Genomic DNA, 60948 nt, shown 5'->3' on the forward strand with positions numbered 1-60948 from the left:
TCACATAGAGCAGGTCTAGACCATACTCTTTAATTAACAGAGACACAACATTCCCCCATGAGCAAGCGCATGGTGACAGTGGCAAGAAAAAACTCCCCTTCAATGGGAAGAAATCTCAAGCAGAACTGGGCTCTAGGTGGGTGAAGATGGGGGGTGGTGGGGGGGGGAGCTTTGTGCATTATTGGCAGTCATTTGTACATCCCCTGGCAGTCTAGGCCTTTGGCAGCATAATTAGGGGCTGGTCCAAGGCAAGCATGGCTGGCTGGCCCTAACTATAAACTTTATCTAAAAGAAAAGTTTTAAGCCTACTCTTAAACGTAGACAGGGTGTCTGCCCCCTGGACTGAATCTGGAAGTTGGTTCCACAGGAGAGGAGTCTGATAGCTGAAGGCTCTGCCTCCCATTCTACTCTTGGAGACTCTAGAAACCACCAGTAAACCTGCATTCTGGGAGCACAGTGTTCTAGTGGGGTAATAAGGTACTATGAGTTTTTTAATGGTGATGGTGCCTGACCATTAAGGGCTTTGTAGTAGATGAGAAGGATTTTGAATTCTACTCTGGATTTTACAGCTACAATGCAGCGAAGCTCTTCCTAGTTATTGTCAGTACATGTGCAGCAGCATTCTGGACCATTTGGAGAGGCTTTAGAGACTTTTTTAGGGCAGCCTGATAATAAGGAATTGCAATAATCCAGCCTAGAAGTAACAAATGCATGGACTAGTTTTTCTACATCTTTTGAGACAGGATGTAAGGGAGAACAGGGTAAATAGAGCCAGCGAGTAAAATGAGCCACCCTCTTTATCTAGGTAACCATAAGCAAAAATAATCATGTGACCACGAATTAAGAAAGAATAGTTCACACTATTCAATCCATCTTGGACTCAAGCACATGGAGAGAGTGGTCAGCAAAACAACAACAACAAAAAAAGATTTTTGTCATGCCAAGTGAATTCATCATGTTACTAAAGTTATCAGTCTTGTATCTTAATTAAAATAGGTAAGTTTTGGACATTATTGCATGTTAATTTAAGTCAGTGTAAGCTACAAAACAAGGTCATAAAAAAAAACACTGTAAAATACCTGCTTGTCTGTCACAAAGGTGATGTCAAAAGTGTCCCTCCTTTGAAATAATTCTAGGTGAAATACAGTGCTGTTGAAAGTTTGTGAACCCTTTAGAATTTGCTCTATTTCTGCATAAATATGACCTAAAACATGAACAGATTTCCCTGCAAGCCCCTAAAACTAGATAAAGAGACATCAATTCAACAAATGAGACAAAACCTTAAACATGATCGTTTTTTTATTGAGGAAAATGATCCAATGTTACATATTTGTGTATGGCAAAAGTATATGAACCTCTAGGATTATCAATTCATTTGATTCAATCAGTGGGAAGACAAAGTGTGAGTCTTGGAGGCTCTGCCTTATTTAAAGAAGAGAAATTTGGGTCTTCGATATCACAGGTTTGTGGAAGTGTGTCATGACTTGAAGAAAGGAGATTTCTGAGTACCTCACAAGAAGAGTTGCTGATACTCACCAGGCTGGAAATAGTTACAAAACTATTTCTTAAGAGTTTGGACTCCACCAGCCGGCTGTCAGGCAGATTGTGCACAAATGGAAAACATCCAACACTATTGTTACCCTCCCCAGGAGTGGTTGAACAACAAAGATCACAACAAGAGCAGGTGTGTAATAGTCCAGGAGGCCACAAGGGACCCCAGGGTAACATTTAGGAAACTAAAGGCCTCTCTTGCAGTTGTTACAGTCAATGTTCATGAATACACCTTCAAGAGAACATTGAACATCAATGGTGTGCATGGCAGAGTTGCAACAAAAAAAGCCACTTCTCTCCAAAAAGAACATTGCTGCTGTCTATGGTTCCCTCAAGACCACGTGGATAAGCCAGAAGACCATTGAAAAATGTTTTGTGGATGGATGAGACCAAAATCAAACTTTTCAGCTAGAATGAGGAGCATTATGTTTGGGGATGAGCAAACACTGCATTCCAGCATAAGAACCTTCACCCACCTGTGAAACATGGTGGTGGCATTATCATAGTTTAGGCCTGCTTTTCTGCCCCTGGACCAGGACAGCTTGCAATCATTGATTGAGCTATGAGTTCTGAGTTGTACCAGCAAATTCTACAGGAAATTGTCAAGGTATCCGTCTGTGAACTGAAGCTCAACAGAAAGTGGGTCATGCAGTAAGACTATGAACCTAAACACACACGTCGCTCTACCAAAGAATGGTTAGAGCAGAAGAAAGTTCATGTATTGGAGTGCCCAAGTCAAAGTACTGACCTTAATCCTATAGAAATGCTGTGGAAGGACCTGAAGTGGGCAGTTCATGCTAAGAAGTCCACCAACATCCCTGAGTTCAGACTGTTCTGTAAATTCCTCCAAGCCAATGTGAAGTGCTGATAAACAGTTACTGGAAACATTTGATTGAAGTTATTGCTGCAAAAGGGGGTCACTGAAAGCAAGGGTTCACATACCTTTGCCTCACACAGATACATAAGATTGGATAATTTTCCTCAATAAATAAATGAATAAGTTTTATGTTTTTGTCTCATTTGTTTAATTGAGTTCTTTTATCTAGTTTCAAAAATCTGATCACGTTTTATGTCATTTATGCTGAGAGAGAGAAAATCCTACTGATAAAAACTAAGACGTCTGGCAAACAGCAGGAATTTCAGTACGATCTTTTTGAAAGACCAGAGCAAACATCTGAAGCAGACACCTGTGTAGGTCCTGTCCTTGATCCTGTCAGGTGTCGTACCAAAAAGTTATTCATTGTCCACCAGAAACTGATTGTCGTCCATGGGAGTGCGCACAGCCCAAAAGCTGTATTGCCCAGTTTTTATACACCTGCAGTTGCTTTTATCTGGATCAAACCATCAATTGATTGAATTGAAAAATTGAAATTGAAATTGAAATTGATCCCCTTTGCAATCATTCTAATGAGTAAGCATTTTTTCTGCTTTCTGTTCCAGATAATAAACCACCCAGTTTTGTTTTTTTTACCGGTTTAAAAACCTCTAAAGGGCCAATACAACCAGTGACATGCAGTTTTTTACTTGCCAAAAAGTGATTGCAGCTCATACCTTGTTACTCAAAGGTTTTTTCTCCCTCAAATTAACTCTATTTCACTCATCTGAGTTACATTTTAAAGGCTGCAAACCACCCAGCCACTTTTTTCTACCCATTTTAAAACCTGTAAAGGGCCAATACAACCAGTATCGGGCAGTTTTGTTCTTGACAATAATGCCTACAGCCCATACCTTGTTACTGGAAGGTTTAATACTGCCTCCACACCAGGAGAAGTATTTAAACCATGTTGCATTATGTTGTGTGAACAGTGCATGCTGCTGAAATTAAATCTTATTTTCCTACCAGAAATTTAAATTTTAATGTGTGAAATCAAATATACTTTCATATCCAAAACCTTAACCTATTTGATCATGACAGATTTGTATTTACAAACACAAATAGGTGGCACTGCAGTTTTAACTTGAGAACAGCAACAGTGCTTTCAATGAACCATAACTGCAGCAGGACACTGTTTGATGTATGCCTCTAGTCTTGAAATTACACACAGGACATTGTTTGTGAGTCATTTTTATTCAAATAAATATTTTAAATAAGCCATAACTCTGTTAGCTCTCACTTACAATTGAGAAATAATGACATCTGCCATAAATAAAATGGTGCTGGTTAACAACCTCAAAAAAACTGGCCCATGGTTGAACCAAACTGCTGACCTGATATACAAGATAGCAGGGTACCTATATTTACATACAGTGGTGGTGGGGCTTTACTGGCAAGCTTTTCAGATGAACTCTGAGATGCCACTGTGGGCAAATCACTCACCAGGTCATCATGTCTTACAACTGCATAAAATAAGTGTGGTTTAGTGTGTACATGTATTATGAAATTTAAATATAATGTTTTATTGCTTTTTGAATGTAAAACATAAGCAGTTACCCAGTTAGTGTCACCATCCTGCTCACAAATGACACATGTTAGTCAAGTCATCAACAAACACAAGGGAATCATTTGAGGCTAATATTGTAATGTATCCAACAAGATGTCCAGCAGTATAAATACTGAAATGAAATTTTTGCATAATCATAGATTCTGTTTTTTTCAAAGAGGGATAAAGAGTAGATGTCATTTTAAGAATTTTTAACAAGGTAATTCATGGAAGGTTTCAGCAGACAGATTTCCTGCACTAAGCAGGAAGAGTAAAAAAAAACATATAACTGTGTTACCATGTTTATATCGCAATAACATTTCCGGGCAATTTGAAGTGAAGAATACATACAGGTGATGCAAAACATGTGAATATATTGGAATATATTGCTTTATAATGAGATATGGTCATTAATTTACTTTGTTCAATATGTCAATATGTTTTTTTTGTGCAGTTAATCATGCACAAAGAAATATGACCTAAACACACAGAAAGATGTTGGATGACGCAGACTAACACAGATCAAGATTAAGGCCACATTTTGATGAGAGAGATGAGGGAGCACTATTTTGTCTGAAATGTTTCAATAAAATGTATTTGTACATGCCATGATTGTCAAACTGAACACTTTTTTGGTGATCATCAACAGTCCTTTTGAGCGCCTATGACATGATTAGAATGTTCCAAGGTTCCTTGATGACATCACGTCTCTTTATGTCAATGGAACGCCTTCAGATATCAAACAGAATCCAGATCCTGTCAGACAAACACTGAACTTGTTGAGAGCACCTACTCACAGTTTTGTTACCACTTGTTGACGATTTAGTCCGTTATCTTTCTGATACTCATGGCTAACCGAGAGACATCAAAACACCTCCTGCAACGGCAGAAGAACTTCATTGATCATGATGTAAGTAACCAACTGTGTCAATCTCATTCTGTTCATAGATACAGTTTTTATTTTGGTGTCAAGTCAACACAAGCATTTTTAAATCACACTACAAACACCAATTCAGATAAATTACATAATTGATTTTTCAGACATTCATGTCCACTACAAGGTTATATATCAGAATAAAATAACAGAATAATAAATTAGAAAGCTTTACACAGTATGATATGTTATTCAACTTTTGCTCATTATGTGCCAAAGATAGATTTCAGTATAAGTATAGTTTCCTTAGACTACTATGCCAAATGATATAGTGTAGTGTGGTATAATGCAATGTAGTATGCAATGAGATAGTAATAAAGTATATTAAATTTATTGGAGTAGAGTGCTCTTTAATATAATATAGTATAATTCAACTGTGTAATTATTCCCAATGACTCAATCTATATTCTTTTCACAGACACCTGAGAGCTACAGGAGAGAACATGGCCTCAGCGACAGGAATGTGCTGAATGAACGCGCAGAGAGACTGTGCGCTTCACAGAAAGCCCTCTGTGATGCTGTTCTGAAGAGACTGGGACTCTCCAACCAGCAGGACACCCTCACCTCATCTCAGTCCCCAGTTTCACCCAGGAGGTGCCCTGAATTCTCTCTACAAGGAGGGAACACCAGTCGGCCAACCAGCACTAACCAGACGCTGAATGAACGTGCAGAGAGACTCTGCGCTTCACAGAAAGCGTTCTACGATGCAGTGCTGGAGAGACTGGGGATCTCCAAGCAGCACGAGACCCTCCCCTCACTTCAGCCACCAGCTTCACCCAAAAAAAGCCCTAAATCTTCTCTGCGAAGAAGGAACATCAGGCACGGTCTGAAGTTACCCCCCATTGTGGACAAGAACAGCAGTCAGAGACCGTGCACTTCACAAGAAGGCCTCTACCATTCAGTTCTGGAGGGACTGGAACTGAATGACGAGCATGAAGAGGACCCCTTCTTTGAGGAGAAGTTGCGTGTGGGTAGCAAGAGGGCAATGCTTGCCTGTAAGCTGGCTAAGACTGAAGCCAGAAGGCCAAGTTCAGTCACCTCCATCTGCTCTGCAGACAGCCTCAGCTCTGTGGACAAACACACTCCCAATGAGCTGAGGGCTATACCGCAGATACGAAGCCCTGTTTCCTCACCCTTCACCCCTACTCTTCCTCCCACAGCAGCTCCATTAACCAGGAGAGCATCTCGTCTCCCAGTGATGTCTGCAAACCTTGGTGGAACACGTAAGTTCATACTGTTAATTGATAATGACTTTATTTATGCTAACTTGAATGGTAATAGGTGAAGATATGATTACAGCAAACAGGTGTAAATTTCAGTCATAATAAATATTTTCTTTTTCATCTAAACAGTCAAAGAGGTAGCTGATGGATGCAAGTTGTGGTCACATAAAGGTAAGGTTGAGGAATTAGTGCAACGATTCCAGCTCGTCAACCTCCCTTCACCTCAACCACCAGTGGCTGCTAGAAAGACGGCAGCAAGGACCCCTGTTGTTCCAGCACCTCCAACAACAGCTGCCCCACCCAAGAGAGGAGGACCTCGTCGTGGGACAAATCTCCGTCCCCAAAAGACTGACAAAAGAGCATGTCAGGATGAGCTCCAGCCCCTGGCCATGCCTTCAGAGAGCCTGTCCCTCTGCTTCAAGCAGCTCAAATCAGATGACTGGTAAGACACTGACACTATAGATTTAAACAGTTTATCCAGCAGTATGTTGTTTCTGAAGCAATGATTAACACTTTTCAAAAATGTTTGTCATTTAAATATAGGGAGGAGAAAATTAATGGATTAAAATCCATTCAAGCTCTGGCAAGACACCATCCACAACTTCTGCAGACTAAACTGCATGAAGTCTGCCTGGCTCTCATAAAAGAGGTATTGTAGACATTTTCCTTTTTGTCTCTGTGTTTGTCTTTGTGTTGCATGCAGCTCTCATTTTCCTACAAGTGCATCTACCTATACTGTGCACACTGAAGTACTGACTGATGTTCTTTCTTATTATCTAGGTGAACAATCTGCGCTCTAGTGTGGCCTGTGCTGCTATGGAGTCTATAGCTCAGCTCCATATTTACCTGGGGAAGGCCATGGACCCAGAGGCAGAGGTGACAGGTCGCACCCTGCTGCTGAAGTTGGCACAGACAACTAATGACTTCATTCACCAGCACGCCAATCATGCCTTGGATGCTCTGGTGGAGGGCTGCAGTCCTGGTAGAGTCGTGACCGCTCTACTCAACACAGGGCTGAGGTAAGAGGGGATAAACTGATCAGAATTTAGGAGGAAGTGTAGTAGAAGCAACATTTAAAGTGAATGAAGTGAATGAGTCTCACATTCCCGTCTGTCTTTGTTCTTCTTTAGTCATCTGTGTGCTGCAGTGAGGGGGAGCACAGCCAAGCACCTCCACCTGCTGGCAGAGATTGTAGGGGAGGATCACATCTTGACAGGAGGGAAGATGTTCACAGAGCGTTTCCTATCTGCTGTCTGTAAGATGTCTGTAGATGCTGCACTGGACGTCAGGTGGGTTACTAAGTTTTGCATGATCTAATGTATGAAAAATGCTACTAATACTAGTCTTATATCTTTCTGTTTATGGTGCTAAATGAGAAATGTATTTCTGTACAGGCACTACGGACACAAGATGCTCCAGGGACTTGTTCTCCAGAGGGAGTTTACCGGCCTGTGGAATAAGGTCATCCCAGTGAAAGACAGGCACCCACTGGAGAAGATCATTAAGAAAATGGTGCAGTAGGGGTCATTAGGCTGGCATGGAGGTGCAGTGGTTAGCACTCATCTCACAGGAAGCAGGCTGTAGTAAGAACTTTAAGACTAGCTGGAGCCTTTCTGTGTGGAGTTTGCATGTCCTCCCCGTGCCAGGTGGGTTTTCTCTGGGTACTCCAGTTTCCTCCCACAGTCCCAAAGACATGCAGGTTAGGTTAATTGGCCACACTAAATTGCCCCGTATTTGTGAATGTGTATGTGAATGGTTGTCTTTAATGTGATAGACTGGTGACCTGTTCAGAGTGTATCATGAACAAGTCACCAGTCTATCACAGGGCTTAAAGCTTAAAGCTGGGATAGTCTGCAGACTCTACCCCACAGACCACTGAACAATTGGCCTAAAACAATAAAAAATGTAACAAAATGTTCTGTTTATATATTCGTCATCATTCAATCATTTACTAATGTAATATTATCTCTTTCTGTGCTTTTTAATTGTCTTGACTGGTGTTCAACATGTTGCAAATTTAATTTTAACAGTGATCCATTTTTGGGAAAGTAACAAGGTGGTTCCTTTCTATGCTGATTTTCTGTGTTGCTTTACTATTAAACACAATCCTAATATCACAATTCTTACAGTATTTTTCACTTATAATCATTTCAGGTCAATTCAAGGAATGACACTTTTTGGTGATCATTACCTTTTAGAGAGCCTTTCTTGTTTGTAGCAGCAACAGAAACTAGCAAGCAACCAAAATTGTGGCTCATCCCTCACTCATACAAAACCAAACACAGTGTAAAGCAGCATAATTTGTCCATTCATTGTACAGTTTATTATCTTTGAACATGGAGTATTATTGCTGTTTACCTCAGTGATAAATTATATCCACAGTCATCACATGATTATAACAAGGCAGCATACTGAAAGGCTGAAGTCACTCTTTTATAATGAGAACATCTGATCACAAGGTAGTTTAAACAATCCTACTTGTCACGATGTTGACAAATGGACAAATACTTGAGCAACTTTTGACCTTTTGAAAAAGTTCACTTCCATCCCTGATCCTTTTCTCTCCAGTAATACATACTGACATCATCCAAAAGAGCAGTTTTTAAAGTCTCCAAATAAAAGTGTTTTTGCATAACTGCTACAGCAGTTGATCAAGTGCAGCACTGCAATAAGAGGCACTTTGGTAAATGCTGAGATGCAACAGAACATAATCATATAAACATTTAGTTTACACTGACACCGACATGTAAATAACAACTGTGGTAATGACAAGAGAAAAATGTACCCTAAAAGATAAACATAATAAACGGAAACAAAACAGACAGAAGTCCTACAGGCTCTGCTTGGTCCTAAAAGGGGAAGCAGGAAGTCCATATTGATTTGGTTACCATGACATTGAGTGATTCATTTTGACCGGGTCAGGACACCTCAAGGCTGGTCTCAGGTCAGTTTTATAATTCCCTCTCTATGATAAGTTGTAGTGGAGAGGTTTGGTTAAATCCAGAGGTCACCACAACACAGGGAAGTCCATTTTACTGAAGCCTGGGTCTCTGCGCTGCTCCCAGTACGTGTTGCTGCTCACCCATGTGTCATCCTTTGACTTCCTGCCGACACAACACAAACAAAACTGTTTTTATGACCAATGTTTGGTGATACATCACTCAGTGACATATTATAATTTAGTGTTTTTCCTGTAAAAGGTATAGCATATTCATTTACAACTTCAACATGTGGAAGAATGTGAGCTAATTTAGATTAATTTTTAAAAAGTTAGATTATCAAATTAAGTTTTTGTGTGTTTATATGGTTCATAATATTCTGTTGATGAGCTTATATCAGAGAAGTGTCTTTATTTTGAGTAAAATGACTTATGATATTGTGTTTTTATTTAGATAAAAAGGTCTCACTCATAACATCTATGAATGTAAGAGGGCTGTATTTTGAATTTCCTAGGTGGGACTAATTGACTAATGATGAGTGGAGCATGAATACTGTATGAGTTGCTACTGTATGTTTTGCTTTATATGTTTTTGATGTTGAAATGTTGTTTAATGCTTGTATGTTGTTTGAAACACTATATTGCTGCTATGTTGGCCAGGGCTCCCTTGATAAAGAGATTTTGTAATCTCAATGGAACTCATCTGGTTAAATAAAGATTTAATTAAAAAAAAAGAAAGATGTAATTACTTCTTAGATAATGATGAAGTAATGGACAATGACATAATGGATAAGAATTACTTTTCTTTTGTCATGATGAGCCCAAGACTTATTTTAACAACCCAGTTTGTTAATCACAAGGATGCAGACAGTCACAGACATTAATACCTCTTGAGACACAGCGGATGCTAAGGAGCGGATCTTTGATCATACTGGACAGACCAACTATGTAGAAAAACACATGCACACTCTGTGTCTGATCACACACATCACGAGTAAACAGCAGCGTACTTGAAAAAGCGTGGCTGGTGAGTCATGTTGTTGTCCTGCAGCACTTTCCTCCTCTCCCTCTGGAGCTGCTCTAGCCTCTGTTTCTGTTCCTCAGCTCCTTCTATGTTCCCCTCCTCCAACAGCCTGGACAAAGAAGACAGAGAGAGAGAGAGTCAGGATGGAGAAACAGTAGAGATTTGCTCCTACTAGAACACTGCCACCATTCATCCCACCGTTTCCACCTCACAAACAGGAAAACTTTGGCTTATGGGTAGTAGCAGCAATGGTAGTGGAATTTATGTATTCTTGATATTTAGGCTTTAGCCAGTGTGTGAAACAATATGTAGAACATACTATTGTAAATGCAATTAAAGTATAGCTATAACAAAATTTTGGTAAAGAATATGCAGATTGCATTTACATGAAAGGTTGACAAATTTTCTTTAACACTTATTCCACTAATATATTTTATTTATGTACTTCTGTGGACTAATTGAAGAATGTTGCCATTAAATAACCTTTTATATGAGTGTTATTCATCCAACTTGAATTGTTTAATCTTACTAATTCTGTCTCTGAGTGAACATTAATATTCTTGTGACTTAATTCACATAGATCGTAACGCCATGGTCTGTTGCCATGGTTACATTCATATTTCAGACTTTTACTGCTTCACACCACATAGGCATGATCAGACTTTTTCCATAAAAATCATATTTTTCACAAGTAACTAGTGAGTCCAATTAGTCAGCCTTTACCTCATTTAAACGACTGGCAACTAAAGATGCCATCAATTAGGCCAGAGGATGATAAAACATTAATAAAAATAATAAAAATACAGTTTCTAAAATGGGTAGGGATGAATCAACATAATAACAGGCAGATAAACAGTTTGCCAACCTCTGGTCCGGCCTGAAGCGTGTGTCTGTGGGGGGAAGCAGAGGTCTTAAGGTGGGATCCAGCTCATTCAACTCCACCGCAAACTGGGTGAAGCCATAGTACTGCTCTTGGTCCACCGGCATGGGGTCTACACACACACACACACACACACACACACACACACACACACACGTCAAGCTCAGTTGTGTTGTTTGAAGTGCACTGGTGTAAAAACTTGTGACATTTCCAGGGATCAATGACTCACTTGCTCTCCAGATGCACGTGGCGGATGGCGGGTCCCCTTGAAAAATGGACTCGTGCCATTTTCCAAAAATTGAGTGTACAACTTTTCCATTTGAATCTGTAACCACACCCTCTATCTCGTTCACTGTAGAGCTCCAAGACTTTGCCTGAAAACAAAGAGGGTGATCATGAGGGAATATTATTATACAAAATGGGAGTAAACATTGAACGTATCACATTTTACAATATTGAGTAATAAATACTGTGTGAGTTATGTAACTGTTTGGGAGGATTTGATTCATGTTGCCTGGTTTTCTATGTTTATGATTTAATTATTTGAAGTTCAGTACTTCTTTTTGTCCAGCAGATGTTGCTGTTTGCCTTGACAGTGTTGAGGGCAAAGCTTATCATATCTGTGTTGCAGCATACAGAGAGTGAGCATGTCTGTCTGAACAGGCAGCACTGCACTAAAGAAAACTGCAACAATCTTTTTACATAGGAACAAACACATAACAAGGGTCTACTTGGAAGATGACTTAACTAAAATCAGACGCTAAAAGCCAACCAACCGTAATGATTACAAGAGACTGACAGAGGTTCATGTGAATGTGACAGACCAATACACACTAATAGGGAAGAAACAACAGCACAGAGTTTTGTAAAATTAGCTACGGTGTTTCTACAATGGCTCTACACAAGAAATCCACTCAGGAAGCAAGTCACATGCCGCAGTGCCTAAAGAATTTTTTCCACATTGTTAAACTATGAAAAACAAATTTCCCTCTCACAATCATTTGTGAGATTCCCTCATTTACACACAACAAAGACAGTCATTCGATGTTTGTGTTCTCTAACCTTAACAAATGTGACTTTACACTGGCAGGTGTTGCTGTTGATATTTTTGATGGCCATCTCTCCGTAGTGTTCGATCCAGCGCTGACCGCTCAGGATGTTATGAATGCAGGACGTCACTTTGTTCCATTCATAGTGGTCCCCAAACCTGGAGAATACACACACACACACACACACATACACCATACATACTATTTAAAAATGTATGATGTTTCATTCCTTTTACCTACAGCATATACTGGGCATGATGATGTAACACTCATGTTAAACATACAAGAGTGGACACACAAACACAAACACTCATGCACATGCAAACACACACCAACACACGAGAAGCAAATGAGTAAAGGACCTACGCAGGTAGTGTGACATGAGTGGTTCCCATGGGAACTATTTCCATGGATTTGCCCCAGAATTTATTTTTCCACCGAACATCTAAAAGAGAATGGATCACAAAATAACAGATGAGTGCTTGTGAACATGAAAATTACCGTATCATCTTAATTAAGATCTTCATGGTTCTTTCTCTTCAGCAAACAGTAGCGTCTTTTTATAAATCAGCTTCTTTACTCATGTGCACAGGGGGAAATGCAAACAAGGCCCCAGTCTGCAGTTTCTTTGAATACCAATGGCTGATCAGTGTCAGAGTTAACAAATGAGGTCAGATTAGTAGAATCTTCACATTAATCAGTATCTTTCTTAGTATCTACAGTATGAACATAACAAGCACTAAGTTGTCACACTATGGAAAGTTACAGAGTGCTCACCAATGCCATATTAGGTTACTTAATCTTCCACAACACCTACTTTAACCTTAAATATGACCTACAGCATGTAACAAATAATCAGAAACAAAGGTGTGGTGGTAGTGGTGCAATCTACTAGTAAGCCCAGCCAGACAGAGGAGAAATACTGTGTTTATTCCAAACATGCTCTCTCCTGCTCACCTTGCCAAAAGGTGAAGTTCTTTGAATCAGAGTGACATGCTGACACAGGTGGGTGATGACTCACCTTGGAAATGCAGAGATAAAAGATGAGATAAAGGCAGTTTATTAAAAGCTTTGCCATAATATGTACTGTTGGTGTGTCATGAACAATTCAAAAACAAAAAGGTAAACAATTACTACATTTATTTTGAGAGGTAATTTGAGAGACCATAACAGAGAAGAGTGGTACAGTAGGTCAGTGCACATCTTCACTGCTCTGTGTTGTTTGCTACTGTTTGAGAAGTCTAGTGAATTGCTTTAAAGAACAGAACAGGAAGAGGGCGCTGTTCATCCAGTGCACACAGTCTGACATGAGACAATATTACCAAGGTGTCACAATAAATTTGAGAATTACATATCAGTGTTTAGAAATACTAAATGTAGCACCTTTAACTTAATTATATAGAGATACATAGAGATGTATATGCAACACCTTTAATCAAAAATCACTTCACATATTTCATTCAAAATGTTCATTTTTGTGTTAAAAGGTTCTAGTGCAGTAAACTGAGCAGCAGCCTCTCCTGTGAAAGTGAATTCCAATGATTACGGATTATGATGTGTTGTAAACTGTGTGACCTCTACCTGTTCAGCTATAAACCTGAAGCCTTTATCAGGTCTGTCACACTCATACGTCTCCCCCAAGACCGGGTTAAAGGGTTTGCTTCCTGCTCGATGATAGGTGGATGCATATGCAGATATTGCAAATGTAGCGACATACACCTGCGTAGAAAATCAGAGAGGATGAATGAACATATGCCCTGTGACAAGACAAGAGTTGTGGGATTTTCTGAATTGAAACATATGCGTAAAAGTATTGGCATGTGTGTCTTTGTGTGTAAATTACATTTTGTGTTCATGTGAGTATGGGACTGTAAACAAAAGTGTACTGAAGATTGTGCAGGTAATATTGTGCGTTTGAATGTGTGAGGCCACAATGGATGTCAGATTCTAACTGTGTTTACATGAACCAAGGTCAAAACTGTGCAAACAAGTAAGAATGAATGAAAATATGAGTCAGGGTTCAAGTCAGACTAGTTCATGTAGGTATATAAACAACTATGTGTACATGAGACTATGTAAAGTGCTTTGGTAGAACTTGTACATATGCACAAGGCCCTATATTTAGTTTAGGTATGTACTGGATATTACAATATTAATAAATGTAAGTTATTTCCTCTCACCATGCGCTGGTAAGGGTCCTGGGTCTCGTTGGCGGTATCCAGCAGCTCGCTGTACTCGAGTTCCTCACACAGCCTCTGCAGGGTGTTGAGTGGCTCATTGAGCTGTACTGGCATGGCCACCTTGGACAGGTCCTTACCGATGTTGTTCCTCAGGATGTTCCACAGGCTCACGCTGCCCGTGGGACTGGGAGAGGGCAGTGTGGAGCGTCGACGAGCCAGGGGAACCACACCATCAACTGGGGAGGAGAAATATGGGAAGTGGTGAGACAGGATATTTTATAAGAATCCTGTCAAGTGGGACAAAGTGTGAAAGTTCAAATGGGAAAAAAAATGGTTTCTTGAATGTACTGGGTGCCTAAAATCAGATGTCTACAGTAAAAAATATGTTCAATGCTGACATGATGGTAATGAGGATATGATGTATGATTCAACTGGTGTCAAGGTGGCATTTAAAATCCCAAATTAAACTTGTTTCACACAACTTGAAAGAGCTATGAAACAATTTATTTTCATACATTTTAGTGACACATTGTAGTCTCCCATCATGATCTAAATATTGTTTCAGAGCAGTTTTTCTCATGACAAATATGGAAATTCAGGCAGAAACACAGAAAACTTTTTTTTTTTTTTTTAAATTATAATTATTTCTTCTGGTGTGAAAATAGTCAAATTCAAAGGAACAGCACAAAATACTGACACACCAGCTATTTATTAGCATAGTACAAAAATACTGGTCATATATGTACAATATAAGACTTCACATCCGAAATAAAATTGTAAAATAAATAATACTGAAGAGCTCGAACAACAAGCATCTTAAAAATGAGTTGCATTAGTCTTTTACCCCTTGGGTTGGACAAGCTGTACTCATACTATCTAATCAAGAAAAAAAACAAACATTTCTATGTGAAACTAAACCATCTCATTAATATCCCAATTTTCCAGTCTTTGTTTACATAAAGGGAAAAATGTTTATATAAAACAACCACCATCTGCAGCAGTGAATTAATGATGCCTGTTCACAGATGCTTTGTCACATACTGTATGATGAAACATCGTACTGAATTTGTAAACACATCCTCTCTGCACTGTCTCCGTCTGTCTCTGCTCAACGAGTTCATATGTCTTCATGCGCACATACAGAGATGCAAAAAGTGTTACTGTATCATGTACCTGAGTTGTGTCTCTCGCTGCCTCCCTCATTGCTGTAGGTATCCATGGAGACGCTGTCACTGACATCACTGATGTACGAGTCATCGTCGGACACCTGGAGAGAGACAATCACCGGTGAAAGGTCAGTGAGCGTCCAGAGGACAGAGTCACAGGACACACAAACCCAAAAGTCTCTGCGTCTTCAGGATAGAAGGAAATGTACAGTATATTTGTTGTGTAGCAGGTATTTGTTTTGTTAAAAGTGGAAGTGTGGGACTACACCCAATTTTAGGACTAATAAGTAATAATAAAAAGATTACTTTCCCTGCAACAATTACCGTTGAGTAAAGTTGACAACGATATGTATGTCTGTAGTGCTGAAACAGATTAATTGATTAACTGATTAAGTCAATCAACAGAAACATAATCGCCAACAATTTTGATAATTCATTAATCATTAACATTATTTATCAAGCAAAAATGCCAAACATTTGCTGGTTTCAGCTTCTTAAATGTGTAGATTTGCTGTTTTTCTCTGTTTTAAAACTGAATATCTTTGAGATTTGGACTGTTCATCGCACAAAATAAGTCATTTAAGGACATCACCTCATGCTCTGGGAAAATATGATGGGCATATCGTCATTTTCATCACATTTTATATCCTAAATGATTCATTGATTGATCACTGCAACTGGTTTTAAACATGGAGAAGAAGAAAAAGATGATGCAGATAATATCTGACCTCATTCTCAGAGGAGGAGGAGGAGAGGAGGTACTCCTGAGCATCAAAGAATTCTGATATCGACTCTGGGATAGATGCTTTGCTCTCATTGGACACCTGGTGGACCAAGGAGTGGGAGCCACCTGTACATTCCTGATAAGATGATAAGAAGCCACATGAGAAATTAGACATGTAGTATACAGTGGTGAACATTTGTGGTGCAACCCTGCAGAACCATGCATTCTGACTCACTGAGGCATAGGCAGTCTTCAAGCCAATGACCTGCGCTGGCTGAGGGGGCTGCATTTCGATGGTGTGCCTCAGTCTGTCTCTTTCTGCTGACAGAGAACTAAAGGCTGATTTCAGTGTGGTGTGGACTGGAGACAGAAAAAAAAAGAGGGAGACATCAGGTACAGAGTTGTCATGGAAACTATCTTACCATATAGAAGCAAACGCATACAAAAAAAGCATCTTTTTCTATCTACAGCAAAAGGATCTCCTCAGCAAACTTGTGCAGACTCAGGCATGGACTCACTGTTGTTGGCCAGCCTGCAGAAGTCCTCCTGTAGACGAGACACGTCTGTAGGTGAGTCTGGGGATTCAGGACAGACCTCCTGGGTGTTGGACTCAGTAATGGAGAGATTGGGGTGGGAGGCGTGGAGGCGAGGGGACTTGGAGGAGATACAGCTTGGGACCTGGAGCACAAACAGAGATTAAGGTGAATAACTGTATGCATTGATTTTAGCTTTCTTAAATAAGAAGCTGTACATTTACCTGTAGTGTGGCTTTGGTTTCTTTGCCATTGTTCTTGGATCGCCATCTCCTTGGCCTCTTCTCCTTTTTAGGAATGTCATACGTAGACGCCTGTGTTACCAAAGGGAACAGAGATATTAAGGAAATAGTAAAGAAAATGACTTCTAGTATTGACCAGATTACCCAAAAAAGTATTCTTCATTCTCATCTTAATTTCACAGATAATGTTATCACTTCATTCATCCTTTTTGATTACATCCACAATTTTGGAAAACGTATTCTTATTGAACTCAGAATACCTCCACATTTTGCACCATGGTTAACTTAGTCTACGTGTGTGTGCTTACTTGTAGTGCACTGATGGCTGGGGCTGAGTATGTGCGGTGGAGGACTTCCATGCTCTTCAGCAGCAGGTTGAGTTCGAGTAAATACGATTCGCACTCCTCCAAGTCTGAGTGAAAGAGAGATTATTATTAGATAAAAGCCTGAGTGCGTGCAGGCACGGTGATAAAAGATAAGATGTACGATACACTGCATACAGACAAATAAAACTGTTGACAAAGCAGGGTGGCGGGTAAGCAAGGAGATAATTAGTGAGGAAAGTAAGCAGAGATAATCGGAGTAACGGATCGACAGACAAACAGAAACCAACCTTTGCAGCACCTGTTCATGTCCTCTGAGGAGTGGAGCCAGGAACTGACCTTATTCTGGTGGACTGATGTCTGCTTGGTGACAGTAGTCCTCTGTTTGAGACAGATGAGAGAGGATGAGGCATACAACCTCACATAATCTCAACCCTATAGCATCAAATTTAAAGTAGCAACCAAGACTTTGATGCTTTCCTACAAACGAGGACTGGGACACCTTACTTTTCTAAGTGAGTCACTGAGGGACGGGGAGGACGCGGCGTGGGGGTGGAAGAGGTGCCTTTCATGGGGATACATGGCAATCTCGTTCTGCCGAAACACTCTGTGATGACGCAGCTTTGACACCCACTCCTCAAACAGATCTGGGTTCTTCACCTGGGTGACATGAAGTCAAATTAGCAACAGTAACTCAGAGAAAGCTGCTGTGAGAGTCTTTGCACGAACAGTGAATGAGAGAGAAAGTGTGTAGGTGTTGAGACATTTGTATACTGTACACCTTTGAGAGAGAGAGAGATGACACTGAATCACATTGAATTCAAACCGATGTGAGCCTCAAGAGCTACCTTTAGGTGAAAAATGTTGTCTTCTGTGTCCAGGTCGATGCACATGGCTTTCTTCTTGATTGACATGACGGAGAGGCCGACATCGATGCAGCCATGAAGTTTTCCCTTCTTCAGCTGTGAACAAAACACTTTGTTAGTGTGTGTCTGAGGACAAGAATGACAGATGGCTCTCTTGATGTGATACCTACATCTGCTTCACGCTTTGCATACTTCAGGATGCCTTTCTCCAACACAAAGTATCTCTAAGGAAGAAAACAGACTCGATCAATACTTGTTTACAGGAATGATTCTGACTTGACTTGTTCATGCATCTCCTGCTTGATATGTTTATTACAGTCTTTAGTTATACAAATTGTTCATAACACCAGTAGAAAATGATTTGTGGACATAATAAAATCACTTTCCTTTGATCTCACCATCAAAATTTAACAACAGCAGCAGTGAAATGAGTGATTAGCAGTATATATAATGACTGTGTATAGACATAGCCGTAGTTTACAGTTTTACAATACAAAAGAGTACACTGACAAGGCACTTTGACACTACTTAAGACCTCCTTGGCCAGTTAAAATACTGCCTATTAAAAGAGGCAATTCAGTCATGTTGAAAGGCAGAAGTTTCCAGGTACGCATGAGCACACTCAGAGACAGAGGAGGGGGGGGGAGGACGATGAGTCAGGGTTACAGTAAAGTCAGCTGGGAATGAAAAGAAGGAAGTTAAGAAGACTATGGTGAAGAGGAGGAAACATGGAAATAGCTTTGAGGTATTATAAGACAGCAGGTCAGGACTCTAGTTACACATTCAGGAAAAACTAAGTATTGCTGGCTTAATCTTAGTAACAACGGGAATGAAACTATTAAAACCCCTGTAAAGTATTCTGGCTCTATACTATTCTCAAGTAATGACATATGATATGTGTAGAGGTTGCTTTTGGACATACTGATAGGACTACTGACTGTAATTACAGCATTGCTTTACCAAAATAGAAATAACATTTTAAGTAATGACTACCACATGCATTGAGTTCAGATGATTAAAAAAGTTATTTAAAAAAAATTCTACTTTGCTCCAGGGTTCAAAAACACAACAAATGTAAACAAAGCCTTTCTAACCTAAAAATATAAGCAAACACTGTAGCTATCCGACACCCCTTGTATCAAAACAATGAAGGGAAAATAGGTCTTGGTTCAATAAAGGCAGCAGCAGTGTTCTATAATAAGAACTGTTTCCTGTCTGAGTCTTTAAGAGAGCTAGAGAGGTGCTCACCTTATGCCATCCCTTCATGGGCCACTTCCTCCTTTTGAGCACGACACCCTCCTGTCCGTCAGGCTCCTGCATGCTGGCAGGAACCCCCCTGAGCCCCTCCACAATCTCCCAGCTGTCCTGGAGGGGGACACAGTAGCAATACTGTATGAGTTAGAGAGACAAGTGCATTTCTTTCCCTCAAGATAAGGAGGAGTGGCACAATGTAAACAGCACATAAAGCATTAACATTGCAGATACTGTTATTGAAATACTGGTTATTGTAAAAACAATTTTTTTTGCACTGAAAGTATTTTTCAGTTTTTAAGTGGTGTGGTTTATATTTCTAGGAAGATTTGAATGGTTGATTGGTTGCAGAGATCAACCCGTAATAAATGAACAACAAGTACACAGATACTCATGCAAAACACACAGTAAAAATATTAGACCTGCTTCACTGCCTCGGGGATATCATGATACATGCTGCATTTAAATTCAGCAAATCTGAGGTCAGCTGGTATTAAATGAAAACAATGCTAACAGTGGCTGCAAGCAATTTTTGTTCACACAGCAAAAGCAGACACACAAACCTGGTTATTGTCATGCTTCAAGGAGCCACTGCTGTCACTGTGAGTGGGTGACGGTGATGTCATCTTTTTGCGACTTGACTGCTGCTTTCTGCCGACCGTTGTTTCGTTTCTGTGGAAACTGCAGCAACAGAGATCACAGTGGAGTCGCCAGGAGCATCACTCTGACCTTTGAAGGCCACGCCACAACAGTCAGCGCTGCAGAGAAAGGTTAATACAAACTGATGTCAGAGCAGCACAGAGGTGTCACTCGTTTTTAAAGAGAACAGCATCAGCACATGGGGCTAGGCAGATAAAAACAGAGAGGAATCACTTACTCACTGTGTGTCTGACTAACTGTAAACGTCCTCATTAAGGATATAAAAATTCCCACAGTCCAAATAGCTTTGTTTTAAGGAAGCTAAGACATGAATATCCCGGACAAAAACACAGCTCCCTTATCAGGAGCTCTCACACACACGCCGTTCAGGGTTCATCTTGTACTGTGTGTATTCATGTGTCTGGCCTTGTGTGGACTGCTGTGATAAATTGCAGCCACGTACGCAAAGAAACTCAAATAAATGTTTAATCAATGTTCATGACCATGGCTGTACCATACAAGATATATGATCAAAGAACCTTCTGTAAACAAGCATGTGAGCATGAAAATTGAAAAAAAAAAGTCTCTGGAAGGGGATGAACAACAAGACAAGACTATAATAAGACTAATTTCGTAGCATAAGTTATGACTCCAGAGGCTACTTCTGTTTCAGTGGGTTACATGCAATTTGCACTGAATATACAGTTCATCTCATAAAAGAATAAAGGATGTTCTTCATATTAGAGGCAGGCAATCTGGCAAAAAAATAAAATCACAATCTATTTAATCACAATCACGATCTAAATTGAGATCTTTTTTCTCAATTTTGAAATGCCCTGTTTACTATTAGCCAGACTTGAAATAGCCTCTGAAGTTCTCCATCTGCACCATTAAAACACAATACTGCATTAAAGACACTACACAGGTTTCCGAATGGTGATTAAAACCTGAGATTAATTTGAAGTAAACAGAAGCCAAAAGATAACATAATCATAAAATAACACTTTTCAAGCACAACTCAAATAGAAAACTGACGTCGAGTTCTTTTTAGGCACAATCTTCTTGTCCACCATGCCAGAAGTTATAACTCACGTTGCACTGTTTACAACACGTCACCACGTGAAGTAATTCGTCCAATCAGTATAGCCATCTAGTTGGCTGCATTACTCTACTGTTTTGTTCATGACACGTAGTGCGGACCTGCTAGTCATCTGAGATTATGTGAAGTTTGGAAACAGAAGTAAGAAGACATTAAATATCGCAATCTCTACAATTCGCCTGAAAAGTAGATTGTGGACACCTTCAAGATCAATCATGATCTAAAATCGTCAGATCGCACTCCCCTACTTCATATGCAAAATGAATATTAGTCCATGTGCAAAACATGTCAGCCCGCCTTACAGACCATGTCATTCTAGAGACTTAAATAAGCCAAGCCAGGCCAATACAGGTATGTAAACATTTAGCACCCACTTCATCTGCATACTCCAAAAAAATGAGAAATGAATCATTACTGCTGCACCACTGGTTCCTGCACCTCCTCAGCCTCCTCCTGTATCAGCATCACACTGCTCCGCCGCACCATCACACCGCCACATTAAAATTGTGTATTATTCAGGTTAAAACCTTGATGCAAGTGTTCTGAATAAAGTCAACATTATGATTTACTGACTTTCAGTGCAATTCCACCTTGATAATATGATTGTATTATAACATTTTACAAAATCCTGCTGCCCTAATTATTGGATTCAAGCAAACCTTAATAAATACTAACTGAATTACTTTATTTTGCTTTACACGTGTATTTATGGTTGTATAAGGAGAGCAGGGAACATCACATTCTCACTGTGATGTAACATTCATTCCTCTCTTTGCCACATGCCAATGACAGGCCCTAACCTGGCTGTGTGAATGTACATTAAACCACAACCTTTTAGTCACTCCCTTTGTGTGTTGTATATACTTCCAAAGACTTTATGTGTGAGATGTAGGTTAACTTTGTTATCTCACATCTCACCAGACAAGGACGTGCTTGACTCACACGTCCCTGTCTGGTGGGATAACAAAGTAAGGAAATGCTTGTGGGCTTTGTGTGCTTGCATGCATGCATGCAAATTTGTGTAAACTTTTGGATTTTAAGTATGCTGCTAACTACACCCTCTGCAAACGTTCTGGTGGTTTCAGTGAGTGTGTATTCTGTAGTTCCCCAAGGCCCCGCTTACAGTCAGTACCATGCCCAGGACATGAGTCATCAACAGGAAAGAATTTGCTCCGTGCTTCGATAGCCCCGACACACCATAACACACAGCTAGCTACAGTCAACACTCAGCTAAAAGCAGACTGAAACACATGGGCAGCCCACTTACTTCACAGCTCTGGAGCACAGACTAAAAAAGACAGACAACATATTTGAGTAGGCTTCAAATGATAAACTTGGGGAGCTGGAATTAGCTTATCAAGCGGTTGTGTTCGCACTTTTCAGGTTGTGACATGCCTGGCATCTTCAGCAGCATGTGAAGCTTTATGAATGTAAATCAGTTCAGTAGTTCATCACATAAAACGCCTGCATAATTACATCTGTGTAAATACATCTGTATACAGACTAGACCGTAAACAACAATGGTGCATCATCCAACTGTTAAACATACTGTATTAGCATGTAGGAGCTCAGGGACTAACTGGTAAATTTCCAGCTTCAGTCATTGGTCATATACACGATGAGTGGTGAGTAAGGGCAGCGGTACCTAGCACCAGTTTACATAACACACTCAGCCCTGCCTTTCAGTCCTCTTTTACAAAACTCAGCAGCAAAGTTTGCAAGAAAACACTTCCTTACAGCAAAACCTCAAAATCTGCTATTGCACGCATGCACAGATTTTGTTTGAAGTGTCACTACCTCATAACACTTCCTCATTTTAATAGCGTAAAAGCGTGTATGAAAGCTGTGTATTAGTCTGACAGCTATAAAAGACTATCTGCCATAGATACACTAAAACATTTGTAAATGAAGCTGGAAGATGTGAGTCCCCAAACATCTCACTGCCAGTGCCCTACTTACCCCCACTGAGTGATTTCTATAGTATTGTACACTGTACACCACTGAGGCACTGTAAGACTAGAAGTGCTGGATTTTGCCTTCAGTCTTACGTAATGGGAGTCAATCATTAATGGCACAACACCTTGTAAATGATCTGTTAAGACGGAAAGGGGTCATTCTCACAGTGAGGGCCAATGCCACATAGTCACAAGGCCCAAATGAGGTAATAAAAGGTTTAAAGGTGATGAAAAAGTGACTACTTTGTGTGTTTGTGTTTTTTCATGTGTCAGCATTCATGAAATCAGCTGATGAGTTAAAAGATGGAGAAGATGCAAATGCGACATGATTTTGTTTTTCCTGGCATGTATAACAGTGTCACAACAGTGTGCCCCGATGTCTGACACCAAATGGCAACATTTTACATTACATAAGGCTTCATCAGTTTTATCCAACCAATCATTATTTATAGAAACTTAAGAATGAAACGGGGCATTTCTTTCGGTCTTTCCCGCATACAAAACAACTGTGGAGTAAATTGCAACAGTTTATTGCTGATCACATCTGAGCTGATAGCTGAGCTTCGCATGGTCTTCAATTAATTTTATTTTATTTCCTCGTTCCCCTGGTGTATCTGCAGTACCAGTCAAAAGTTTGGACACACCTTCCCATTCCCTTGAATGAGAAAGTGTTCCCAAACTTTTGACTGGTACTGTACATATGTACTAAAGTTGTATTGCCATTGTAAATGAGGGTAAATCGTGAGGCTCTTTGTTTCCTGTGTTTTAAGTATGTTTTCTCTTTGACTGTGCTGAAGGAAAAAGTACCTATAAGTCCCTTAAAACGAAAACAGACACCTCCTCTAAAATCTACTCAAGGTTGCAACTTCAAATGATTTTCTAGGGGGAGCTCAGGCCTGAAATGCACACAAGACTGGGAAACAGACCTTTCTTCTACTTGTCCAATTCCCAGAGACCAACAAAGCGCTATGCCTCCTGACATGGCCACCACACTACCAGCTTTCAAACAGCACAAAATCTTTGTGCTTAGACAATAGTGAACTTTGAATTGCTCAGGAATGCTGCTTTTGAAGGCGTAATACAAGAACAACTCAAACAATGCTAATTCAACAAGTCATTACATCGTCTTTGTGTTCAGCATGGCTACAGGCAATAATATGTACTGCATATTTACAGAAAGCTCTGCGTCTTTCTTAAAGCAAAGCCTCATCTGTTGCTCACCAGTTTCCATGACAGGATCTCAAGACAACGAGGCAGAAATCTGAGGAATTGTCAGGCTGGAGTTTCCAGTCCTGGCATGCCAAACACACAGACGTTGACTTTGCAGCCAATCCATCTGCTTTCTGCTTATACGCATTCTTGCAACAGCACGACTGCCATCAACCTGACAGTCAACAAAGTTGTATATCCCCCCTCCCCCATTACTGGCTGACTGGGACTGCAAAAAGGTCCTCACAGATGGCCCATGTGAGACTTTACCTCCAATAATGCACCAGAATCTTCTGGTAAAGCTCCTTCGCAGAATTATCTATGCATGATGCACTGATAATCACACTGAGAGCCAGCATAAGTCGCCTTAAATAGACTCACATCTGACAACATTATCTGGCTATTTCCTCCATCAACACCCACATTTTATAATAAAATAAAGCATCTGATGTGTGGTGGAAACATATGGTTTTAAGTTGGTTGGTGGCAGTAGCACTTAGCTCATCTTATCTGACCTCTGACATCATGTCTGAGTGTAGCAGCTGATAGCAGGATGTTTTTAACATTTTTCATCTGAAAGTAAATACAGTGCCTGTGTTCCTTCTACGCACACAGAGAAAAAACTTATGTGGGCATCAGTGAGTGATCAAAGGGGTAAAAAGCAGCCCCAATATGCTATTCAACAATCTTGATTTGAACTCAGAGAGAGACCGAAAGAGAAAAAGCTTGAGATTGATGTATTTTTTATTTTAAAAAAGCCTCATCATAAAAGACGTCTTTCTGTCCCCTTCCTGTTGAGACAAGGGACACTTTGTGTTACTGCTCAATCACGGGTTGCTATGGATACAAAAGAAGGCAAAGGCAAGAATATATTCAGTTTGTTTGTTCTTTATGGAAAATCTGAGGGCATAAAACATGGGGCTATTTATAGAACCTGTGCGGTTACCAGCTGAAACATCATTTCACATGAGTCTCACTACCGACCAGTTGGCTTGGCTGGAAGTAGGACACAACATCATATAACCTTAAAAAACCATAGGAGATCACAGGCGGGTTATTCTCAGAGTGGTCACTTGGTGTATTAGTCAAGGCAGGAGTGCTTGAATGTTTACCAGCTTTTAAGTGGGTGTTGTGTCAAAGGAGAGAGTGACAAAGAGATAACTCAGTGAGTCACGTCGGCCACGCTGGATGTTTACGCCCTGAAATGTTGCAGTAGGAATAAACAACTTTGGCTGAACTGTGATCAGCTAATTGAGAAACTAGATTGATTCCCTGTGGTGCAATCCTCCTTCGGGTTGAGATCATCACAGTGCGACCCTAAACAGCGCCACCTGGAGCCGGCAGTCAGTCTCAGTGTCTTGCTCAAGGGCACTTCAGCAAGACATTTGCAACACTTGGTGTTTAAGTCCACGTTGTTGGCTGGTCTCTTACCACTTGGCTACATTGTTTAGACCTGCAACCAATGACTAATTTCATTATCACTCAATATGCTGATTATTTTATTGATTCATTGATTACTTCTGCCTGGGCTTATGAGCGATTACCAAAGTTAATTATCTGTCACTCAACTAATTGACAGAATACTGCCTGCCAGATAAGAAAAAGAGCAACCACAATCAATAGTTGGCATAAAGGCCTTTTTGGTTTGTTTAGAACTTATACTTGAAAAAATGTTTTTCTCTATCATTATTTCCTGCAATGTAAAAATCTACACACATTCCACAAAGTCATTACAGCTTTATGACTCCAGCTTCACCTTCCGTTTAGATGCTTTAACAAAAAACTTATGGGATACGGTTTTGTTTACACTCGCTGCAGTACTGGTGTGCCAAATGTGTGCCCACAGGCTATCTGTGAATGGCACAGTGACAGTGATGCCATCACCACTCATGCATAAAATGATCCTGTCTGTACTAAGAGGTGCTAAGGCCAAGTATTGGTTTACAGTATAATAAACACAAAGTCACTCAAGCACCGAGAGAAAGTGCTAAAAGGTTTGTGATCATTTCATTTCATGAATGGCGTGTAGCAGCAACCAGCTATTATTTATTACTGTTTAATCTGCCAATTATTTTCTTGATTAATTGATAAATTGTTTGACCTGTAGAATTTTATGTCATAAAATAGTGAAAAAAGTCCATCACAACTTCTAAAGTGAGGTCTTCAACACACATTAATGCTACATTACAAAAGCTTAAAGAAAACAGCAAATATTCACATTTGACAGGCTGCAACCAATGACTTTTTGGTATTTTTCTGAAGAAATGTCATGAACAATTAAATGATGCATCAATATTCTCTGACATTAATTAATTGACCAATTATTTCAGCACTAATGATGTGTGTAGCTTGCTGGGAAACATACTGTCATCTGTACTGTAGATGTAAGACATTAATATAGGCTATCTAAAATACATACATACATAGCTACATACAGTTTTGGATGAATGAGTGTCTGTGCAGCCCCCAACAACTCAGTTACCCAGAATTCATCACGATATCACCACAATCTCAATATTGAATTCCTATAAACATCATTTTTTATGCCGGGAGTGATGTCAGCACAGAAACCCATGCGGATTGGTTGAATTAAACAGTGATTAATGGGGACAAACTCTATAGGTTGAAACCACAGGTGTCCGCTCGGCTCCTGTTGCCAGCAGCCAACACAGCAATTCAAACTTGTCAGCACAGACAAAATGTCCAATATATGTGCTCGTAAACCCGACGCTCACACAGCCACGATACAAAAAACACAATATCACATTTAGCTTGTACGTGGAGGCTTTAACACGCCAATTGAGCACCAAATGTCATGAGGAAGTCCATCAATAATTCTATCGAAAGCGATATTTCACTTCAGCGCAGAAACAGTGAGCTAAAAGCCACGACAGGAGACAACTCTGCCGCTGAATTCAAACCGCGGTTTGGCTATAACAGCAACAACACAGGCATCATTTTAACACCACATATCAATTGTAATGAAATTAAATGCTTACGGTCAAGTGTCGAAAGCTACAGCATCATATCCTGACAGTAGACAGATACAGTACCTGGCTTTCGGCTCCTGCTCCTCGCTTCACTCCCCGGGCGTCGTGGACGGGGAGGTGTTTGATTTGTGGGCGGGAGTGACTGACGCTCGTTTCAGCCAATCGCAATCCAAGATAGAAGAAGGGGGGGCGTACACGTTTTTTGAACGCGCCAGTAGGTGACGTAGACAAAAATGCCACAGACAGAAAAAAAGCAACATCAAGGTGAGAGTTTAGCCTTCAAACAATGGAGTACCAGGTAAACTCCAGTGACGTGAATCCAAGTCATGTGAATCCAAGTCATGTGAGTACATGATTTAGTGTGACTCTATGGGGGAATATATCATTGTAGTTTTCTGGATTTTTTTTTCATCCTCACACTCATTTATGGGTTCAAGACATTAATTGTTAAATCAATTACTGTCTCTTAAGTTTATTCTGCCTTTAGTCACACGCTAAATGTTCTGCTTGATTTAAATTGAAATTACAGCCACCAAAGTCAGCAAGGCCACATTGTTTTTAAATGTCTGACCCCAAACATGTCATTGTACAGTCTGTGTACTAAGACACAGCCTATTATCAACTTTTAAAGAACACTGTAGGCAGCTTCAGAGGTCAGATAAAGTCATTCTCCATCATGTGACAAACCCCCAGCTCCAGAAATAGGTCTACAAGGAATCAGGGATGCAATTAATTTGATTCTTTTCCTGATTAATCAATTAATCGCCTGATCTAGCCTATTCAATGTCAGAAATTAGAAAAAAATGTCCAATACGATTCTCTAAAGCCCAAGTGATGTCACCAAATTGCTTGTTTTGTCTAGTTTTGTCAGTTTATTATCACTAAAGAATTCAATTCAATATCAAACTAGGGAATGTTTGGTATTTTTGTTTTTAAAATGACTTAAACAAGTGATTGACTATCATTAGTTGCAGATATCTGTAAATGGAATACATTAATAAAAGTCTACAACAAACTCCTTTCACATTACTACTTGTTGTGGATGTTAGGAGGCACTTTGTTCATATCTAAAATCCAGTGGGAGAGATATAGTATGATCTGTTTGGTTGTATTGCTTCATAATACTATACTCAGTCCAATGACAGATTCTTAAGTTATTTTCCTCAGACATTCTGGTTGTAAAAGATGTTGATGAAACGATGAGTAAGTGAGAGAAGTTGTGTGATTGCACCCGGACAGAATGAGTGAGTGGGTGAACGAACGAGCATGTGTTGTTTTTTCTTAATGCATGTCTTTACCTGATGCAGTTATGCTCCACATATATTTTTCTAAGAAAAGCACTGTCCCCACCCAGTCCACCTCTATTGTCCTTGTGGCTCTTGGTACCACCTTCATGCCTTGGATTTGTTTATCCAACAAAACAAATTTCCTCCTTTGCATGGGCATGCGTCTGTCTCCTCCTGCCTGGGCTTATTTCTATGGCAACAGAGGGAAAGAATAACATAAAAAGGGGGGGGGGGGGGATGTCTTTGAAAAGGGAGAGTCAGAGTTGGGTGTGTCCTTAAACTTAGAGCCGACAAAACTAATGGCAGTGTTTGGAGTTAAAAAGGAATGTAGACCTGTATTAATAGGACTGAGTGTGAGAGAGAATATGCTGTATGTTTATTGTTGCATGTAATGGTGTGAAGTTCAAGTTGAACAAACAGAAGAGATTAAAGGCTATTATCAGTGTTTGAATCACAGCTCTTGTCAAAGCCAAGTGGATTCCCTTGTACTTACCTGAGAAATGCACTGTTGTATAGCCACAAAGGAACACACCCTGCCTTACCTGATGGCACACTGAACCACACCTGTCTACACACATACAGATACAATGAGGCAGCACAATATGAATCTTATGTAAGAAAGATGAGACAGAATCAGAAGGAGACATTCATTAATAAAATAATATAACGAAAGGTGATGCCTGCATAGCTATTTATATCCCCTATCACCTTTCTGTCACTCAAACATACTTTAGACACACACACACACACACACACACACACGTGCACACACACACTCACACACACACACACAAACACACACACATGCAGATTGCGTATGACAGTGGCACCTATAGGTTTGATATGGTTACTGCACGCTGAGCAGCTTGTGTTCGTGCAGGGAATGTAAACTGTCCTCACTGCACTGTGTGCTGCCGAGTCATAAATCAGCTGATTATGACTGTATTGCTTTGGCTGATTGTGGACTTCTGTTTTTCACGAAAAGGCAAAGAGAACTAATTGTAGGGAGCGGTTTGATGCTGTTTTTCACTACACAGGAAGGTCTTTAATCTACTGAGCTACTTGCACTGTGCAATTTCACTGATGAGGGGCAACACCCTTGAACTAGAGGACTTCTGTTTTAGAAGTTGAGTGACAGGGACTCTGTTCTGTAGCTGAACTTGACCTCTGACCCTAGGCCGGATTAACCCATTAGGGGGACCCCCCGGCCAAAAATGATCCATGGGCCCCTTCTGACCCCCTGTTTCTGCCACTCTGCAAGTAGTGTATTGTGTTAGTGAGTGATGAGTAATTTGTTAGTGGTAACTTGATTAAACACTATTTTAATTAGTAAAATACAGCCGTGTACACAAAATATACTAAAACAAAAAAGAGAACTTGAATCACATTTTGGGGAAACATACTTATTCACTATACTGCTCATGTGTACTGAATATGAAGCTAGAGATTGCATCTGGTTAGCTCTGGTTACCTTAGTATAAATACTGGAAACAGCTACCCTGCCTCTGTCCACAAGTAACAAAATCCACCTATAAGACACACATAAAGCTCACTAAAAACACATTTTATCTTGTTTGTTCAATTCATAAAAAAAACGAAGTGTAGAAACAACTCATTGTGGTTTAATGGGGAGAAACAGTCAAAGCAAATATGCAACTTCCCAAAAGTTGAACTATTACTTTAAAGAGTTCAGGTAATAATGCAGATGTTCTCTTATGGTTTCAGTTAATATTAATGTAGTGGTGGATACAGTATTGAAAAACAAATTAATAATTCAATATCCCCAAGCTAATTGTCACACAGAGAACCCGGAGTCCTACTGTGTTACATTAGTGTACTGTGGCTTCCTCATGCCATAATGTTGTGTGTCTGCAGAGGGCGATGTTGCACAGAAGCAATGCAGTGTGGGACTCTGAGTCGACAGCTGCAGATCAGATGTCTCAGCTCTTTACTGACTGACGACTTTGTTTTAATGAGTCATAAAGCCTACATTTTTTTTGTACCCCGTCTTTGTTTGTGACTTGTTTTGCATCGTGTTGGACTGAGTGATGCTAATCCAGATTTCAATTGCATACGTGCGTGTTTTGTTGGGTTTTTTTTGTTTTTCACATCCTTTCATGTTTGTGTGTGCTCGTGCTACTCTGAACAGCCTATCACCGTTTTCAGGGTGCTTGAGTTCCTGAGTGTTATCTTCTCTGCAACTCACTGATCTTAAGATCTTAAGGCATTACATTCTCTCTGTGTCATTATGTGATTGAGGCTGATTATGTACATGCAGACAGTTTCTATCAAACTCTGTAGATCAAAGAGTCGCCCTGCAAACACACACACACACACACACACACATACACACTCAATATCCTTTACACTACCCTCCTTATTCTTCTATCTCCCCCTCCACTCTCTCCAGCCTTTCAACAAGGCAATAGCATGCTCTCTAATTTTTTCCAGATGTCGAGTACCTCCCTTCCTCCCTCCGCCCGCTCTATTCCCTCCATTCTTACAGAGTCAACTGAAACCCCGATAGTTCTTCCACCCCTCCTTTCCTCTCTCTCTCTCTTCTCCTCCCCTCTTCCCCCCCTTCCCGGCTCGTTCGACATACTCGTCTCAACGACAAAACATGACCTCTGGAGGTCAGGCAGACTAGAGCTCTCCCAAAGCAGAAAGGAATGCTGATGCAAATGTATTTCCCACGTTGCATGAAATCCTAGTGTTGTAAGCAGTTTAGTACAACTTGCTCATTTGCATTGATTTTAATGAGATTGTTTTTTATGGGTTTTTTTTGAGCAGAGTGATGATTAGTAGAGTTGCTGCAACTAGGCTGTCTGTCTCCTCTGCTGTTTCCCTTCTATCTTGCCCTCCTTTTCTCCCTCCTGCAATGGGAACCAGCTGGGGAGCACTGGGAATGTGGAGGGTTGACGGCATGGGGCCCAGGTGTTCCCTCCCCTCTTCTTCTATCATTAATATACATTTCGGTGCACCTAAAATGTAGCCGCTGTGGAACATTCAGTATGCAGACGGTCCTCAATCTCTGCGCACGTGCAGCGACATTTGTCACTGCAGCCGCAGACACATGTTGCAGACGGGATAGAGTCTCTCTCACCATCTCTCTCTAAGTGCATAAACACGCTCACACACTCACTCATCCCGTCACACACACACACACACACACATATACACACACAGACTGTTAATGCAGGCGAGCATGGAGTAGATCTATGATTCCCGGCTCTAGCTAAAGCACTTAATGATCCCAGCAGCTGTTGCTCATGTAAACTCTCTCCACACACACCCACACACACACTCACGTGCGCACACACACATACACACACAAACACACTCATTCCCACTTCCTCATCGCCCCTTTCTTTCTTTCTTTCTCTTTGTTTTGCTCTCTTTAAGAGTATTAATGCTTTTAAGTAACTAAAGAATACATCAAGTAGTAGACTTCACACAAAGAAACACTTTACATGCTCCTAAATGAGCAAAAGCGCACACGCACACACAAACACACACGCACAAATGGACCCCCGCATACGTACTGGCGCTGCCACACACAGTGACAATCTGTTCTTTCTTTGAACTATTTCCTATTGATTAGAACACTGTTGGAGGGCTAATCTGAGGAACTGAGCTGCTGTTTATTCTCATTGTGGCCCATCCTTTATACTGATTACTATGATAAGCCCCAGATATGTGCTTGTTTCATGCAGTGTTACATTACCAGGACTTCTCCCATATGGATTTTCTCTCTGGTGCATGTCAGACCCTCAGGGTAAAAGTGAGGCGCTGAGATCCCTGCATTTTGAGATACAATAGGATGCACATGTTCCCACTAACATCCCTTCCTGTAAGTTTGTGACTTTGTCACTTACTCTATCCGTCATGCTGTGTGTGTCTATATTGTATGTGTATGTATGGTATACATGATAAATGATCGCTTCAGAAGTATCACATCTGATTTTGTGTTCCTGTGTACGAATGTGTGTATGTGCTAAATCCTATTTGTGAGCATTATCTGTCATGGTGTGGTACGATGCAGCATTTGACCTCTTTTTCTCATTTTAGCCTTGCTGCAATGTGTGGTACTTTTAAAGGGGCATTGCATCTTTTATTTATTTATATTAATCAAAAATACAGAATTCGGCAAGTAGTGTTGGTTAAGAAGCAATACCACAATAGAAAAGTGCTAAATTAATCAAGTCCTCCTAATTAAATGACTAAATACGTCATTTGATCATGTGAACAACACATAGGAGCGATTCCTAATCTGCTGCCCCTAACGGCAGTAATTGGCAGGACAGCATCATTTGTCTGCGCTTTCCAAAACCGTTACATGAAGACACTGTGGTATGGTCGAAAGCTCTAGAGCAAGTGAGTGGACCTTGATCCTTATGATTTATTCATTAGACTATCTACAGCCATTTAATAATTTGGCCTTGTTCACAACAATTATTTGTACATGTTACAGGCCAATGATGGATAATTCCATTTAGCTGCTTCAGTTTTAGAGTCCTGGTATTGTGCATGTTGGCTCACCGTGACACTTGAACATAACTGAGCCATCGTTAATGTGATCAGTAACACTTTTTCCTACGATGACAAGTCAATATTTCTGTTGTGAAAATGGCCTATTGAGGGGAGTAAAAAGCACAATATCTAATTTTGCGATATAGTGGAGTTAAAAAAGAAAAGGCAGAAAATATAAAAATGTTTGTAATTACTTTCCAGTCTGCTCAGGATGCAGATTATGAAATATAAACCATGTAGGCCATCGTGATTCTTATTGTTGCTGACTTTACTCCTCCCTCCATACACACACACACACACACACAAACACACATTTGCTCTCTCCTTCTGTCTCTCACCCTCATTCATACAAAAGCTGTTTCGACACGTGAGGACTGTGCTGGAGAAACGTAACACTCCCAGACGACCTACATACACTGCAGCATCATCTCATTTACATGTACACTTGTGCATGCACACACACACAAACTCACCTGCGCTGACATTTTTTATTTCACGCACGCACGCACACACACACAGAAAATTTGTCAGTCTCATGAAACAGGGACGCTCAGGTGCAGACAGATATACAAGCCCTCCTCTTTCTCTCTCTCCCACCCTGATCGAATTAGGTTTCCTTCGCACATACACACTCCCTCTCTCTGCTGAGAAACTGAAATGTCATACGGCCGGGTGATTGGACACTGAGAGGCCCGCTGGGAGTAGAGGGAGGCTGATGAAACCAGTCTGCAGCCTTCATTGTGTCCAGGCAAAGTGGCAGACAGCTCTGTACGGGGTCCTAAATGCTGCCTATTGTGCCAGCATCTCTGTGAATCTGGGTCAACTCCAGAACACTTTTTCCCTCACAACAATCTTTTCTCAGACTCATTTTAATCTTTTCTTTCCATGTTTCACTTCATCTTCAATCAGCCCATCTCATTTACACACTGAGCTCTCTTGGGAATAAGTCCTTGTAAGCACAAGTTATTTCTGACCCTGGTGTGAAAGCCAATCTATGCCGATTTAAAAAAAAAAACTTTTGTGTATTCACTTTAACTAGACACAGACCAGGCAACTGCCATAAAACAATTGGACTGGTCCCACTGTGTCTGAGGCCAGTGTTTTCTCAATGTGTGTGTTCCTCAGAGAGAGAGCGAGATAGGGGATACAAAAGAAGGGGGGAAGAGATGGAGAAATACTATGGAGAAATGGCCAGACAGGAAATGACCTCCCAGAGAGAGGGGGCTTCCCCGAGGGCAGTATTTCTCTCTGTCGCTCTCTCTCTCTCTCTCTCTCTCTCTCTCTTATACACAGACACTCACTCGCTCACACAGAGAGCTATAAGACTAATGTCTGACTATGATGTGTACCAGCAGATATGCACGAGAATGAGGCCAATCAGGGAGTGTTTGGGACTTTTGCTCAGTGCTGGAAATGCAAGGAGCTACAACAGTCATCCAATAGCTCGACTGTGGAAACCATTGCATCACTTGCTTCTCATGGGTGGTTGAAAAAGCTTGTTTGTGTGTGTGTGTGTGTGTGTGTGTGTGTGTGTGTGTGTGTGTGTGTGTGTGTGTGTGTGTGTGTGTGTGTGAGAGAGAGAGAGAGAGAGAGAGAGAGAAAGAGAGAGAGTTATGACTCGCTTGTCCTTCCCACGGTTGACAAATCTTCAATCATAGTCGTTTTAAAGCAAAAGAGAAACAAGTTGCATCTGTCTCTTGCAGCAGACTGCATGTAAAGAAACTCCCATTCAGCATATATCTGTGCTGTGTGTCAATGGGTAATCACTCTACCTCATGTGCCATAAATGTGCAGATGTCTTGGCACTAACTTGCATGCTTTGCAGACTGGAGCACAAAACTTTCATGCACACTGCAGAATATCATTCTTCCGTCTGCAGAAATTGTGCGCAAAGCCTTCACACGCTGCACTCGCCCCGCATTTATTTCCCCACTTTCAAGTTGGAGATCTTTAACTCAGATTTGGCACCTCTCCTCTCGTCGGTCTTAACACACACTTCACGACCCGAATTCCTCATCTGCAAATGTGAACCATCTGTGCCCCTTATGGCCCCGTGCAGCAACACAAGGCGCGTTAATGAGAGAATGGTAAATTACAGCCAAGCTGCATGATGATGGCGTTCCTACTGTACTGAGTGCTTGCAGGCTGGCCTGTTGATGTGTTGATTGTACAGTACTTACTCCCTTTGTGTATGCAAAGTCTGCACTGAGCAGACTGAATGTCCCGTGGGCAGTAAAACACATCACATAGCTGTTCACTACAGCTGTTTTATGAATTATTATTTGTCATAGTTCATCAACACCAACAAAATATGAATCTGAGTGTTTTGTTATACTTGTTTCATGGGTGATTCTGGTTTGCTTTGTATACACGGGATCCGCGGGAATCCAGGGCTTTGGGATTCTCTTGGGGTTCCGTGGGAAGGAAATCTTCCTGTCTGCTTTGTCCATACCAGGGATCCGATCCAGATCTCAGACCCCCGGTGGCTGCGGGGGCACGCAGAAAACTCGGTCAAAGGGTTTCTCAATCTCTCTCTCCCCCCTCTCTCTCTCACCGTAGAGACTAGTGTGTGTGTGTGTGTGTGTGTGTGTGTGTGCGCGCGTGTGTGTGTGTGTGTGTGTGTGTGTGTGAGAGAGAGAGAGAGAGAGAGAGGGAGAGAGAGAGAGAGAGAGAGTCTGATTACCTGCGTGCACGCGCAAAACTAGATCCCGTGCGTCAAGACTTGTGCACATCTGGTTTTGGCAGGGTCGCAGAGTTGCGGGGGAGGGACTATTTCAGTGTGTGTGTGTGTGTGTGTGTGTGTGTGTGTGTGTGTGAGAGAGAGAGAGAGAGAGAGAGAGAGAGAGAGAGAGAGAGAGAGAGAGAGAGAGAGAGAGAGAGAGAGCACGTTCTGCGCCTGAACTCTGCTTTTTTTGCGGAACTCTGTAATTCGCAACAGATGACCACTTGGGGGGATGGAGACTTAGCGGGGAGGTGAGCGTTTCCTCAGACAGCATCAGAGCGCACTGCACAAATTAATTTGCTTATAGATGATGCTGCTCAGTGATGGAGCCTTATGCTTGATGCGTACAGCACTTTTCTCGTCACTTTTCGGTGCAACAAGTGGATTATGGACGAGTCGGTCTCCAGCGTGAGAGAGGAGAGGGGCGACTGCACCTGAACAACACAAAGCGAATGCCGCATCAGTCTCTGGCTGTGCCAGCCGCGCTGTGGGAATGGATACCGGCAATTTCCTGGCGTGGATGTGCCTTTTCCTGTTGTCACTCGAGGGATTCATCTCGTCTTCACCTGCGATGGACTTTTGTCCCGACCGCTGTGACTGTCAGCACTCGCAGCACCTCATGTGCACCAACCGCGGGTTGCGCACTGTGCCCAAACCCGCCGCGCGGGTGCCCGAGGAGGTGCTGATCTTCAGCCTTGGGGGAAACTTCATTGGCAACATCTCTGCCTTTGACTTCACACGGTACAGTAACCTCGTCAGGTTGAATTTACAGTATAATCAAATACAAACTGTTCACCCCAAAGCATTTGAGAAGCTGTCCAAGTTGGAAGAGCTGTATTTGGGACATAATCTTTTATCAACTATTCCCACCGGGACTTTACAACCCCTGAAGAAATTAACTATTCTCTATGGCAATAATAATGATATAAAGAAAATCACACCGGGACTCTTTGCCAACTTGGATAATCTTGTTAAACTGCGCCTGGATGGCAACGCAATAGAAGTTCTGCAGGACTCTGTTTTTAAAAGTTTGACTAGTCTACATTATCTCCATCTGGAATCCAACCGGCTGCATCATATTCACAGAAACGCTTTCTCTAAACTCACCAACCTGCGCTTTTTAAACCTGGCCCACAACAAACAGTCAGCCGTGCGCAATGTTCTCACTTTTTCCCAACTCAAAGCTTTGACAACTCTGCTGCTGTCTGAAAATGAAATTCAATACGTCTCAAACCACGTCTTCCAAAATCTCAAAAAACTATCCAAACTGTCCCTCAGCAACAACAGAATTTCTCGTCTGGACAGCGGGGCTCTGAAAGGGCTGTCCAGCCTTAGAGAATTTCTGATTGACGGCAACGAGCTGGAGGAAATTCCCGCCGGTCTCCTCGACCCTCTGGAGCGCATCGAGGAGCTTGACTTCAGTCGCAACCGGATTTCCAACGTTGACTCTTTGGCTTTTACGCAACTCAAACATCTGAGGGTGCTGAAGCTGAAGAACAACATGCTCACCAGCTTGTCCGGGGACATCTTTGCCCTCAATAATGTGCTTTACGACCTGGACCTCCATGGCAACAACTGGACGTGTGACTGTCGCCTGGAGGAGCTGAAAAGATGGATGACTGCTGCACATTCTCAGGGCAAATTGTTGACTGTTTTTGTGCAGTGTCATCACCCAGTAACTCTGAGGGGAAAATATCTGGACTATGTGAACAGCTCCCAGCTGCAGCCCTTAGGGAACTGGACACATTTGTGTAGGAGCCAAACTGGGCCTGAGGAGAGTCGGGGAGGGGGCGTGTTGGTAAAGGTGGAGGGCAATGGGAGAGGAGAGGCAGATGCAATAAGGCAGGCGGAGGGAGATGGAGAAGGCCAGGTGGAGAAAGGAGAAGAGGTGGAAGAGACAGAAGGTGTAGATTTGAGACAGCAAAACAAGGATGGGGTGATGATGATGAGGAAAGAAGTAGAGAAAAGGAAAAGAGAGGGAAAAGAAGAGGTTGGAATCCAGGGAGACCAAGGAGGCCCAGAGGTGGCAGAACCATCTCCTTCACTGGAAAGAAAGAAACCAAAGAAGGAGTTACTCAGCCCAAGGTCACGACCTGCAACAGAAGCGGCTGGGAAACGTGCAAAAGGGAGACGAAGGTCGAATGTCGTTTCCAGAACAGATGCACCAGCCTTTTCCACACCAAGTCATGCTAGAAACCATGAGATCACCCCCACTGATCCAATCACAGGGTTCACTACAAGTTCTCCTGTCCTGTCAGGGGAGAAATTTGATCTTCTGAGGTCAGATCATGAGGAGGGTCTACCTGTAATCATGGATCCATGTCTGTTCAACCGCCACTTCATCACTAATGTATCAGTGGACCAGGTCACATCCAATACTGCCACCGTCTATTGGACCACCAGGGATCATCACCGCTACACACCAGGACCTGGGCCGGGCCTAGACGAAGTCCACTACCGGATTCTGTTCGACCGATTTGGCACACCCGACCGTTTCCCCCGCTACGTTTACGCCCGTGGTACTGCTTACTCTGTGACCCTTCGAGAACTCAGCTCGGATGTGACCTACATGGTCTGTGTGGAAGGAGTGGTTGGAGGATCTGTGTGTCAAGTGGCCCCCCGTGACCACTGCACAGGATTGGTCACTCTCCCTGAGGGGTTCGACCGTGGAAGCACGCTGACCTCTGACCTCCAGCTGGTGACAGTTGCGACACTGGCTGGGAACGCCGTGCTGCTGTTGGTCATCGGTGGGGTCTGGCTGGGGCGGAGCCTGAAAAAAAGATTGCAGAGGAGGAAGTCGGCCGTGCACGTGCGGCACATGTACTCCACCAGGCGACCGTTTCGTCCCACCATGGCGACCGCCTCGGTGTCCACTGACTTCACCAGTTACCAAAGCAGTCGTCCAGCACGACTTGCACCACTAGAGGAAGGAGATCTCATTGAGTTCCCTTGTGACCGCTTTCTGGAAAACAGCAGCGCTCGCAGAGACAGTGACATGCAGAGGTTCTCTGACTAGAACTATAAGAACTCTAAAATTATTGACAAGGAACACACTGCACGACAGGAACATATATGAATTGGTTTATGCTCTTTGGTCTCATCCTTTATCTTGACACAGTGCAGTATCACACAAAAACACGGGTGTGTGTGTGTTTGTGGCTAAGAACAAACCAAGGCAAGTATCTCCCCACTTTGTGTTTTTCATTTGACAACATCTCTCAGAGTTAAAGTGACAATAGACCAGCTGAGCTCATCAGGGCCTTTTCAGACACCGGAGGAAGTCAAATCCCTCTGACATCCTCTTCCCGCCTTGTGCCTTTCCTCTTTCATTTCCTTACACCTGCAAAAGTGTCTCAATGTGTGTTTTGTTTTGAATGCAAGTGTGTACGCATGAATGATGGATCACTGATTTCAACTATGGTGCTAATACTGAGTTCACAGACATCATAATGTCTCTTCATACAGTAGGTATATGTACAGTATATAATGTTGGCTGCTGGTTGGCAGGAAAAAAAATACTTGTTTTGTATCACATCTATCATGTTTTATACTTTATTATGGAACTTTGTATCATTTTGCATTACATGAACAAGTAAAATCCCCAACAATGTGACTGATTTTGTCATTTGAGTGTTTATAGATGAATCGTTGTCTTTCTTGGAACAATATTTTCCTCTATAAAACAGATGTTACTGTACCTCTGGTTTTCAAATATATATTTAAGACACTGATTATGAAAGCATAAGGGGATATTTAGAGTGATTGGGAGGATCTATGAAAAGAATAAGATATTCACACACAAGGATTACTTGTATTTACTTTTTGAACTCGAAGATGTTTTTCACTCCCTTTCTTTCTAGTCTTATGAGGTTGTCGCTAATGTGTCAGCCAGACAGCCATATAATATTTTCAGGAAAGGAACTGACTACCCGGAAATACCATCAGTTGGCATGTGAGTGGTATTTTCTCCTCTGCAATTGATATTAAGTGCTTTAGAGTGGGATCCAAGCTGTTGTTAGGGCGAGGAAGATAATAGCAATGGTATGTTACACACACACATTCATGCACACATGCATGCACACAAAAGTTTACTCAGAATTTACGTCTGAGATTCAATATTCTGCAGAGCAGAGTCGGTTATTTACAGATCTTACTAACATTACGTCCTTAAGTGTGGGACACTTTCCTTTACTGATGGTAAATGTAGTCAAATTAAACCCAAATGAAGATACATTAATTGTTTCTTTATTTATTATATAAAGAGAAATACTTATGCCTTTGTATTGGCCAAACATAAAACAGGCTATGATCTACTTTACTGACCCTTCCAGTTAGTGTCAACCACCAGTCACTAGATGGCAGACTAGACGTACTGTATATACAGAATCAAACTGATCACAGTACTCTGACTACTCACAACCACTGGCTCACTGTGTCAAAAAATAGTGACACATTTTACATAAAGAAGATTAGGTTCTCTATAAATGATATAAATAACCACAAGGAGATACCAGAATAAGAGTTTTTATTTTAGCATTAGATTTACAGCGATTGTCAACATCTTTACAGTACAAAAAGAGTAACTTAAGTGTAAAGTGTAAATTAAAAGAAACAGACAGGGATTGAGTCATGAAGTGCAGTTCATAGATATTTTAGTGTTTTAGAGCAGTTGTGTTAAAAAAAAAAGACCCTGAAAGGAAATACTGTACAATCAGGTTTTAAATGGCTTTCCGAGACAGACGCAGGTTTGATTGATTTTTATTTACATACAATGAATTTGAAATCTTAAAATAAACCCTTTTTGTCTTAATTTGAATTATTTGTAGAAAAATACATATGTATTTTTGAGAAGAGAAAGAGAAGGCAAAAGGTGTGCACTTGCATTTGGCTATTAAAAATATTAACTAGTATAAAGGATTTGTCTTTCAAAATTAGTGCAAGATATAAGAGCAAGAGGGACTGAAATGATGTGTTATGTTTGTGTGTGTTTGTGTGTGTGTGTGTGTGTGTGTGTGTGTGTGTGTGTGTGTGTGTGTGTGTGTGTGTGTGTGTGTGTGTGTGTCTGAATAGTCAGTGGGTAGCAGGCAATTGTGAGATTGCTGTCAACAGAAGCAGACATTTTCTGAATAAACACAGGATCCAGTTGCCATGTAACCATCACAGTTTTTAACAAGGCTTTCAGAAAATGTCATTTTTGCACCTCCACAACATACACCAGAAAAAGATGACAATGTTGAAAAAAAAAACAAAAAACTGATTCATAAATTCACCTATCCAGTTCAGTGCGTACAATGTAAAGAGGCACGGATCCACAGCTCAGTGAGACTTATGTGTAGTTATGACAGAAACATATTTCATCCAGTCATCCAGTCTCACCCCCCCTCCTCTATACGATGCGGGCTAGCATCCAGGCTGGGGGTCGGGCCCTGTGTCGCCTCCAGCGGTCGAGGAGGTGGAGATGCTGTTGTGTTGGATGGCCTGCAGTTGAGACCCAGGATCTACAGGGGTGGGACTTCCTCCTGGGCACACCTCTGCAGCTGGACACAGAGACAGCTGTCAATCAAAGTCACTGATCCTGTGTGGATTGTCCGTTCTGTGAGTGTGCCTCTGTGGGTGGGTGTCGTGCATGTGCGACAAACGAATAAAAACCCTTTTACAGTTCAGATTAAAGGAAAATATCTCTTTTATTTTAACAAATGAATACTGTACAGACAGGTAAAAAGACAACAATAGAAATATATGAATATACCAACACATACCAATATTGCATCCCTCTTTGTTCTCTGAAGCGCAACACTTAAAACATAATGGCTGTTTCCATTTAAGCCACAAGGTGCAGTGTGTTTTTAAAAAATATATCTTTCCTTTCAGGTCAGTTACAGGTTCAGTAATTGTTGAGCATTAACTTTAGCCTGCCTGGAGTGCAAGATGGGCATGGTCTGTATTTTGTTTAATGTATTTCAAATACCATCAAAGCCAGGGCAAACTATGGGGTTAAGTGCTGTGTTTTTTCGCACATGGTAAGATACAGTTTTAGGTCCCTGTGCGTTGAGGGGTGGTTTTGTTATAACAAGACAAAATGTAACCATGGAGTATCCCCTTATGTGCACATATAAGGTATCTAAATTATACCCTCGGTGATGGATGGAGATGATTGGTATCAGGCGTCTGGAAAAGCTGCTGAGATTTCTAGAGAGGGGAGCAGGGTGGATAGGGGTTTTACTCACTGGGGTACCCCTGTGCCTCTCTCTGCCGGGCGGTGACAGGACAGTCCTTATGGGTGAGCAGAATCTGCTTCAGTTGACCCACCTCCGACCTCAATGACGTCACCTCGTTCTGGGAACACACAGAGAAATAAGCATCCTTGAACTGCAAGTTGCACTTGTGTTCACACTTAGTTAGTTAATAGAGCGTGTCCCACCTGTAGCTGCAGGTTTGTGTGCGTCAGCTCTTCAGCTTTCTTCTCCAGCGACGACACCCACACTTTCCTCTTCTGCCGGCAGCGGGTGGCCGCGGCTCGGTTACGTTCCAGAAATTTCTGCCTGCGCTCGTCTGGGTCCTGCTCTGCTGACCTCCTGCGCCGGTTGCCGCCTCCTCCTCCTCCACCACTGCAGCTACCGCCTGCCTGCACTGCATGCTGGGAGGGCTGCATTTGCTGTGGCACCGGTGAATGCTGTAAACAAATAACATTTTTAAAGTCACCTCTGACTGCAGAAATATGAACAAGGTGTTGCTTGTGACATCATTAAGCTGATCAGTAAATATAAAGCATCATACCTGTGTGGGAACAGACAGTGGAGGTGCTGGTGGTGAGCCCTGGTGCAAGTGGGAAGGTGGTGATTGGTGAGCCTGAGCGTGTGGTACGTTGGCTTGCTGGTGAAGCTGGTGGCTGTGGGAGCTGCCCAGGTGCTGTGGAGGAGGAGCGTGACATCGCTGTTGGTAGGGGAGGGGTGGAGCTGGAAGCTGCGGATGATGATGATGATGATGTTGTGGTTGGTGGTGGTGTTGTAGCGGAGGTGCCTGCTGGCGCTGTGACATCATCTCCATCATGTGACCCATGGATGTCACAGGGTTGTTGATGGCGACCATTCCTGGGTGGTGTTGTTGGTAATGATGGCCCATCGTCTGTTTGGATCTCTAAGGAGAGATAAAAAGATTTAAAGATTACAGATTTAAAAATTTAAGGGACTTTATAATTGCTAGTATTACTTTGGCTGTGAGCCAATTCTTTTTTTCATACTTTTATTGCAATTAATTCATAATTCAGTACACCCACAAAATGTCCAGTATATTTTCATGTTCTTGCAATTATTTTTTGTATTTTATACTACCGGTGATATAAAGAGAAGAAGAAGAAAAAAAACGGCTATGGCTGTGAGCCAGCTCTAAACCCACAGAGAGAAAGGGCTGTACTTTTTTTAAAATGGAAAGATAAACACTGTGGTCACTGGAGCTTCAGTAATTGACATTCTCATTATAACTATATTTTCACATCATCTCATCTAAATTGCACATTCCACTCTTTACTATGGCCTCTAGGAATGGTAGAGTTGAACAACCAAATTCAAGCCTGAGATAGATCAAAGAGTGGTATTGAACAGGAGATTAAAGTAGAATAGAGTCCATCAATTAGTCAATCAACAGAAAATTCTACAACTATCTTGATATCTGATTAATTGTTTCAAGTCTTTTCGAAGCAAAAACACTCTCTGGCTGCAGCTTCCCTAATGTGAGGATTTGCTGCTTTCTCTGTGTTTTATATCACATGTAAACTGAATATCTTTGGATTTTAGACTTTTGGTCGTCAGACAAAACAAAAAGACACTTAAAAGACAAAACCATTAATCAAGGAAATAACAGCAGATTAATGGATGAAAATAATCATTAGTTGTAGCCCTAAATAAAAAAACAGGAAGATGAGTAATTGCATCTGATTTCCAAATAGCCAGGTGCGTGCTGGGATATCTAGGTTCCTGCTGACATTAAATAGAAGCAAGTTACTGCAAAAATAAAGTAAAAAATCTCAAGTATTATTTCTGGAAACTGCTGTTAACTGCTGCTAAACACAAACATCTTTTTGTGTATCATTTAATAAAGGGCAACTTTTGTACTTAAAAGCAATGGTATTGAGCACTTTAATACCTGTTGAAGAACATGTTTAACCCAGAGCAAACAAATTAGAAAATACATGAAACAAACATGTTTCAAATACATTATGTTTCATTTAAATATTGCCTCTCACTGTCACTATGTTCCCCACAGGTTTACTCAGTCATTTTTGAGTTGACACGACACAAATGGAGCAGTAAATATCAACAGCTTGTGATTTTCCATCTCATCTCATATTGTCTGGGGTGTGTTTGACCCCTCCAACAGCTAAATTAGTAACAGCAGATCAGCTCCTTAACCTACAAGCCACTTCAGGTCAAACAAGCCTCACTTACAGTATTTATCCTAATTAGCTGATCCGCTTTCTAGATACCCACAGTATCCTTCATCTATAGCAGCAAAACATCTCAAAATGACAAAACCAACACAGTAAATGACTGCTCTCGAAACCCCCCCACCCCCCGCTGAGTTCTGCATCGCCATTTCTCCTAATCATCTGCAACCGTGAAGACAACTGTAGATAAGAGGGATAATGTGTTCCAATAAATGCTGCCGTCTGCAGCTTGATACCTTCACACTTGATCATTCCCGCATATCATCTGACTAAACACACTGTAAGAGCTAAATTAAACCTCATCTCACCTTTCTCCTACACCCAGCAGAGGAGAGAGAGAGAGAGGGAGAGGTCATGTTTGGAGCATGACATCACCCCCCCCACACCCCACCCCCCCCACCCCACCCCTCCCTGGCAATTTTGCTATCTGCTCCCTGTTACACAATATTTCTTTAAGAGAAGAAGCTGATCCCCCCCCCTACCCCCCCACCCCTCTCGACCATTCAGAGACGAAAAAAGGGAGCACATTTAGCGGCTGCCAAGGATGAGGTCACCGAGCTGTCTGTGCCAGCTTTACCAGCCAGCCAGGCTGCCAGTCAAACACACACACACACACACACACACGCACAGCCGCACACACTGAACAGGACAGGACACGAGTATTTCAGCTCTGTTTACTACATAGAAACACCCTGACACTGAGGCTTGTGATTACATCATGGATCTCCTTGGCCTGGATGACACACCACGTTGATATTTCTGTCTGGTTGGATCAGTTAATGAAGATACAAAAACTGTACATGAAACTCTGATCCACTTGTCAAACGTTTACTTTCCACTTGAGCTGACTGCGGAGTTACTGTGCAACAGAGGCATGTTAATACACCGTCTGTGGTTTTTTTACAGAAGCAGAGTCCTGTTTCACACCTTGGAAAAGCAACTAACAAGACTAAATAACAATATATATAATAGTAGCTATGGAAAAATGTGTGTTTGTGTGTATATGAGAACAACAGAATGAAAGAAGTTCAGATTTGAACCTGCGGCCCTGAGTGGCTCTGAAACCCGAAACCACTTTTCATTAAGTCATGACCTGTGTATGTGTGTGTGAATGTGTGCAGATGCGAGGCGATTTCACAGTTTTCCGTCTGAAGTTGCCTTTGATAGCACACATACTTTAAACAATTCATACTACATGCACCTAGAAAGAGGAAATGTAAAATTTACAAGAGGGAAGATCGAGAGCATGTCGACACAAGGAAAATAAAACAACCAAGAAAGTCAGGGAGAACATGTAGATCGTGACTTCCTGTGGTGTGTGTGTGTGTGAGAGAGAGAGAGAGTGTAGAGTTACACTCTGTTTCCTGTCTATCCTGATTACAAAGGAATAAGCCAAAGGCAGAATGTGTGGAAGAGTGTGTTTTAGAGTTGCACAATAAATAGGACCTTTTCTGAAAGATCACACAAAATATCAGCCATTCTGTGTCATCCATCTCATCCTGAACATTTTTTTTTTTTAAAAAACATTACTTAATATCTAGTGTGAGTAAAATGTGCAACAAAACCTGGTTCTGCTTGTCATAAGAAGCTGTTAATTCAACAAATGTCATTGTTTTGGGTCACAGAGTAAAATTGTGTCACATCACATCATTCTCTAAGTGCAGTTTCATCTGTTTTTTCAACAGTACCAAGATTAAAATAATGTGGAAATAATTGAATCCTCATGTTAGAGTAGGAATAGAAAAGATGTGCTTGACGACGGAAAGGAAGGTAAATGCTTCAAAACGAAGTGATTGGAAACTAAAGGTAAGGTTGGCAATGTTCAATATTTTTCTTGTTGTCAACAAATCCCATAAAAGACAAAAGCAAACATGTGTCTGTCTGTGGCAATTCATTCCTACTGAAGATGTAACTATTTAAACATTGGTCGTGAATATATACTTGTATTACTTTAAAAATAATTTCCTAAAACAGCTTGGCACTGTATTTTTTAGCAAACATTACTCAAACAGGATAAATAGTGCATTTGGGACAGTTTTCAGTGGTAGATTTGGTGCGCTGGTGAGTATTTTCACCATGGTGTTTGTGGGATGTTCACGGTAATGAAAGAACATGTCACCCAGTGCAGTTGTGCGATGCCATGATGTGTTTTTAATAGTTTTTTGGACAACAATGGAGCCCTATAGCAAATCAAAATGAGCTATATAAGACTTATGTTTGCTTTTTACGAGGATCAATCCATTGCAGGTGTTAGTCATTTAATGGGATTTGTTAACAATAAATACAGGATATTGCTAGACTTATCCTTTACTATAAACATTCAGTAGATCATACAGACACAGTCTTTAACGAGGCATAATGTTATTACCAGAGGAGGAAGGACTTATCTACAAACACAGGAAGAAAATATCTGCTTCAGACTGACTGGTCTGTACCTGCGGCGAGGAACAGGAGGGGTTGTGTACAGGACCTGGTAGACCCATTACACAAGACATCTGCTTCTCCATCTGAAGAAGAGAGAAAAAAAAATTGACACAAAAATAACCTTTCAACCGTGACAAGAAAAAGCTTCAGCACGCACTTAACCTAAGTATGAAGAGTTCCCCACAGGGTCACATCCATCTGGAGTTTGACACTTGTAATTAATTCATTCACAAGAGTGAAGTGAATTTTTCTGTCAGCCATGAATATTTCTAACTCGGGGATCTTGACCACTTTGGTCACTATACTTGCATCTATAAATCATAATGCATGCATGTCTGAATGCGGCTGTATGTGTGTGTGTGAGCCTGAGCATGACAAACCCCCCCCCCCGTCTCTCGTACTTACGGGCATGTGCTGAGCAGATGCCCCTTGCATGGCGGGGTCTGGCAGGGTGCCAGGCAAGGAGGCTGGCAGCGGTTGTCTGTGTCTGTTCCGCATGTGGAGGAGGGAGGATAGCGGCCCAGGAACCGGCCTGTGGTCAGCCACAGAGAGACAGAGAGAGAGAGAGAGAGAGAGAGAGAGAGAGAGAGAGAGAGAGAGAGGGATGGGTTATGCCAGAGAGCTACACACAGCTAAAGTTTCACTAATGCGGGTTGAGAGAGGTGCAAGTTGAAACATTTATAGCCGGGTCTTGATGGCAGATGGAGGTGAGACTGAGATATATGAAATTAATTAAAAATGTCTGTGCGGGAACTAGCGATGGATGAATGGATGACATAAATTGAAGAAGTGATAAAGAGGGATTAGGTTAATATCGACTTGATGTCACACTTTAAAAAGTTGGTACAACAAAAATTCAAAAAGAAAGATTAAACTCAGCTTATCGTCTTACTTACCCCAAGTGGTATCTAGTCAGAGAAGAAGTACTCAAGTGCCAGTACAACAATGTACAATTAATCCATTGCAAGTAAAAGTCCTGCATTCAAAGTTTTACTTAAATAAAAGTACCCTACCCCTGCGGTCATCATTCTATTATTTATAACATTATGCTGTTAATATTGATGCATTAATGTGAAAGTAACATTTTACAGTTACAGTTGTAGTGGGTCCACGTGTGACTAGTTTTAACTACTTTATAAACAGTTGGGTAGTTAAATCGGGAGTTGGGCCCCTTCCAAACAAAAATCTGCTACACAAATTTATATTCGTGTTTGGATTTTTCTTTAGTCTTTGCTCAAAATACTAGATGATTTCACCACATTGAGTCTCAAACAGCTTTTTAAATGAAACCATCTGAGGTGTTTAGAGGAGAAATCACTCTTTGGTGGAACTTCAACTTCAGCAACATATTGACTGACCTATTGTTGATCTGCAACATGACCAGGGCCCTTACAGACTTTGTTTTTATCACAAGTCAAAAAGGTTGGACACCACCTGGTTTAATCTTTAACAGTGCATTGTGTTTTATACACTAATCCAATATTTTTATTGTAAAATAACTTGTAACTATAGCTGTCAGATAAGTTTAGTGGAGTAAAAAGTACAATATTTTTCTCTGAAATGGTAGTAGTTAAGTAGAAGTATGAAGAAGCAGAAAATGGAAATACTCAAGTAAAGTACAAATACCTCAAAACTGTACTTACAGTATTTGAGTAAATATAATTAGTTACTTTCCACCACAGGAGATTTCTGCCTCTACCTCAATACAACGGAGGTGATTGGAATTTTGAACGTGGTGTTCAAAGCATTTAAAAAATATATTTTAAATACAACACAATGTGTCTTCTCAGAAACAAAGTTTCTGTTCCTATGCACAGTTTTCTCTGGAACTACTTTCTACAGAAGAAATCCTTTAAAAACTGTTAGGAGTGTGTTCTGTGGATTACCCAGAATAATGGAAACGATGACTGTTTTTGAACTTTTTAAATGTAATTTTTCAATGCTATCAAAGGGAAATGTCAGAGGTAAATATTTAAAAAACTTAAAACCAAAACAATCTGCATGGCTATAAAACACTAGAAGTAAGTGAGAAAATATGCTGTTATGTCATTTGGGTGAACAAACACTCTAAATAAATCTGGACAAAAGCATCCACTGCATGAAAAAAATTTCTAAATGTTATTGTATTTGAGTAAAAAAGCATAAACAGAGGTTTGAGGTGAAGCAATGACAATGGAAAGCTTGATGAGATGAAAAAAAAACAGAAAGAAAACAGATATGGAAAAACGTGACAGCTTGAGAAGGAGGAGGGAAGCTGAGGGATCACAGCGGGGGATGGAGAGACCCAGGATGCCATGTGCTGACCTAACCGCCCTGGCTATCGGCCAATCGGACAGTGTGGGCCTCCGTGGCTGTGCTGAGGTCATCGGTAATGATGTCATCACTGAATCTGGAGTATGCAGCCCGTTTAACGTACAACAAAGTACAGACAAACCAAAACAGCGTTTCCTAACGTAACCACAACAGTTCTACTGGGCCAACATCCAGACACTCAGAGACCAGGTCACTATGGAAACCGGTGGTAAACACGTGGGAGAAACAGTCAGACACTTGATCCACGGTTCATTTAGTAACACTTAGCTGGTTTCGCTGTCTCACATGCTGTCTGGATTCAGCTGGCACTGATTTACAGAACTATAATCGACTGTCAACTCGCTCCTCACTGTCCTGTCTTGTCCTGTCTGCTCCTGGACAGATGTTTGGAGCTTATTATGGCATTGACTTACTTCTGGTACCTTGACTAATCTAATCAACCGCAGAGATGTGACAGAGAGTTTGTCTATCTATAGTATGTGATAGAGCTGCAACTATTAGATAATTAATCGCTTAGTCGATCAACAGAAAATGAATCGCCGACTATTCGCTTTGAGTCATTTTTTAAGAAAATATGTATGAAAAATTCTCTGATTCCAGATAGAACGTTCGTTGAGACAAAACAACATTTTAGGACGTCACCTTGGACTTTAGGAAACATTGGTTGACATTTTTCATTTTATAGACCAAACAACTAATCGATTCATCGAGAAAATAATTGACAGATTAATTGATAATGAAAATAATTGTCTGTTGGTACACGGAGGAGGAGGCTTTTTTTTTTGTCTGGATAAAAGAAGAGTTTAAAATGCTCCTTAAGCTCCAAAGTATGAAGAACAGTGTGACAAATGTGAAGCACCTTGGTGGCAACGCTGACCATATACTCACAACATCCATTTGTTGAACCTTTGTTGCATGTCACACCCACACACACACACACTTCCTGCCTGTCTTTACTGTCTACAATCCTAAAAAGGCATAAAATGGCCCAAAAATATAATAATGACACAACTAATTTCATTTATTTGGTGATAACTAGACAGTAGACACAACCATATAAAAAATAAAACTGAAAGGACTAAATTTCATGTGCAAATCAAGTGTGCCCACAGCTGAAAATTTGAAGTTGCAACACTTCAAACACTTGAAATAAGTGGAAGCAGCAGTCGAAATATAATTAGTAAAGGGAACTGAAATGACAGTCACAATGAAAGTGTTAAAAGAAGTTTCAAGTTAAGTGCCAGCACTGAATAAAGTTCAATTGGTACTTTAAGTGTAACTGATAAGATATAAATTTGAGGAAAAATATAATGAAGCAAAAACAGTGTCGTTCTGTTTTGGTTTTATTCTATTTTGTAGAACCGTTTCATAAAAATGAACATAATTTATACATGCTTATAACTGGAAACATTCATTATAATTTTATTTACCAAAACGTTCTCAACCAATTACAAAATTTGCACATAATTGTGGAATGTATAAATGTTTCAAATGTAATCTACACAACGTCAGTGATGTACATTTTTACAGTTTAAGAGCTGCTTGTATTGCCAACTACAGCGTTACTATCTTTTATTCCCTAAAGTCATATGGCATTTTAATCAGTGAATAGCTGAATAAATTAATTTTGACATGGCTAAAATATACCAAAACAGGCTTTTCTCATCAAACAGCATGCTATAATTAAAACTGGTGTGAAACATCTCATTAAACCCAAAGTACAGTATATGTATTTATAATCAGACATTCAGATGACAGAGTGTCTACAGAGTTCCACAGAATTCAAAGTTAAAATGTCTAAAGGAAAGCAGCTGGTGGGAGCTGGTTAGATGAAAGACAGGAACTCTTCTAATCTGTCTGTTGAACTGTGTGATAACCAGGGAGCCATGGAAGCTGCACAGGCGCTAAGAGACTCCAGTCTGGTTCTAAGTCTTAACAGACATAACAGACGCAGTGGTTGGGTGGCGGGGTGGTAGTGTCAGTGAGTTTGAGTGGGTGTTAACCAGCGGTTCTGCATCTTTTTGCTATAACTTTGTTCTCTCGGTCAATTGATGTTTGATTTTTTTTCCCCCTCTTTTCTCTCAGTTCATTAGTGCAGTGATAAATTATGCAGGGGGAAATGCCAGTTTGTGCCAGACAGAATGAGTTATAATACCTCCAAAACAGGATGGGCAAGACAGGGTAAAGGAGAGGAAGAAAAAGTGAGAAAAGGCAACATTAAATGGAAATGTGTGTGTGTGTGTTTTTGTGATGAAGGAAATAGATATTGCTGCATGAATGAGTGGATCTGTACTGTATGAGTGCATTCGGATGCATGTTGGTGTGTTATGTGCACACCAGTAACCATACTCACCCTGAGTGTGAGAGGGTGGAAGGAGCCTGGGTGATGACTGATCCGGACTGGGAGGAGGACAGAGTTTGCTGGGCAGCCAGGCTGCAGCTAGGGCCCATCATGGGGCCATGGGACTGGGTGTGCTGCAAGGGATGGGTCTGGGGATGGTGCAGCGGTGGCTGGGGATGTGAGTGCTGAGGCTGGGGTGGGTGCTGGAGCTGAAGCTGGGGTTTGAGCTGGTGCTGGTTCATACAGGACGGCCCATTATGAGAAAGCGTCTGTGGGGAGAAGCGGGAGCAACAAACAGCTGGGACCATTTCGAAGTTGTAAGGGCAGTATCTAATGCTCGTCTCACACACGCACACACACACACACACACACACACGTGCGGTGTGCTTTTTTGTGATGATGGTGTGTGTGTGTGTGCATGCATGCGTTTGTTTAGGTGTGTGTGTTTGATGCCTAGCTGTTTAATTTACAGGGGAGAATGTGATCGCCTGGTGTGTCTTTCCTGCAGCAGGTCAGATATCTGCAGTCGTCTAATTGAGTCTGACTGCTTTTATCTCCCTCACGCTCAACTGTCACTCAAAACACTAACCTGACAGACTTAACAAGCAAACACCTATCAGCAATAAGGCACAAATCAGCATTCTTGCTTTCTATTCCTTTTTGAGTTCACCTCAGCCACAGGTAGCCAAAAAACAAGGAAATCTGCTTCATTTTGGTTCATATTTTTCTGTAAAATTTACCTGTTTGCTCTTTTCCTCTTCTTGTGCCTGCAGAAACTCCTCCTCTATCTCCTTGAACAGACCAACCTCTTCACAGTTCTGCAAAAATCGAGTTGGCGTTGGAGTCTGATCTGGAAGCATTACATGCAAATGCACAAGGACATGTCAGAAAAGATGCTTTATAGAAAGGGGTTCACACTCATGTATCACTGCACTTTTGTCACAACAGTCTGTCCCGCCTGAGCTCATTTGTTTCTAAAATCAACTGTCGTCCAGGTTATAATGCCAAAAGGAGGAAAAGAGTCTCCTCTGAGCCGCACTCTCTGTCTCTCTCTGTGATAACATCAGTCTGTCTATTTGAGCTGTCTAAACATGTGGGGGTCAAAGGTCAGCTGGGCTCTTTGTTTAGACATGAGATTTCCTGCAGGAGGCGTGACAGGCTGCAGGACACACACACACACACACGGAGAGAGAGACAGATGCAGAGGGAGAGTCTGGAGAGGTTGGACGTCTTGCTGATGTTTACGTCCAGGCAGACAGCTGTTTCTATGGTTACAGAATGTGTCACGTGACAGTGTTTTTGAACATGAATCTCTACTGCGGGCGGGATCATGGTAAACAATGCATTTTCTCTGCATTGTTTACCATGATCCACATATGGTAAATACATAATGACTAAAGCTACTTGTAATGCATTCACCATGCATCCTTCATTAGCATTGTAGCTGCTTTTACATTTACAGACGTACAGTTATTAAATGCAACTGAATAGGTGAACTGAAGAGAAGCTGTGTCTCAAATAGTTGTGAGATCATTCTTTATGTCTTTGAATGCCTGCAAATCTGCTCTATTTTTTTCCCATTTTAATGTCTCAGTGTACTGAGAACCATATAATTGATAATTCACTTCAACATGAAGTGCATGCAAGAGTTTAACTACATTCTTTGAGTTTTTGGAGCCAATTTTTCCAAATTCTTATTTTTATCATTGCAAAAAAAAGGCTTTCAAAGCAGCATCTCAGCCATTAGGGGACATTAAAACTTGCAGCTGAATCCCAAGATAATTAAATTCTCTTTGGGTTAGTAGCTCTTCAAAGCAGGGTGACCCCTTGTCTATTCACTTGTGGAGGAAATTAAGCCTGAAGAGTTAAAAAAAAAAAGTTTTAAAAGTCAGGAGATTTCATAGTTTTATAGCTTTTACATTTAATGCCTAATGTTCAAACCCTGATGCACTGAGGAAAAAACTGTCTAGAAAAATATGGTTACATCCTTCCAATCCTACTAAGAGATTATCTTCTGTACCTGCGCTCCTCACTTCTGCCCAGCATCTAAATAAAGAAAAAAACCAAACAGCTCTTCCCATATTTTTAAATCAAAGTGGGTCTTCACTGATTGTGCTATCAGTATGTTTGGTCTAATCTGATGGAGTACACTGTACATGTTGCAACATGAGCAGCTCTGTTTCACAGCACAGACTATCTGAGGAAAGAAATCCTGTATCGAGCTTATCTGATTTCATACTGTATAACATAGCGTCATCACTTTTTCATCAAGCACCGCTCTTGAAAAGAGGTAACCACGCACACATACAGACACACAAAACCCAAACAGCTGCCAAACTGAGTGACATGTAGCACATTTTCTTATTTCTTAATTTTTCTTTGTGCAGCTGCTGGTTTCCTCTGTGCACTCTCACCTGTAAAAGCTGTATCCGTCTTGATGGCGGGGAACTTGAGGGTCATCTCATGTTTGTGTCTGTGGATGATCAGATGCTCCTCTAACTGGAAGCGCTGCAGCACACCGACAGAGTGAGAAAGACATGAAGAGATGCATGCAGCTGTGCGACATGACACACGAGATGAAATGTTCCGTTAAATCAGCTGATGCTTCCTTGCTGACTTATCAGTCACAATAGTCTTAGTTGTTTGAGTATTTTAGAATATTTATCACTCAACCAATGAATGTAAAATCCTATAATTATCAGCTTGGTGTGTCCACTCTCCCTTATGAGTTGACCCATATAACTACAGTTATAGTTTCCACAATTAATAATCATGTGATACCGACCTTTCTACAACAATCGAGCATTTTGTTTCATTTACAGTAAATCATTTTATAGTGTCAGGTTCAATAATCAAGCAACTAGAGCTGCAGCGATCAGTCAATTAATTGATTAGTAGACATTTTGAGTGATTTTTTTAAGAAAACAAGTCAAAATTCTCTGGTTTCAGCTTCTCAAATGTGAATATTTGCTGGTTTCTTTAGTCCTCTATGAATATGAGTAAAGTGAATATTTTTGGGTTTTGGGCTGTTGGTCAGGACAAGATTAGACATTTGAAGACGTCACCACTGTGGGAAACAGTGGTCAACATTTTTCACAATTTTCTGACATTTTATGGATCAAACAACTAATGGATGAATCGAGAAAATAATCAACAGATTAGTCAATAAAGAAAATAATCGTTAGCTGCAGCCCTAATGATAATCACATATTTTTTTGTGCAAAATTATTTTTATTGTAGCCGTTACATAAAAAAAACACAATGTAACCAACTGACCTGAGAGCAGCCCGGGGCTCCGCACACATAAGGCCTGTCCTGTTTGTCATTCATGTCATACACAAGCCTGCACAAACAAACAGAGAATGGGATGAACACATTAATCTGTAACATATTAACATATATACTGTACAGTATGTGGGGAACTATCTCTCTCAGGTCACTGTTACTTTGTGATGATTTCATCCAGTAGGCAGCCTGCAGTTCTCTGCTCTATACTCCTGTTTACACAGAGACAATGCCCTCAGATAAATCACAGAGTCTAGGCTAGTACGATACAGTTATCCTCCTATTATCATGCCTTTACTGTGGAAGCCGCGCGTAATGAGGTAGATGCCAAAGCTGATGGATGTTTTTGCCCTGAGACGCAACATTATCTTGAGGAAAATGATCCCTTTGGTGCCAGTGGGAGTGCAACAAACACTGGCTCGGGTTCTGGCAGCACTGCTTGTATAGGTAGTCATTTTTATTAGGGCAAGTTGTGTAATACACACAATCTGTTTTGTGCTTTTAAAACCTTTCATTACTCATTACTAATAATACGTAAGCAGCAAAAAGGGTCATATAACTCTTGACACCATCAAGATCTTTACTTTTCATGGTTATTATGTAGCAAAGTGCTAAGTGTAGTGCAATTGTTTCAGCCTACAATTAGGCTTTCATCAGGGCATCAGTTAATAATACGAGTGTGATGATAGGATGCATGCCCGCCGTGCCTTACATGAAAATCAAGTCATCATAGGATAAAAATATCAACACCAATGTGGAATGGAGCACGATATTAAACCCACTTGCAGAGCGTTAACCCGAGCCTGACCCAGTTAGCTCTTCAGAGGAGATATTAAGCCAGTGATGGGGGGGTAATTATGACTTGATTTGAAGTGCTACTGCTGCTGGCCCTTCATTTACCAGCGAGAGCAAAGCAAGCCTGCAACTCCTTGACCTCAGGCATTCCTCTGAGCTGTGTGTGACCACACAAGATTCACACACTTGTAGAGAAGACCGAGAGGTCAAACGGGCGACCCTTCCTTCACTTTTCATCCTCGTCGTAGGCTGACACTGATAACTGTAGTGAGCAAGAAGAAGACGACGATCTCGGATGGAGATGATGGTGATGAGAAGCTTGTTAAATATTTGGTTATCAAAGTGAGCGTATCTAAAGCTGTGAAGACACATGGACACATATTCACAGGTGCACACATACTCTGAAAGTTTGCGTGAGTGCTGAGAAGACACTAAAGTGGGTCCTGATGTTATGGGAAAGTAGTGAGAGCTAAAGAGAGGAGCAAGAAGGGAGAGAGAGGGCAAAAGTACATGCTTCCATAAGAAATGGAAAGTGTGTTGGGGAGGGGTAGGGGGGTGAGGCTGTGGGGGTGGGAGGGTGGGGAGTGACATCAAGGTGATGGAGAGGGGAATGGAAAGGGCAAGTGGGAGAGAGAGGGAGAGAGAGAGAGAGCTAGCGAAAGAGGAGGACACAATGCATGGAAGAGAGAAGGAATGAGGGTGGGAGGTGGCAGAGGGAGGGCTGCACTGTAGGCCTACTCTCGACAGGTTTGAACCTGCCTCAGCCCCCATTTTCCAACCCCTGGCAAGTAGAGGTGACTTCATAGGTGTGTGTTTGTGTACGTGAGCATGTGCGTGTGTGCGTTTGTGTGTGTTGCAAAACGATAAGAGCAAGCAAGTGTGCAAGAGTGTCCAGAGCAGCAAATTTAGATAGATAAATATAGATGGATAGATAAACAAAATCAGTTGAAAACACAGGAGGTGTCATAGGTTTACACTTCTTATGTAACTACAGTATATTTAGTACATTAGCCTCAACTGTAGTAATAATATTTCATAGTCTGATATTTCATAAATAGATATATCAATTTCTACATCATCATCATCATCCTCTTATTCTTCTCCCTCTTCTTCTTCTTCATGTGGCACCTGACAGTTTCTACATCCCTGTCTTCTTTCAAGCAGCACTTGTAAGCAACGAAATGAGCAGACTCAGCACATTTCCAGCAAAACCTTCTGTCAGTGTGGTTACATCAATGCAGAATGACGTCACCTTTAATACATAAATCCAACAACCGACCAGACAACATATTGCCAATTGAAGACGGATTAATATCTGTGTTGGAAAAAAAAAATCTTTGAGGAAACTAAATTGTACCACTTTTTTCCCGCCTCCTCCTCTGTCATTGCGCTTCATCACAGAAATGATGATTAATGATGACATAATAAAACACACATGCATAACCTAGGCAACACACAGCTTTTATGATCACCTGTGCGCGTGATTCACCTCTCCAAATGTCCAGCCTCAGGAATGATCCGACTTAACAACTCTTAAAGTTCCCATGTTCGATGGATGAATGTCAACATCGAGCTCAGCTCACATTTTAACAGCGGTTCTGACCAGCAAATCCTCGGGCAGGCGAGTCTTCAGTTGCCTGTGTGCGACTCAAGAACATGACCCGGTGTGTTTCCCTTCCAACGGCTCCGTAAAGCAACCTGTTCAACTCATAAACAAGCGCCCGGCACAGCTGTATGCATGGAGAGTGCTGTCACACCCCCCAAATAGACACTCACGCTCAACCCGTCCGCCTGATGATGAGACTTTACCGGGACAGCTCGCCAAAAACCTCCATTTACTTCCCGGCACCGTTAGAAAAACACACACACACACACACAAAACCTGAGCTATAACAAGTTAACAACTACTTCATAAGACTGAGGACGGCGTCAGGAGAGCAGAGAGCTGCGGAGGTTTCAAGTTTTGTGAATGGAAGTAAATTGCGGTGTCTTACCTTCAAGTAGAGAGGGACAAGCGGTGCTCCAGAGAGGAACCACGTTGGACTGGAGCGAGATTACAATACGATCTATTTACAGAAGCATTACATCACCCGCCCGGTGACGTCACGTGGGATTCCTGAACTTCTAAATCATTGCGGTCCCGTACGAGGAGAGAGAGAGAGAGAGGGATTGAGGGGGGCGGGGTTACGACACCGGCCGGTAGGGGGACGGCCCGGGGACGGAACGGGACAGCATGCTGGGACCGACAGCAACGTGACGGGACACGGGGCAGACCGGGTGGGCGGATAAAAACCCAGTGTGGGTTTTTTCTTCTCCCCACTTTCTCTCTCTCTCTCTCTCTCTCTCTCTCTCTCTCTCTGTGTGTGTGTGTGTGTGTGTATCTAGAAGCGGGACGTCCCAGTGTCGGTATCGAGTTAATACGTCAAAATGAGCAAATGCCCCCAAGGTTTTCTCAAAACTTTTATGAGGGCAATGATGTAATTGTATTTATTTTGATATTATCGTATTGTTATGAAATGTAAACAGGTGAGGGAAAATTAGGTCATAAAATAAATCAAAAGAATAATAATAATACTACATTTAATTTGTACCGTACTTTTAATTCATAGTGAAACTCAAAGTGCTACAGTATTAATAACATACACACAACATAAAGAAAATAGTAATAAGAGTTAAGATGAAAAAGCCTTCCTGAATAAAAAGGTTTTCAGGACTTTTTAAAAAAGAGTCCAGGGTCTGTGCTGCCCTCAGATGGTTAGGAAGGCTGTTCCACAAGCATGGTGCAGCAGAGCAGAAGGCTGGATCCCCCATGGTGCGGAGCTCGGTACTGGAGGCCTGGAGGAGCAAGCTGCTGGCAGATCTGAGGGCGCAGGGGGGAGGATTGTGGTGTGATCAGTTTATGTAGGTAGGGAGGCGCATGTCTGTTGATGGATTTGTAGGAAATATGAGTAGGAGGACTTTGTAGTCAGCACTGAAGGAAACAGGGAGCCAGTGCAATGAAAACAGAATCGGTGTTATATGTTCGTGTTTTCACACTCCTGGATCACTCCTGGCAGCTGGTCTGAATGTTCTTCTTTGTACCGAAGTGATCTCGACAAATGAAACTGAATAGAAATATGATTATGAGTCCTCCTCAAAATAATAAAATATATAGCCATAGTGAAACAGCATATACTGTAGGCTATATAACATATATTATGATTATGATTATTATATTTGTCAAGTGGCCCAAGATCTCTTTTTCAAGAGAGAACTGAGAAAAAAAATATTAGTCCCACAACCATCATACAAGAAATAGCATGTGAAGTAAAGAGGACAAATTAATTAAAACTATCATAAGACTCTTAAACACATCAGATAATAAAGCTGTAAAATCTCCAAGGGGAATATAAGAATCTAGCTTGAAAGCTGTTGGCAGTTCATTGAGTTTAAAAAGTGAGTACCTGAATTTAGTTGTACTAAAGTTAGTGGGAAAACATGGGATGTCTACAGTAAGATTAATTTGAATTATATTTAAATGAGAGAGGAAATGTGAAGTAGTAGAGCCTTATCAGTAAATCTCATGAGAAAATTAATTACCCCCCCCCCCCTTTCCCCCCCACCCCCTTGTGAATATGATCAATAAAGTCAAACTTTGTTTGATTAGTAAAGTTTTCATTAGTGATACAGTAAGACAATGTGATAGACTTGGGTTTAATGTTACCATCCACACTCACTGTTGCTAGTCATTGTGTTGGAAATATGATGTCATCAGTGATGATCACTGATGGTGACACATTTTTATACAGCACAAGCCTAACAGTTTAAAAAGTTATTTGTTTTGTTTTTGTATGAAAAGGAGACCTTTTAAATAATAAAATATATGGTTTTGCAGTTTTTGATAAATATTTGCTGTATTTAAGCATCTATTAAAATGTAATGAAATGTAAAATGTTTTTTTGGTCAAGTTGCACTGAACATCTACAGACTCACTACAACTACTACACAACAACTACAGACCTTGTTTCCAAGAACAAATGTTTTGAAATTTGTTAAACTTATTTATATGATGCCATGAAATCACCAAACAACAGTAGGGATTTTGGTCATTCACATCTCCATTGAGCTAAGTCATGCAGTAATATCTCTGCCATGTTTGGTCAGGCTTTCCGGCGCTCCAGCTGGGCTGGAGCTGAACAGAGGAGTATAGTTTTGTTGTGGTTGAAGTGCGAAATGGGACCAAACCCTACTGACTCATCATCCACCAATGGCCTAAAGTATGCAAATTCCAGTAGCTATAGCAACAAGAAGAAACAGGAAGTTGTGATGATGTCACTTTGTGTTTTGAGCTCTTCCCCCCGTGTGGATATGAATCACAGAGTTCTGTTTTCAGCGAAGATAAGGGATGTTTTACAGCACATGTGTGTGTGTGTCTGTGCAGAGTAGAGCCACACACTAAAAAGTGTATGACGGCAGCCAGGAAGTCTCTGGCTGCTGCCCCGGAGCAGACAATGCCACTGAGATTACAACTCCCTCAATAACTCAGTGGCTATACCAGCCATTACCATCTGGCATCTTCACCTCAGCATGGCTTTTAACAGCCAGACTGGGAGCTTTAGAGAGCTGCCTGCTCACAGCCTGATGTCACCTGCTCTGTAAAATGATGGTGTTTTAGGTCAACGGTCAAACAAACTTTCTGACCTCAGTCCTCATGTAGCATTATCCTCACTGTGGCTATACATCACACACTTATTGACTGTCTCTATCGGTGAATTTCAGAGTAATGTGGCACTTGAAAAGTAATTTGGAAACAGATACTTTAAACAGCATCTAAGTATACAAGTTACAGTCATCTGATTATGTAATGCAATGGTTAAATTTACATCTAACTCTGCACTCCACTCAAGAGTAGACCACTAGTGTGTGTGTGTGTTACAGCATGTGAACACTTGAGTTGTGTCTTCAGTGGAAAAGGAGCACAGCTGATAATCAGAAAATCCAGTTTGAAATCTAGCCCAAACCCTTAACACTGCGCGCCACCCACAGACCTCAGATCAGATGATGTCATGCACCATAAACTCTCTCTGTGTCTCTCCCTCTCTCTCTCCTCTCTCTCCTTCTCCTTTCACAACACATGCTACCACTTCTAATGTACGTAATGGTGCTGGCAACTGCGTCACTGTCACAGTTCTGACACACCATGTGTGTGTAATGAGCATGTTTTTGTTGAGTGTGTGTCTACATGTTTGGGTGTAAGAGAGAACATCTGTGTTGGGCTGATGAAGTCACCGAATTTCTGTACTGTATGTGTGAGAGACTGGGGGATGACGGTGATGTCATGTTGTGAGTGTGTGTTTGTGTATGTGTTTGTCTGCAGCCGTGGATAAGAGTGTATTTCATATTTTGAGTTTGTTTCATACGGCTGAGTGGACAGAGGGGCGGTCAGAAAAAGAGTGAGTGTGTTCCCAGGTCATAAGGTTGTTTGCTGAAGTCACTGGCCAGTGGTTTATGACAGGCCATTTTAACGCTCGATTAACAGGTCCAACACAGGCCAGCCGGCCCTGGTTAGCCAACTCCAGTGATTTAAGGACATTCTCCTCTCTCTGGGAGCCACACACACATACACATAAACAC

The 60948-nt window shown here is 41.3% G+C and overlaps 4 protein-coding genes across 8 annotated transcripts; 2 read left to right on the forward strand and 2 right to left on the reverse strand.

Moving 5' to 3' along the window:
* The first annotated feature begins 4145 nt into the window (after nucleotides 1-4145).
* On the forward strand, nucleotides 4146-8022 carry LOC122970175. The gene is made up of 7 exons (XM_044336238.1): nucleotides 4146-4881; nucleotides 5324-6128; nucleotides 6258-6570; nucleotides 6672-6777; nucleotides 6909-7147; nucleotides 7259-7417; nucleotides 7523-8022. The coding sequence occupies exons 1-7, from the start codon at nucleotides 4819-4821 to the stop codon at nucleotides 7647-7649; spliced, it is 1812 nt and encodes a 603-aa protein (XP_044192173.1). The 5' UTR covers nucleotides 4146-4818; the 3' UTR covers nucleotides 7650-8022.
* A 403-nt stretch (nucleotides 8023-8425) lies between these two features.
* Nucleotides 8426-27331, reverse strand: LOC122970174 (oxysterol-binding protein-related protein 3-like). Of its 3 annotated transcripts, XM_044336237.1 has the most exons (22): nucleotides 27260-27331; nucleotides 19868-20062; nucleotides 19302-19418; nucleotides 18224-18277; nucleotides 18036-18149; nucleotides 17695-17847; nucleotides 17478-17568; nucleotides 17173-17276; nucleotides 16847-16936; nucleotides 16608-16767; nucleotides 16325-16449; nucleotides 16094-16225; nucleotides 15373-15466; nucleotides 14200-14435; nucleotides 13601-13738; nucleotides 12977-13040; nucleotides 12386-12464; nucleotides 12033-12177; nucleotides 11200-11344; nucleotides 10956-11082; nucleotides 10077-10199; nucleotides 8426-9232 (listed from the first exon to the last, which is right to left on the reverse strand). In XM_044336237.1, exons 2-22 carry the CDS (start codon nucleotides 19928-19930, stop codon nucleotides 9136-9138), a joined length of 2451 nt encoding a protein of 816 aa, XP_044192172.1. In that variant the 5' UTR covers nucleotides 19931-20062; nucleotides 27260-27331; the 3' UTR covers nucleotides 8426-9135. The 3 variants fall into 3 exon arrangements, with proteins under 3 accessions (XP_044192172.1, XP_044192170.1, XP_044192171.1); XM_044336235.1 differs by having other exon boundaries at nucleotides 16094-16449; XM_044336236.1 differs by having other exon boundaries at nucleotides 16094-16449; nucleotides 27206-27283.
* Nucleotides 27332-35953: 8622 nt separating this feature from the next.
* tril (TLR4 interactor with leucine-rich repeats) lies at nucleotides 35954-39513 on the forward strand. The gene has a single exon (XM_044335826.1). The coding sequence runs from the start codon at nucleotides 36228-36230 to the stop codon at nucleotides 38748-38750; it is 2523 nt and encodes an 840-aa protein (XP_044191761.1). The 5' UTR covers nucleotides 35954-36227; the 3' UTR covers nucleotides 38751-39513.
* A 737-nt stretch (nucleotides 39514-40250) lies between these two features.
* On the reverse strand, nucleotides 40251-57460 carry creb5a (cAMP responsive element binding protein 5a). 3 transcript variants are annotated; one of them, XM_044336385.1, is made up of 11 exons: nucleotides 57330-57460; nucleotides 54532-54598; nucleotides 53670-53763; nucleotides 51996-52105; nucleotides 51268-51524; nucleotides 47007-47133; nucleotides 46613-46684; nucleotides 42512-42871; nucleotides 42156-42407; nucleotides 41962-42070; nucleotides 40251-41271 (listed from the first exon to the last, which is right to left on the reverse strand). In XM_044336385.1, the coding sequence occupies exons 2-11, from the start codon at nucleotides 54583-54585 to the stop codon at nucleotides 41135-41137; spliced, it is 1572 nt and encodes a 523-aa protein (XP_044192320.1). In that variant the 5' UTR covers nucleotides 54586-54598; nucleotides 57330-57460; the 3' UTR covers nucleotides 40251-41134. The 3 variants fall into 3 exon arrangements, with proteins under 3 accessions (XP_044192320.1, XP_044192321.1, XP_044192319.1); XM_044336386.1 differs by lacking the exon at nucleotides 57330-57460 and adding an exon at nucleotides 56825-57323; XM_044336384.1 differs by lacking the exon at nucleotides 57330-57460 and adding an exon at nucleotides 56808-57323.
* Nucleotides 57461-60948: the final 3488 nt, after the last annotated feature.

This window comes from Thunnus albacares, chromosome 19, assembly GCF_914725855.1.
Source record: "Thunnus albacares chromosome 19, fThuAlb1.1, whole genome shotgun sequence".
Classification (NCBI taxonomy): Eukaryota; Metazoa; Chordata; class Actinopteri; order Scombriformes; family Scombridae; genus Thunnus; species Thunnus albacares.

What these genes read in the sequence shown, in the direction of transcription:
- tril (XM_044335826.1), top strand. Translation starts at nt 36,228, where the DNA reads ATGGATACCGGCAATTTCCTGGCGTGGATGTGCCTTTTCCTGTTGTCA.
- creb5a (XM_044336385.1), bottom strand. Translation starts at nt 54,585, where the DNA reads ATGAATGACAAACAGGACAGGCCTTATGTGTGCGGAGCCCCGGGCTGC. An exon ending in TCCACCCTCTCACACTCAGG is followed by an intron (nt 47,134 to 51,267) that starts GTGAGTATGGTT and finishes GGCTGACCACAG; the next exon opens with GCCGGTTCCTGGGCCGCTAT. An exon ending in AGAGGCACAGGGGTACCCCA is followed by an intron (nt 41,272 to 41,961) that starts GTGAGTAAAACC and finishes CTCTGTGTCCAG; the next exon opens with CTGCAGAGGTGTGCCCAGGA.
- LOC122970174 (XM_044336235.1), bottom strand. Translation starts at nt 19,930, where the DNA reads ATGACATCACCGTCACCCACTCACAGTGACAGCAGTGGCTCCTTGAAG. An exon ending in CCATGAAGGGATGGCATAAG is followed by an intron (nt 18,278 to 19,301) that starts GTGAGCACCTCT and finishes TTTCTTCCTTAG; the next exon opens with AGATACTTTGTGTTGGAGAA. An exon ending in CACGTGCATCTGGAGAGCAA is followed by an intron (nt 11,083 to 11,199) that starts GTGAGTCATTGA and finishes GTGTGTGTGTAG; the next exon opens with ACCCCATGCCGGTGGACCAA.
- LOC122970175 (XM_044336238.1), top strand. Translation starts at nt 4,819, where the DNA reads ATGGCTAACCGAGAGACATCAAAACACCTCCTGCAACGGCAGAAGAAC. An exon ending in AGAACTTCATTGATCATGAT is followed by an intron (nt 4,882 to 5,323) that starts GTAAGTAACCAA and finishes TTCTTTTCACAG; the next exon opens with ACACCTGAGAGCTACAGGAG. An exon ending in TGCAAACCTTGGTGGAACAC is followed by an intron (nt 6,129 to 6,257) that starts GTAAGTTCATAC and finishes TCATCTAAACAG; the next exon opens with TCAAAGAGGTAGCTGATGGA.